At 42.8% G+C, this 66,891-nt stretch overlaps 1 protein-coding gene across 1 annotated transcript; it reads right to left on the bottom strand.

Annotated features, from left to right (window-relative positions):
- Positions 1-22,065: 22,065 nt before the first annotated feature.
- On the bottom strand, positions 22,066-62,623 carry ropn1l (rhophilin associated tail protein 1-like). The gene is made up of 5 exons (XM_043719240.2): positions 62,308-62,623; positions 59,139-59,262; positions 50,554-50,715; positions 47,936-48,111; positions 22,066-22,312 (listed from the first exon to the last, which is right to left on the bottom strand). Exons 1-5 carry the CDS (start codon positions 62,436-62,438, stop codon positions 22,228-22,230), a joined length of 678 nt encoding a protein of 225 aa, XP_043575175.2. The 5' UTR covers positions 62,439-62,623; the 3' UTR covers positions 22,066-22,227.
- Positions 62,624-66,891: the final 4,268 nt, after the last annotated feature.

The raw sequence follows: 66,891 nt of genomic DNA, 5'->3' as shown, positions 1-66,891 counted from the left end.
CACGTGCAGAATTTGGCAGTTTTTTTTTGTACAATCTGTTCAGCAGTAATTAGCTTGAATGGAACTTTGTTTAATCTACAATAATACATTACATCTGGATCAAATTCAAAGTAGAAAGTGCAGACTTGGAACTAATCCAGAAGCAATGATAACAATTACATCATCAAAACAATATAATTCCAGGTTAGGAGTGTATCAAAAGCTACATTCACCACAAATCTAAGATGTGTTAAAACTTGAAAAAAGCAGTCATAAGAAATACATAAGAACGTAAGAACTAGGAGCAGGAGTAGGCCATCTGGCCGTTTGAGCCTGTTCTGCCATTCAATAAGATCATGGCTGATCTTACCATTGTCTCAGCTCAACTTACTCGCCCTCTCACCATAACTCTTAATTCCTTTACTGCTCAAAACATTACCTATCTTGGCTTTACAAACATTCAATGAAGAAGCCTCAACTACTTCACTGGGCACTGAATTCCACAGATTCACAACCCTTTGGGTGGAGAAATTTCTTATTAATTTGGTCCTAAATCTGCTTTCCCTAATTTTGAAGTAGATAAGCAGAAGTCTGGAAGAACACGGCAAGCCAGGCAGCATCAGGAGGTGGAGAAGTCAACTTTTCAGGTGTAAACCTTCTTCAGGGACAGGGGTGAGTGTAAGGGGAGCTACAGATGAAGAAGAGGGTGGGGGAGGTGGAGGGTTGGGGTGGTGAGGTAGGGATAGGTGAACACAGATAGAAGATATGACCTGGTTGGTCGATGGGAGGGATGAATCCATTTGGTAGCTGGAAGGAAGGGTCAATCAGAGGAATGGAAGGTAAGGGGGAGGGGCTGGGAAGGGAGCCAGGGATGAGAAGGGAGGTTTTTTGAAATGGGGGAACTCAGCATTTAAATGTCCGGGCTGGAGGCTGCCCAGTCAGAAGATGAGGTGTTGTTCCTCCAATTTCGGTTTGATTCACTGTGGCAATGGAGGAGGCCAAGGATGGTCATGTGAGAGAGGGAGTGGGATGGGGAATTAAAATGGGTGGTGACTGGGAGGTCAGGCCAGCCTCCCCACCCTTTATCTGGAGCTCCCCTTACACCCACCCCCAGTCCTGAAGACGTGTTACACCTGAAACATTGATGTCACCACCTCCTGATGCTGCCTGGCTTACTGTGTCCTTCCAGCCACCTGCTTGTCTACTTTGGATTTCAGCATCTGCAGTTTTTCTGTCTCCCCAAATTTTGAGGCTATGCCCTCTTGCCCTAGTTTCATCTGCCAGTGGAAACATCATCTCTTCTTGTACCTTATATATTCCTTTCATAATTATATATGTTTCTATGAGATCCCCCATCATTCCTCTAAATTCCAATGAATATAATCCCAGTCTACTCAGTTTCTCTTCATACACCAACCCCCTCAACTCCAAAATCAACCTAGTCAACCTCCTCTGTATCCTCCCTAGTGCCAGTATATCCTTTCTCAAATAAGGAGACCAAAACTGCATGCAGTACTCCAGGTGGAATCTCACCAGCACCCAAAGCAGCTGCAACATAACCTCCATGCTCAATCCTTTTAGCAATGAAAGACAAAATTGCGTTTGCCTTCTTGCCTTCTTAATTACCTGTTGCACCTGCAGACCAACCTTCTGTGATTCATGCACAAGGATACCCAGGACCCTCTGCACAGCAGCATGAAGCAATTTTTTTAACCATTCTAATAATAGTCCTTTTTACTGTTATTCCTACCAAACATTGCACTCATTTGTCAAACCTTTGCCCACTCACTTAAACTATCTATGTCCCTCTGCAAAGTTTCACAGTCCTCTGTACACTTTGCTCTACCACTCACCTTAGTGTCATCCGCAAACTTTGACACACTACATGTGGTCCCCAACTCCAAATCATCTGTATAAATTATGAAAAATTGCGGTCCCAACACTGATCTCTGAGGCACACCACTAGTCACTGATGGCCAACCAGAAAAGTACTCACTTATCCCTACTCTTTGCTACCTGTTAATTACCCAATCCTCTACCCATGCTAATACATTGTCTGTAATGCTGTACACCTTTTTCTTTTGCAGTCTTTTGTGCTGTACCTTGTCAAATACCTTTTGGAAATCTAGATACATCACATCTACTGGGCCGCTGTTGTCCACCGTACTTGTAACATTTTCATTGACTTCCAGTAGATTAATTAAGCATGGGACAGTCAGCGATGCTCACCTCCAATGAAGGTACACATGCTGACTAAAATATGTGTTGTGGTTCCTCGGGTTTGAGGGAGATTGCCAGCCAGCAACAGACATTCAGCAAAGATCTTGGTTTTCATTTGCAAATTTTCTGTGCAGGGAAGAGCCCATTGTCCATCAGGTTCTTCCTGCACACCTGGTCTCTGTGCACCACCCCACACTAACCTTGAAGTGCCTGTGGGGACAAAGAGACTGTCACTCATCTTCTGGAATATTCCTTTGCAAAGAAGGCCTGGAGATAAAAGCAGTGGTTTTTTATCAAGCGGCTCTGAGATGCGAGACTCTGTGCTCCATGGGCTGTTCTTTGGGCTGCACACCATGCCAATTAACATCTGACTCTAGAAGACCATGAATTCGGTGAGAGACAGTCTATGGTCTGCCTGAAATTTGTCAGACTTTCAGTGCAAAGAGTTGATCTTGACCAAGTGTTGCAGACTGGCAGATTCCAAGGTCCAAGACTACATCATGACAAATGCACTAAGGCTTGGGCAGCTGCTGCCAAGGCGCAGTGGGGAAAGACCACCACTTAAGGTCTTTTTGCCGAAGTACAATGGAGGGGTCCATCCAGTTATCAGATCCTCTTGGTGCCTCAACTGTATGTATATATTGTTCAGTATAAATAAGAAATGCCTTGGGTTTTTGGGAATTGTAGAGAATGACAAATTCCAGTGTTTGTTTGTTCTTCATGTACAAAGAGCTGTGTCGGCAACTATGTATGCATATAAAGACATTTTTAATGAATGAAGTATATTTTTCCAACAATAAAAAAAACTTTCTGTTTCATTTGTCCTTTGTAAAAAAAATTGCAAGGAAAAACACCTTTGACTGCAAGTCCATCAGGAAGTGGTCAGCATGTAGTGTCCTCAAGTTCCTGCAGGAAAAAGAGAGGGTGAATCTTGTTGCTTGGTTCCTTGAGTGGACTGTCAAAGTCATTTGGCAGAATGTCTCATTGCCAGGACTTCCCAATAAGCACCAAGACATCACTTGGTCAGTGGTGAGAATGGCACTACCTATCAGATCCTTCATGTGCACCCCATGCGCCACCTGCACTTGAAACAGCCGTGCTGGTGAAGACACTGTCACACATCTTCCTCTGGAATGTACCTTTGCAAAGAAGGTGTGAAGGTGGATGCAGTGGTTTTTCTTACGGCTTGTCCTATGCAGCCCTGTGGTGTACAGGCTATCCCTGGGACAAATATTGACTGCGCTAGGAGGACCATCAACTAGGGTGAAAGACACTCTTTGGTCGGCCCAAAACCTGTCGGTCTCCCAGTGTAGAATTACCTTTACCTGAGTGTTGCAGAACATTCCACGTCCAGGACTATGTGCTGAGGAACGCACCAAAGCTTGGGCAGCTGCCACCAAGGCACAGTTAGGAAAGACCACTGCCTCAGGTGTTTCTGCCAAAATATAACAAGGGTTTGTTCAGTTGTCAGACTAACTCAGTGCCTACAGATGAACATAAAGAGTTAGCTGCAGAAGTAGAAAATGCCTCTTTTTTTGCAACTGTGGAGAAGCTCTGAGAAATGTCAAAGCTCCAGTGTTTGTGTTCTTTTTTCTCTGCAAAGACTGAAGAGATAGAAAATAGAAAATTTGTGTGTACTTATAGATGATTTTATGAATAAAGAATATTTTTGCAATGATAAAATCACTTTGAAATTAAAAAAATGGTAAAATGGAAGCCCTCCATTTGAGCAGGTTGTGAAGATTGCTGCTGTAAGACTATACAAGCAGTGTAGGCAATAAATTGACTCAAAACATGGTTTACCTGGAAAATTCAGCTTTCATCCTAATTCAGAAAAACTCTTGGAAAATATTCCAGGTTCAATGTTCTTAATATTTACCTGAAGGCAAAATAGGTGCAGCTATAAAATATTTAATAGCCACATAAGAATAGAAATGAGCATCACCTTAAGGGTAATTGCAATGCCTGTCATCATGTACTTAAATAAATGAAGAATTTTTAATAAAACCTAAAAATCTAACAGAAGTTCTGGGCAAATTCTATTTTATTACATTTATATTGTGCAATGTTAACAGCATATACAGTTAATCATTCTCCTCTGGTTACAATATACTGTAGATAAATGTGATATTGAAAAAGCAGACTGAAGTAAATGTTTTAACTATTACACTATTCTTTAAAAAATGGTTTGTGAGGTGAACACAAATCATCAGTCACTGTTGCACAATCGGAGAAAATAATGATGTAGAATTTACAGCAGATAAACAGGTCATTGGGCTGAACTGGACGATGTTGGTGCTTATTCTCCACTCTACTTGCCTCTGTTCTTTTTCTTTATGTACACTTAGCTTTTTCTTAAAGCCATTTATACTATTCATCTCAGCTATTAGTGTCTTTTCAGAGGATAACAAGTTTCATTTTTTAAAAATATAGTTTTATTTAAGAAAGGGACATTTTTCTTTTGAATATTACAACAAATACAAAACCAAACAATTCAAACCAATGTTAAAAAACAAACCCACTGATTACTTAAATAACTAATAACTAAGCTAAAAGAAGGAAAATCTTAACAATAATAATAATGATAATAACCATAACACAGCTCAGCAAAACAAAGCAACAGCCCTCGATCATTGAGCGCATAAGTTTATACATTAGATTAGATTACTTACAGTGTGGAAACAGGCCCTTCGGCCTGTTAAGACGGACCCGCGGGGTCCCGTCTTTGCGTGTTCTTTCGGAAGGAGAGACTCACACTGGCAACTATGGTTAGACGCAGACAGCAGTTTATTCACAGAATCTTAACTGGTACAACGAATCTACAAGCATGCATTCGTTGGAGAAGGCGTTCCCCCTTCTCGTTCAAACTTGACACAATTATATTTCGCGCTGCCTGGAGTCCCCGGTCAGTTCGTCTTCCCCATTGGTCCATTCATCTGCGCGCGCTGGGGATCCGTCCTCCTATTGGCCGCATCGAAGTGCCTGTCCAGCTCCTGCTGTGCTTGACAATGGCTCAGCCATCCCCGGGAGCGGTTCCGATCCCGTATTCAATAGTTCATTGTTTCAAGGAATTACTATGCGTCTGACAGGCTAGCCATTTTCAATAGTTTCAGTTTAACTAAATTGACAATTACACTTATCAACTTTAGACTTAAATAGAGCCATTCACACTTAACAGTTACAGGTTCCGATAGAGCAATTCACACTTGTCTAACAGTTACAGATTCCGATCGGTTTCTTTATTAATCCCAAGTTTCGATGGGGCAATTGATACTGGCTGGTATTTACAGGCTCCAAGATTTAATTAACATTATGCATATCCCTTACAAGCTCCAGCCAGGTAGTCATGCAGTCGCCAGCAGCAGCTCGCTTGGCTGTTGTTAACCATTTCAGGGCTGGAACTAGAAGTGTCTGTTGCAGAACTAGTGTCACCCTCCCTAGCCCTACATTAAACACCCCAGTGAAATCTCCCCAACATTCCCTCCCTTGGCCTCTACTGAGGCCACCCAACCCATGTAAACATTAACGAACGTAAGAGGTCCGGAAGGGGGGAAAGTAAACTACATCGGGTGCCACATCTGCTGTCCAAAAAAAAGTCCCAAGTGTAAATGCCCAGTCGCTACGGTGGTGTGTGTTTTGTCTTGTGTTTTTTTTAAAACAAATGTGAAAATGTAAGGGCATACTGCCCGCAGTCAGGTACACGCCAGCGATCGGAAAACCATTGGAACCGTGTACAATGGTTTTCCCGCCGGCCAGAATGGTTCACAGGCCTGCAGGCCCGTCCAGGCGTCTGATGTATGTACTGCAGGCCATGTGGTCGGAGGCAATCTCCTCCGAGTGCACAGCGCAATTGCACCTGTGCCAGGCTGACCCGTGCCCGAGGAGACTCTTCTGCCACTGGATAACCTCCAGTCAGTAACGGACAGCGACCTCCATCTAGTTGCCGCTGAGGACAGAGCCGGGCAGCGGCAAACCGATCAAAACCCACGTAGAACCTCCGATTGCAGTGTAGTGGTCACTGGTGTGATCAGCAGTTGAATCCCGGGGCATACAGTACTTCTCGGCCCCTGACTGCAGCGTACAGTATAAGTCAAAGTGCTGCCAATGTAGGTGGGCAAAACTAACATGGAAGAGGTTTATTTTTTTGAACAGCAGATGTTACACTGAGGGAGAAGGGATAGTATTGGGTTGTAGTAGGGGAAAAAGGAAGCATAAGCACACACCTATTGGAACCCCGTACCCTACGGAAATAGACGAACCTGAAATAGACCTGTCACCGTGAGCAGTGTGAATTGCCGTACATTAATGATTGTCCCCCGTCTACCGGGAACGGACATGCACGCAAACTGCAGCATCTGTATCACTAGGCAGAAACCCAGCCAGTTCAGGAGTCTGTTACTTTCCCTCATTTTCCAGCTCCTTGTCGGGCGCGACCTCCGCAACCGGAGTCAGAGTAGTGTTAGGCTTTCCTGACCTGGAGCAATGAGAGAAATGGTGCCAGTTATTGTCCCCCTCCCGGTTCACCCTCAAGGCGTTGGCAGCGACCCCCATCACTGGGTAGGGGCCATGCCACTGCCCCTCGTCCCAGGTCGTACGGCCCATCTGCCGGAGGTAGACCTTGTCCCCCTCTCGAAGGGGTCGGGACCTGTCGGGGGTGTCCGGCCGTGCAGCCGTAACCTGGTTGGATATTAGCCGGACCATTTCCCCCAGTACTTGCATGTACTGTGTCATGTCCTGATTCATTGTATCCCAATCTGTTTCCCACAGGGGTGATGTTCGGGGGCCAGGCATGGAGCGACCTGTCAGGATTTCATGGGGTGTCAGGAAGGTATCGCCACTCCTTTCCTACCTCATTGACAGCAAGGCTAAGGGGAGTGCCTGCACCCACGTCAATGCAGTCCCTGCCATGACCTTGGCAATCTTGTCTTTAAGCGTGCGATTGGCCCTCTCTACTAACCCCTGACTCTCAGGGTGGTAGACACTGCCGTAGCGGTAAAGTATCCCTAGAGTAGCCTCCACCCGGGCAAGATGTTCGTTTTTAAAATGTGTCCCATTGTCTGTGCAGATTTTTCGGGGGACACCATAGCGGGGAATCAGTTCCCTTGTGAGCCACTTCACAACAACCTCCCCATCCTCCGTCTTTGTAGGAGTTGCCTCTACCCACCGGGAGAATCTGTCCACTACGACTAGCATGTATCTGTATTTATCTGGGGTCCTCCATTTGACTCCCATGTCCGTAAAGTCCATGCAGATCTCCTGCCACGGCCCTGTCGGGGTTGGGAACTTTAACATCGGGTGTGGGAGAACTCTCCTGGTGTTGTACTCATTACACACCCTGCACTCAGCCCTCAGGTTCTCTATATGTTCCCGCAGCCGGGGTGCCCACCAGTGGTTCTGGACGGTTCTTACAACTTGGGCAACTCCCATGTGTGTTGGCCCATGTATTTCAGAGAAAAGTGTTGGCAGGAGAGCCCTCGGGGCCACTACCTCTCCTCCCGGGGATCGTCAAAGGGGCTGTTGAGACCCTTCGACCTCCACATACTGTCGGACTGCGCCTTTATTCTCCCATTCCCTGACCTCAGCACTGCTCGCCCGTCCCTGCAGCTCACACAGATGCCTAATGACATCAACCCTAGCGACATCCCCAGGGGAATCACTGCTACCCTCCCCCGGCCCCGGACTCTGTTGGGTGTCTGCCCCTGACCTCAGGGTGACCATCTGCACTGCGAGCTTGGCTGCCCTGTCAGCTGCATCATTTCCCAGCGCTTCCCTGGTACGTAAGGCAGAGTGTCCTTGCACTTTCACTACTGCCACTTCCCTTGGACGATGCACTGCCTGGAGCAACCGTCGCAAACTCTGGTCGTGTTTTACCGGCCTCCCCGTGCTGGTTTTAAAACCACGTCTAACCCATGCTGTGCCCTCTACGTGGACTGCGGTCCATGCATAATTGGAGTCAGTGAAGATGTTAACTCGGTGTCCCTCACTCAGTTCTAATGCCCTTGTCAGGGCTGTAATCTCTGCTAGCTGTGCAGATGCAGGCTGTGGGATTTCCCCAGACTCGATGGTGTCGTATACCCCCCCTGAATCTCTGACCACGGCATACGAGGCTCGTACGCCGCCTGCTTCCCGACGGCTGCTGCCATCGGTGTACAGGTCCCAGTCTGCCTCGGCCAGGGGTTCTGTGTGCAACCCCTTACGTATCCTCCTCTCCTCAGCCACTCTGGCCACACAGTCGTGGGGCTTCAAGGATTCCCCCATTCACTCCCACCATCATATTTCTAGTACTCCCCCTATCGGATGCAAACGTAATGTGCGGTGATCGAAGGGCATTCTCAATTCTAACCTGCCGCCCAGCTGAAAAGCTGAATGAGTTGGAGGCCAGAAAGGCTCCTATGCTGTGATCTGTGTGAATAGTCAAGGGATGGCAGAGTACTAGATGGTCAGTGTTGTTGACCGCTTTCGTTACTGCTGCCACAAATCTGGCACAGCCTGGCTGCCCTTTCTCAATGGGCTCTAAACGGCAGCTGTAATACCCCAGCACTCTCCTGCAGCCTCGGTCCTTTTGGTACAGGACGGCGTTTACTATCCCCTCAGTCTCTGCCACGTCCAGGTGGAAACCTTTCTTATAGTCTGGGTGCGCTAGCGTGGCCGCTGCTCCCAAAGCTTGCTTCACCTCCCTGAATGATTTCTCTCTCTCCGCGTTCCATCGCAACTGACTCTTGAGCCTCTTTGCCCCAACCTCCGTGATCATTTCCCTGGGTGGGGATGTCATAGTCACAAAGTCAGGGACGTAGGTGCGAGAATACCCACATAACCCCAGGAAGGCCATCATGTCCTGTACTGTTATAGGGGTGCCATAGGAGAGGATCGCTTCCTTGTGCGCTCTTGAAAGTGTGGTGCCCCCTTTTCCTATTATCCGTCCCATAAAGGATACTGATTTCCTGGCTATCTGGCACTTTTCCCGTTTTACTTTAAGACCGGCTGCCACAAGGGTGTCCAGCAAGGTGCGGACCGCCTCCAAATTTTGGGTGTCAGTTTCACTGGCAATCAACAAATCATCGACATACTGTATGATTGTGGTGCTGGTGGGAAGCGATATCTGTTTAAGTATAGGGGTCAAAGCTGCACTAAACAGGCCTGGGGAGTCTTTGTACCCCTGTGGGAGGCGATTGTATGTGTACCGCTCTCCCTCGAAGGTGAAGGTAAACCACTCCTGACACTCTGGGTGCAGTGGAAGGCAGAAGAAAGCGTTAGCCAGGTCTATGACAGAGAAAAAGCGGCTGGCAGGCGTGAGCGCCTGCAGTGCAATGTAGGGGTCAGGGACCTTCAGGTTTAAAGTCTCCGTGGCTTCATTTATCCTTCGGAGGTCATGGACCATGCGCCACCCCTTGCCCATCCCCTTGGAGACGGGAAGGATTGGCGTATTCCAGTGTCCCCCCTTCATTTTCCTGAGGACCCCCACTTAGATTAGATTAGATTAGATTACTTACAGTGTGGAAACAGGCCCTTCGGCCCAACAAGTCCACACCGACCCGCCGAAGCGTAACCCACCCATACCCCTACATTTACCCCTTTACCTAACACTACGGGCAATTTAGCATGGCCAATTCACCTGACTTGCACATCTTTGGACTGTGGGAGGAAACCGGAGCCCCCGGAGGAAACCCACGCAGACACGGGGAGAATGTGCAAACTCCACACAGTCAGTCGCCTGATTCGGGAATTGAACCCGGGTCTCTGGCGCTGCGAAGAAGCAGTGCTAACCACTGTGCCACTGTGCCACCGTGCCGCCCACTTCTAGCAGTCCCCTGATTGTTGGGTGAATCCCTTCCCTCTGTTCTAAGGTGAGAGGATATTGTGTCACCCAGATGCAGCGTTTAACGGAAGGTTTCAGCTGCAGGTGGACTGCCCCGTCCAGTTGGCCAGTGTCCTGTGGGTGTACCTTCCAGAGGACGGGGTCTATATCACGCAGCAGTTGTGCCGCTTTCCAGTGGTCAACATTGTCCAAAAGGAGGGACCTGTCCACCGCCATTTTTTCGTAAATCCCTTCTTCTAGCACATCGATGGGGCGTCTCTGGAAGCAGCCATCCAGTGACACCTCATTGAGGCCTTCTCCTATTTTTTGGTACTCGCATTGTAGTGCGGCAAGGACCATGGGTCTCAGGTTACGGGCCTTTGATCCGGGTGCTATTGCGAGTGTGACATGCGGGGCAGCCTGTTCCCCTAGCTGATACCACTCTGCCTGGTCCGGATGCAGGCTGACTGCAGCGGCAATCCCTTCCTTCCCGGCGATGAGATACGTGAGTTTAACCATACCCCTTCTATCCCCCAAGGTGGGCGTTGAAGCGGTCGTCGTACTCAGGGTCATAATGGGTGACATAATTTAGCGTTACGTGGTAGGGGTTTTTTGGGGGGAGGTATGTCTGGGAGCCTGGAATAGATGGGAGCCAGTTTTCAAATTCCCCCATCAATCCCCTTCCCTCCAACGCGTACAACAGCCGAATCCAGTAAATGTCTACAGATGTAACTCGCGAGTCCCCTGAAGTGGGGGCAAGCAAGAATTGTCCCATTCCCCTTAAGTCCGGGGAGGGATCCCCAGGCCAGAGGAGTCGCAACCCCTCAGTTGAACAGTGGATGCAGACCCCTAACTTGGTAAGAGCATCCCTCGCCAGCAGGTTAGCTGGACACTTTGGGGCCAGAAGTAGGGGCAGAGAGATCTTTTGTTCCCCGATGGTTACTGTTGCTGGCACGGTGTAAGGCTGTTCCTCAACCATCCCTGAGAATCCCACAGTCTCCAGTATCCTGCCCGAGAGGGTCAGGCCCCTTGGTAATTTAGTAATTGTGGAGGCAGATGCCCCTGTGTCAATCAGAAATAGGAAGTTCTCCCCACACACCTTTCCTCGAATCATAGGGGGTCTATTGGGGGGTGTCGCTTTGAGGGCCAGGGGACTGCAAGATTCTCGTGGGCACCGTCAGCACTCTTCCTCAGACCACCGGGAGTAGCTGTACTCCTTGTCGGGCCCCATCAGTGCACCCTGTACCACCCCTTGTGTTCCCCTGCCCCGGGTCTGAACCCAACTTCTCCGTTTATTCGTATCCCGGGGTCTCTCATTACTGTCCCGTCTATCCCGTTCCCCGGGACGCAGTCCCGAGTGTTTAGTCATGAATCGATCTTCCCTTCCCTTGTCACACTCGCGGGCGAAATGTCCAATCCCATTGCAGGACCAACACCTCACCCTCTGGTCACAGTTTTGAAAGTAATGGTCAGTTCCCTTACATGTCCAGCAGTGATCGCGCTCCCTTCCCCCCCGGAACCGCCTTTGTGCGTCTGAAGATAGTTGCTGTTGGCTGTCGTGGGCTGACACATCATGGCCGTCATATTCTGCCCTGTCAGGGCTGGGACGTGGCAGGGCCTTGCGTGCATTGGGCTGTGGGGAACTGTACATCTGAGCGGCTGGAGGCACGAGCTCCCGCGCGGCGCTCTTTGCCCCCACCTGCTCTAAAATTTTCCCAAACTGCTCTAAGATCTGTATAGTCGTCTTGGAGGCCTGCCCCTCGGCTTTCATCTTCTCCGATGTACGGTGCCTGTTCAGATAGTGATGTACCTGTTTCCTCCATATGTCCTCCTTCATTGAATCCACCCCCACCAGGTCTTTCAATTTGCTCTGCACCGGTGCAGGGAGTCCCTCAGTCACCCCCCTCCGAAAATGTGCTATTGCCAAGGGAGAGCTATCTGGCCTTTCACCTGTCCCAGCCTCCCATAGGTCCCAGGCCCTCCCCAGGTATTCATGTACGTCCTCCCCGTCCTTTAGTCTGAGGGTCCCCAACGCGTCCAGCGAGAAAGTAGTGGGGAAGCTGTCCCGCAGGGACCGCCAGATTAAATTTTGGTGGAGGTCAACCGAGACAGTTTCATCTGACCTGGAACACTTAGCCAGTCTTTCTGCCCTGATCAGCGCCTCCTCTGCTCGGATGCGTACCATTATGGTTCTAAAATCCGCCAGCGCTAGTTTCTCATGACAGGTCTCCCTGTCAAAAGTCGCTATCCAGACAGACGCCCCATTGGCAATCGGAGGAAGCCTCCTGACCAGGGCGTCTAGGTCTGTCCGTGATCAGGGGACGTACTTCTCTACCCCCATACTAGTGGCGAGAAGAGGCGCTTGAACGGGCGGCATAGTGGCGAAAGTCCCCTGCATTGGGCTGCCGTGGGGCCGTGGGAGTGATGTGTAGGACTCCTTATCAAAATCCCCAATAATCTCCCCCTCGTCCTCCGAGGAAGTGGTATCTAGCTGGGAGTCATACTTGCTCCCTCCCTTCACAAGCCTGCTCTGGAGGCGAGCTCCCGTAACAATTAAAGTGTCCCCTTCCACAGCAATGGACCTACTGTGCTGCCGGGATTTTTGAATTCCCCGGGGTGCCTGTTCAGACTTGGCGGACTGGCTATTCATTGAAGCCAATGTGTCATGTCTTCCCAGGGAAGGAAACTTTGGGGCATGGGAGCCATCCTGTCCCAGCACGGGGCAGCAACCCTCCCCTTGTACCTCTACGTCCTGTACTTCCCATCTCTGTGGGATGCCGTCCGGCTGGCCGATCCGACACAGACTGCACCCTGCCTTTACCATCCCCGTCCCGGCTGCGACCATTTCAGTGAGGGCGTTTAGTTTCTGCTCATGATTATTGAGCACACTCTCCAGTCTCGGACCGGTCCTCATACGCGATATTCCCCCCTAGAACTTTGACAACAGGCGCCTGTATGGTTGGCCCCTCGCAATGCGGTTGGAGCGGACTCAGTGGTGCCCTGGTGTCCGCAAGCGGGGCCGTGGGCGATGCACCGGGAGCGGGTGATCCTGACTGTGGGCTGGTGTAAGGGGGTGGCGGACTTCCCTCGTGGTTGGCACCTTGGGTCGGCACGGCCACAGGAGAAGTGTAGGGGGTGGGGGGTTAAATTGGAGTTTGGCTCAGAGACCACTCAGGCTCACATTCTGGGACAGGACCCTGCTCATCCAATACTGGTGTGTGAATAGGTGAAATCGGTAAGTGGCTTTGGAAGCGTATCAGAAGCCCCCGCAAGTAAACGCCTTCATCCTCCCTTTTAGTGGAAGATTTGGCTAAATTAAAAAACCCTTTCTTGGTATCCCCTTTCCTCTCCCGCAGGTAGGTTAGGATTTTAGCTTGGAAGGCATCAAATTCGCTTGTCGTAAAGAAGGGTTGGTCATCCTTAGGGAACCAGTTCTTAACCCGCCACAGCTTGAGACTATTCTCTAGGTTACGGACCTTTCTTTTAGCTTCCATAGCAGTATTATTCTCCCTTAACTGGGTCCTGATCTCCCCCAATATCTCCCCTGTTGGTGGCCGCGAGTCGGGGGTTTTCGGGACTGGGGTGGTCTCGTTAGTGTATGCATCAGTGGGTAAAGTAACAGTCGCGGCTAAATAGTCTAGCTCCCGGGTAAGACCGTCCGAAACACTTGGGCCATTAGGGGAACAAACCGGTCTGTATCGCCACTGCGGGCTAAAGGTCACAACCATTTTTGTTTTCCATTCCCGGGAGCTATCAGTGCTCGGGGGTGCCCACCCAGCGGGGGGCTTGCCGAGCGCAATTGTTTGGAGAGCCGAATAATGTGGTGACCTGTAGAGACCGTCCAGAATCTTGATCATTAATGTGGGATTTTTAAATGTTTCCCTCAATCTTGTCAGGATTATTCCCTTTTGTTCTGGTGCTTGGGCAATCACCAGGTCCAACCTTTCCTTATGCAGGGCTACGCTATCCAGCAGTAACTGACTGTGAATAGGCATGTCCCCACCGTCCCTGCAGTGCCACCAGGGCACTCCGGGACATGCTGTCCTGAGGTGAGACAACTTAGGTGGTCCGAAATTCAGGTCCCCCATGTCGGATCTCCCCTGAAGGGAACCGCTTCAAGAACAGTACGTCTTTCAAAGCCTGACCTTCGCGTGGCAGATCTCTGCTCTTAACAACCGGTCTAAGGCAGACGTCTGTACGGTTAAACCCTCTTTAGGAGAAGAGTTCCGACCTCTGTCACCTCGGGTATGTTCGGTGGTCACAACGAATATGCAAACAAAAAATTCGTCAGTTTTAAGTGCTCAGTAACATGGATCCAGGAAGTCGAATATGGTCAGCGCTCAGGTAGGTAACGTCAGGTAATCGTCAGGCAGAACAATCTGCAAAATCAGGCAAAAACAGATATGCGCTCTGGCTCCGAAAGCCGCGCAAGGGACTCAGGCAAAAACAGATATGCGCTCCGGCTCCGAAAGCTGCGCAAGGGACTCAGGCAAAAACAGTTAGGCATTAATGAAATAAACACTCTAGGTAAGTTAAAAGGTTAGTAAAAGCTTACCAGTCAGGACTCTGCGATGCTGCTGTCAAATTGATCAGGTTTTTTGGGTTGGTGAGGGTCGGAGAGCAGACAAGAAACTAACTGAGAGAAAATCTAACTACTGGAAGCCTTAGATTTAACAGGCGCTTCCTCACCTTTAGAAAACTTTGGCCGAAGGTTGTCTGCTCCCTGATCCGCCAACGTTGCCAACTTGCCGTTGTCTCTTTTCCTTCCCGCGTCGGGGTCACCAAATGTTAAGACGGACCCGCGGGGTCCCGTCTTTGCGTGTTCTTTCGGAAGGAGAGACTCACACTGGCAACTATGGTTAGACGCAGACAGCCGTTTATTCACAGAATCTTAACTGGTACAATGAATCTACAAGCATGCATTCGTTGGAGAAGGCGTTCCCCCTTCTCGTTCAAACTTGACACAATTATATTTCGCGCTGCCTGGAGTCCCCGGTCAGTTCGCCTTCCCCATTGGTCCATTCATCTGCGTGCGCTGGGGATCCGTCCTCCTATTGGCCGCATCGAAGTGCCTGTCCAGCTCCTGCTGTGCTTGACAATGGCTCAGCCATCCCCGGGAGCGGTTCCGATCCCGTATTCAATAGTTCATTGTTTCAAGGAATTCACACTTGTCTAACAGTTACAGATTCCGATCGGTTTCTTTATTAATCCCGAGTTTCGATGGGGCAATTGATACTGGCTGGTATTTACAGGCTCCAAGATTTAATTAACATTATGCATATCCCTTACAAGCTCCAGCCAGGTAGTCATGCAGTCGCCAGCAGCAGCTCGCTTGGCTGTTGTTAACCATTTCAGGGCTGGAACTAGTGTCACCTCCCTAGCCCTACATTAAACACCCCAGTGAAATCTCCCCAACAGGCCCAACAAGTCCACACCGACCCACCGAAGCGTAACCCACCCAGACCCATACCCTTACATTTACCCCTTCACCTAACACTACGGGCAATTTAGCATGGCCAATTCATCTGGCCTGCCCATCTTTGGACAGTGGGAGGAAACCGGAGCACCCGGAGGAAACCCACGCAGACACGGGGAGAATGTGCAAACGCTACACAGTCAGTCGCCTGAGGCGGGAATTGAACCCGGGTCTCTGGCGCTGCGAGACAGCAGTGCTAACCACTGTGCCACTGTGCCACCCACTAATGTTCAAATGTTCATGGTTCCTCACCTCTGGATACCAGATTCATTACATAGAATTGCCATGCCTATATAAAGGCTCTTATCAGTATGGCGGACAAATGTATACCCAGGTCGTCCAAAAAGTGTTGCCATGTCTCATAGAAATTCTCAGTTTTATGGTGCACCATACTCGCAAGAAAGTCCAAGAGGATGTGCTCCATGACTAGCTTATGCCAGCCCGCCAGCTCCGGGGGAGTTTCCAACACCCATCCTAATAGAATGTTGTTTCTTGCACAAAAAGTGAGGATACTGAAAAGCCTTTTTTTGTGTGCATCCAATGAAATGAATTAACAAAGCCAAGATGAAAAGATACAGGGTCCATCTGCCAGACAGACACCTGGCAACTATGGCAAGGACTGAATGACATCACAGGTTCGAAAAAGAGACAGTGCAAGACAGCAGACGATGACACATCTCTCCCAGATCATTCAACGCCTTCTATGCTCGCTTTGAGCAGAACTTCGGCAGAGAGGTAACACCTATTCCAACAAGTCCTGATGAACCTATCTCAACAGTCACTGCATCAGAGGTCAGATCAGTTTTCCTTTGTGTGAATCCAAGGAAAGTGATGGGACCAGACAGAGTATCAGGCCGTGCACTCAGAGCATGCGCAGATCAACTGGCAGAGGTGTTCTTGGACATCTTCAACCTCTCCCTGCAGCAGGCCACTGTCCCTGCCTGTTTCAAGAGGGTCAACATCATCCTTGTTCCTAAGAAGGCTCATGCAGCATGTCTCAATGACTACCGTTCAGTGCCCCTAACCTCGGTGGTCATGAAGTGCTTTAAAAGGCTGGTCATGGCATTAATCAACTCCAGCCTCCCCACTACTCTTGACCCACTCCAATTTGCTTATTGGACCAACAGATCCACGTCAGATGTCATATCACTCTCCCTTCACTCCTCCCTAGAACATCTTGACACCAAGAACAGCCAGGTAAGAATCCTACTCAATGACTACAGTTCAGCGGTCAACACTATCATCCCCTCGAGACTAATTACTAACATTAGTGATCTCGGACTAAGCCCCACTCTCTGCAACTGAACCCCCAGTTTCCTGATCCACAGGCAACAATCAGTGAAGATTGGAGACAATATTTCATCCTCACTACTACTCAACACTGGAGCCCTCCAGGGGTGCATACTCAGCCCCCTACTGTACTCACTATATACCCGTGACTGCGTGGCCAAATACCGGATTAATGCCATTTACAGGTTCACGGATGACACCACTATAGTCGGTCGAATCTCAGATGGCGATGAAGGTGGCAGACCTGGAAAATAGTGCACTGAGAACAAACTAGCTCTCAATGCCAGCAAAACCAAGGAACTCATTATTGACTTTCAGTAGGATGTTACTCATGTTCCCCTACACATTAACAGCACAGAGGTGGAACAAATGGAGAGTGTCAAGCTCCTGGGAGTGGTCATCCACAACAAGCTTTCTTGGACTCTTCGTGTGGACGCACTGGTTACAAAGGCCCAACAACATTTCTTCTTCCTCAGGCAGCTGAGGACACTTGGCATGACAGCAAACACCCTTGCCAACTTTTATAGGTTACACTTATCGAGAGCATTCTGTCTGGATGCATCACTGTCAAGATTAGAGTGTTGTTGGAAAAGCACAGCAGGTCAGGCAGCATCCAAGGAGCAGGAAAATCGACACGATTCTAATCTCCAGCATCTGCAGCACCCACCTCCGCTTAGATGTATCACTACCTGGTATGGCAAGTGTACCATTCAAGATCAGAGACGGTTACAGAGAGTGGTGAACTCACAAAGGCCAACCTCCCATCTGTAGAATCCATCTACTAGGCCCGCTGTCAAGGAAAGACCACCAGCATTGTCAAAGATCCATCCCACCCTGGCAATGCTTTTCTACAACCTCTACCATCAGGGAGAAGATACAGAAGCCTGAACACGTGCACCAGCCAGTTTTGAAACAGTTTCTACCCTAGTGTTGGTAGAACACTGAATGGACTCACAAACTCCTAACATTTGCCTGTACCTGTGTTTTTGTTTTTGCTACTGTTTATCTATTATTTACTTATCTATGCTATTTAACTCTATGATCTGCCTGTATTGCTAACAAGACAATGCTTTTCACTGTGCCTCGGTATACGTGACAATAAATGAAATTCAATTTAGGTATAGACAGGATAGGTCTAGTGAGTTCTTAGAAGATTATAAACGCAGTAGGAGTACACTTAAGAGGGAAATCAGGAGGGTGAAAAGGGAACATGAGATATTTTTGGTAAATAGCGTTAAGGAGAATCCAAAGGGTTTCCATAAATACATAAAGACAAAAGGGTAACTATGGAGACAATAGGGCCCTCAAAGATCAGCAAGGTGGCCTTTGTGTGGAGCTGCAGGAGATGGGGCCGATACTAAACGAGTATTTTGCATCAGTGTTTACTGTCGAGAAGGACATGGATGGTATAGCATGTCGGGAAATAGGTGGTGACATCTTTAAAAATGTCCATATTACAGAGGGGGAAGTGCTGGATGTCTTTAAATGCATAGAGGTGGATAAATTCCCAGGACCTGTATCCGAGAACTCTGTGGGAAGCTAGGGAAATGATTGCTGGGCCCCTTGCTGAGATATTTGTATCATCGATAGTCACAGGTGAGGTGCCGGAAGACTGGAGGTTGGCTAATGTGGTGCCACTGTTTAAGAAGGGTGGTAAGGAGAAACCAGGGAACTATAGACTGATGAGCCTGATGTTAGTGGTGGCAAGTTGTTGGAGGGAATCCTGAGGGTCAGATATACATGCAATTGGAAAGGCAAAGACTGATGAAGGATAGTCAACATGGCTTTGTGCATGGGAAATTATGTCTCGCAAATTTGACTGGGTTTTGTAAAGAAGTAACAAAGAGGATTAATGAGGGCAGAGCGGTGGATGTGATCTATATGAACTTCAGTAAAGCTTTCAACAAGGTTTCTCCTAGGAGACTGGTTAGCAAGGTTAGATCTCATAGAATACAGGGAGAACTAGCCATTTGGATATAGAACTGGCTCAAACGTAGAAGACAGAGGGTGGTGTTAGATGGTTGTGTTTCAGACTAGGATAAATAGCCTGTGACCAGTGGATTGCCACAAGAATCGGTGCTGGATCCACAACTTTTCTTCATTTATATAAATGATTTGGATGTGAGCATAAGAGGTATAAGATAGTAAGTTTGCAGATGACACCAAAATTGGGTGTAATGGACAGCGAAGTAGATTACCTCAGATTACAATGGGATCTTGATCAGATGGGCCAATGGGCTGAGGAGTGGCAGATGGAGTTTAATTTAGATAAATGCAAGGTGCTGCATTTTGGGAAAGCAGATCTTAGCAGGACTTATACACTTAATGGTAAGGATCTAGGGAAAGTACAAAGAGACCTTGGAGTGCAGGTTCATAGCTCCTTGAAAGTAGAGACACAGGTAGATAGGATAGTGAAGAAGGCGTTTGGTATGCTTTCCTTTATTGGTCAGAGTATTGAGTACAGGAGTTGGGAGGTCATGTTGCGGCTGTACAGGACATTAGTTTGGCCACTGTTGGAATATTGCATGGAATTCTGGTCTCCTTCCTATCGAAAGAATGTTGTAAAACTTGAAAGGGTTCAGAAAATATTTGCAATGATGTTGCCAGGGTTGGAGGATTTGAGCTACAGGGAGAGGTTGAAAAGATGGGGCTATTTTCCCTGGAGTGTCGGAGGCCGAGGGGTGACCTTATATAGGTTTATAAAATTATGAGGGGTATGGATAGGATAAATAGCCAAAATATTTTCCCTGGGGTGGAGGAGTCCAGAACTAGAGGGCACAGGTTTAGGGTGAGGGGAAAGATATAAAAGAGACCTAAGGGGCAACTCTTTCACGCAAAGGGTGGTACATGTATGGAACGATCTGCCAGAGAAACTGGCGGAGGCTAGTACAGCTGCAACATTTAAAAGGTATCTGGATGGGTATGTGAATAAGAAGGGTTTGGAGGGATATGTGCTGGGTGCTGGAAAGTGGGAGTAGATTAGGTTCGGATATCTGGTCGGCATGTACAAGTTGAACTGAAGGGTCTGTTTCCATGCTGTACATCTCTATGACTCTAACCCCAACTCAGCACACAAATCCTTTATTGTTTATTGTTTAGATCATAAAGAAGATATGGGAGGGCCTTTGGGCAATCTATCTACCTTAGGATCAATAAGACAACTGAAATCCCCTCCTAAGATCACATATTAAGATGCAAGGTTAACCAGCTTAGAAAGTACATCGGTCAAGAATTTAAGTGGGTGGGCTGGGGGAACAATAAACATTTGAAATCCTGTATTCTTCCTCATGTATCAAAGCTTTGAGGATTACAAATCTCCCGTGTGTTGCTTTGAATCATTCTAATAACTTAAATGGGTGATTCTTTTTAACTAGAATGGCCACCCCTCTACTCCTCTTATTGAAAGCTGAAAAATAAACCCAGTCATACCCATTCTGTTGCAGCTTCAAATGCTCTGCATCATCCAAGTGTGTTTCTTGTAATAAGGCAACATCCACCCTTTCCCTTTTAAGGCTGGAAAGTACCTTCTTTCTCCTGAATGGCTCCCCTTCATATTCCAGGTGCTCCATTTAAACACATCCTTAGCCATAACCTTCTATAGCACCGTTTAGACTCCAGAGAAGAAGAACCTGAACTACAGATTGCTGAGCTTTAATGCAAAAGAATCCACAAAACCCAAAAACTACACAGACTAAAATAACTACAGCCAACAAATCTACAAAACGTACAAAAACTCTATACAGCAAACACAGAAAAACAAAAAATCGCCAAAGGCACTGATTGGAGGAATTTACACAGGGTACCTACACATCCTACAACCCAACTACCCTCTCAACTCTTACCAGCTAGAGTCATGTCACATACACTGATCACCCGTTAGAGAAAAAACAAATACCAAGAGCAAGGTTAGTACTAGAAACAAGTAAACTAAAAATAAATATGTCACCCAGCCCTTAACATAACTTAGAGATTAAAGATAAATACTCTATCCATCCCAGACATCATTTCTCACAACTTATTACCAGAAAGAAGACTCCACCAAGTCCTTTTTAAAGAAAAGCAAACCCAAACAGCTCTGTCCTCTACGCCTATTCAGTCGTTCGACGTAAGTCAACGTGTCCACAAAGTTCTTTGCATTCTCTGACGAGTCGAACAAATGTATGGAACCATTATGATTAATCTGAAGCATCTCTGGATATCTTAAAGAATACTGGATCCCAAGCTCTCTCAATCTCCTCTCGATGCCATCGTAGGACTTCCTTCTCCGGACCACTGCTGCCAAGAAGTCTTGAAAAAACATGACCCTGGAGCTGCCACACACCAACACGCTCAAGTCCCTCCCCTGGGCTCTGGAGGCTTCCATGACCCTCTGCTTGTCTTTATAATGATGGAACCTTACCAGGACAGGACGTGGGCGCTGATCTGCACCTGGCTTTCGTGTCGCAATCTGGTGAGCTCTTTCAATTGTTATCCTTCCCGTCTCAACCTCCAAATCAAGGAATTCTGGGAACCACTTCTCGAAGAACTCCACCGGCTGCTCACTTCCATCCCCTCCAGTATGCCAACAATGCACAGGTTCTTTCTTCTACCCCTGTTTGAGATTGTCTACCAGATCCAATAAACCATGGACCTGTGTTTCCAGGGGTTCAATCCAGCTCTTGGAGGAGTCAGTCTCTGCCTCTACCCCTGCAGCCCAGCACTCGAGCTCATCAGTCCTTTTTCCCAGGTCTTGCAGCATAACAGATACAGGAGCCAGCTTCTCTTCATTTTTTTTCCTGGATCTGCTTCCCCAGGACCTCACGAGATTTGGCCAGCTCCTCAAGCAGGGTCTGGTGAAGTAAGCAAGCCTGCTGCTTCAGTAGGCTGGGCTGTGGTCCCGGCCCCAGGTGAGCTTCCTCCATTTTTTCAGCATTCTCCAGCTGCAAGGACAAAGGTAAGTTAATTTTTTTCAGGTTTCTACTACCCTTACTGTGTTTTTATTCACAGTAAAGTGTTGAGGATGGGTTCTGGCTCTGTCAGGGCGGTGTTGCAGCACGGATCCCAGCAAATGCAATTCTAACAGGATGCCGCCATCTTGGATCCTCCACGTTTCATATTCTAAGCATTTTCTGATGAATTCTTTATTGCATTTATTAGTGATTATCTTATTTTGAAGATACCTAGTTCTAAACTGTCATATATGCATTCATTTGCACATAACGGTTCCTCAGGGATGCCCCCACGTTCTTTACAACAAATGGATTCTTTTTACAGTCAGCATAAAAAACAACAACAAAATGTACAGAATAGCAAAAAAAACTGCAAATCTTTGGAACAATGCAACTTTATTAAGCATGAAAATGATCAGTGTGGAATATATGAAGATTTTTGTTGGAGAGGTAAATTGTTGCTTGTTCTCTGTGTTAAGTTATACTTTTTTTAACCAATATTGAACATAATCTTGCAGGAACAAAAAGATTATGTTTAGTCATTTTGGAACTGCACTTGCTTCAGGTTGCTTTTTATTAAGTCGTTTGAAGTTTCTGGGTTGTATCAATCCACCTTGCTTATCCCTGAAACAAAATAGAAAAATCAAGTGATTAATAAACGACTTACTGTATCCTCCAAGATGATGAGAGAAAAAAATCATCAAATTCAGGTCTCATAATCTAAAGTACAACTTTACTGCATTCCATCACTTGCCATGTTACACACTATCATTTTCTATAAGAATATATCATTAAAAATAGTTCTAAAAGTCTCTTTCTTAGAGATAATTAAATTATATCTATTTCTGCACTTCGTTATTACAAAAATACAATTGCAAGGTTATGTCATTATTAAGTATGGATTGCCAGTACTAGCACCTTATTTAGTTAACTAGGCAGTATTAAACTAGGTGGAACAAAAGGACAGAAAGGACACACAATATAATGATCATCAATAGTAAGCATTGGAGCAACAAACTCTAAACTCATGTGAAAATATCCTTAACAAGAGTTGTGGGGCATGAGAGTTACAGGTCACACTTTCTTTCAAATATGTCCATATAATTCCTTTCTAATGTTACATGGTGTTTTAGCGCCACAGAGAGGAGTGGCTATTCCTGGTAGCTAGTTGAACAAAGACAATAATGCTATGAACCACTTGATTCTGTTTACGTGATGAGGAAATGTAGTTACAGTGTGGTTAAGGCACTTAGCTGAAGCACGTTTGGATGAATGCATTGCTGACAAGTATTCCCAAATACACAGATTGTTAGCTGAGCGAGGGTGGGGTTGTGATAGGGAATCAGCAGATTTCCTTACCCATGTTTGACCTGATGCCATGAGACTCCATGGGATCCAGTGTTCATGTCGAGGATTCCCAAAGGAACTCCCTCCTGACTGTGTTGCCACCTCTTGTAAAGGACACCTCATTTCCTCTTTATCTTACAGCATACTTCCTCAAAGGATTGCCTTAAGAGTAAAGTATTCCAACAGCAACAAGGGAAGCAGCAAATAGCAATGTCCCCAATCATTAACAGTGGCACCTTGACTCAATGTGTTAACATAGGATGAAAACTGATGAAGTGTACAAAGTGAGACTTGCCTTAGAAGAACAGAGACTTCAGAGGGTTACAGGGTGAGAGAACATTGGAGACATAAGGAGAAATTTGTATACACAGGTGAAAATACTTAAATAGACACGTTGTTACACCAGGAGCTAACATAGGTCAGTGAGCACTCTAGGCCATGGGAAAACAGAACTTGAGTGACAGAGTGCAAACCTGAATTGGCTGCTATTGTAAATGGGCTGTATAGTTGCAGCTGTGATCCACCTGACTGCAATGTTCTGCCAAACACCACTGGCCCACATTTCTTGCAATGACACCCTCATCTTCAGGAACCTACCTGCAAAACTTAAATCATCTATGCCAGTGAGGTGTCAGGGTAGGCCCAGCAAGCAGCTGTAGCTTGACAGTTGCAAGAGACGCAAGGCAAGGATGCTAGCCCATGCCTGGCCACTGTGAACCACCATGGCTCCCCAGTGAAGAAACATCCCAATTTTAAGATTCTCATCCTGGTTTTTAAATCCTTCCTAGGCCTTAACATTTCTAACCCCGTAATCTCTTCAAACACCCTAAGCCTGCAAGATACCTACACTCCTCTAATACTGGCCTCATTTGCATTTCCAGTTTTAATTGTCCCACCATTATACTGATGTCTTCAGTATTCTAGCCTCCGAGCGCTTGAATATGCTCCATACATTTTTCTGGCTCTCTGCTTTGCTTTCTTCCTTTAACACTCCTTAGGTTTTGGTCCTCCATAGAATACCTTCACATGGCTCATTGTAATGTTTAGCTCAAAATACTCCTGTGAAGCACTTTGCGATATTCTAAAATATTAAAGCTGCTGCATGCATAGGTGTTGGTGGTGTTGCGAATCAACTTCTAAGACTCGGTCACAAGAATAAAGATTTGATTTCTGTGGATAATTTGAAATGTACATCAAACTCAAAGGTCACCATGACTTGGAGGTGCCGGTGTTGGGCAGGGGTGGACAAAGTTAAAAATCACACAACACCAGGTTACAGTCCAACAAGCTTATTTCGAAGCGCTGCTCTGAAAGCTAGTGTGCTTCCAAATAAACCTGTTGGACTATAACCTGGTGTTGTGTGATTTTTAACTTAATCAAAATCAAAAGAAATGTTGAAGAGGATGAGAATGGAGGCAAAATAAAGTGGTAATGTTCCCGGAATTGTTGTTCATCATTTATCTACTAAGAAATTATGCTTATCTGATAGTACTTCCCTATACCACTACAGTAAATGCTCATGCTGTGCTCAATTTCTCATGCTTTGCTGTAACGAGCAACAGTGCATATAAAGGTTACTGTGTTTTCATTCAGTAAGATATATGTATGTATGAACCCCACAGTTACTGTGACAACGTGCAAATGGACTTGCAAAAATTGATTATATCAAGTACAGTACTCTGCATTTTTAACACATACATTACAGATTTCAAAATTTCTACTTCAAAGTTATATTCAGATGGAGATAATTTCCTGGGATAAAGTTTTAAAATGATGCACTTTTTAATACCTTATATAGGAAAGCTTATCAATTACTGGAAAAGATTTGAAGGAGGCAGGAAACCATGATTCCTTGATTTAAGAAACAAAATCATGAACTGCTGGAATAACTCAGCTGGTCAGGCAATACCTACCGAGAGATAGCAGAATTAATGTTTCAGGTTCAGGGACTATTCTTCAGCCTACATTAATTTATCATCATCTACACAAGCTGCTTAATCTGATACCTCTCAATGTTTTTTCAAAGAAATATTTGGTTTTGTCCCTTTTCCAGTAATGCAAAGTCTTAAATAAAGGAAAAAGCCAAAGAATTGCAGATGCTTGGAAATCAGAAACAATGTCATAAATTGCTGGAAAAAACTCAGCAGGTCAGGCAGCATTTTTGGAAGGAAAGTAGAGTTAATGTTTCGGGTCCAGTGACCATTCTGTGATTTTTAACTTCAATCCTAGAGACCTTTTAATTAGTTTCCTTTTGAATTTGTCCTTCAGTATTAGGTATTCTACTGTTTTTACAAGCAAAGACTAAGGTAGAATACTTACTAAATATCTTTGCACTTCTGATTTTATTGATCACAAGATTTCATCTTTCCTCCCCCTTTAACTTAATGTTGACCACCGGCTTGTTTTCACTTTCTTTTTTTCTGATTATATCCTGATTATATATCTCACAGCATTCTTCATATTTTCCCTACCTTTACATCATAAGCCTCTTAATGTTTTGCTGTCATTTCCTAATCATCGAATCTCATCTAGGCTGGGCTATATTCTTTTTCATGGACATTAGCTCATTTCCAGTCAAACGCATTTATCCTCAAATTCTATTTTGCTCTACCTATTTTCAACCTGAACTTAAGTTACTGTCATTCCTATATTCAGGTAATTGTTCTGAAGAAGGGTCACTTGTCTTGGAATGTTAATTGTGTTTTCTCAGCACAGATGTTGCCAGACCTGCTGAGTTCTTCTAGGAATTTGTTTTTCAGATCTCCAGCATCCACGGTCCTTCGATTTATTCAGGCATACAATGTCTAATTCATTACCAAGAACAGATCCGACAACAGCATTCTTTCATGGTGGGTACGTCACATGCTGATAATCAAAACATGGAGTTGCCAACCCTCCAAGACTGTCTTGGCCCCCAGAAATGGAAGATTAATTTCTGTGACTATGCATCAAAGAAACCAAGTGAAAAACCAAGTGGAGCATGAAACAAATTGCACTTTTTTATTTTCTTTGAACAATTTCATTTATTCATAATAATATAATTGAAGCTTCCTTTAAAAAAAATAGGCCTTTTCTATTAACATTAAAAATCACACAACACCAGGTAATAGTCCTACAGGCTTATTTGGAAGCACTAACTTTCAGAGTACTGCTCCTTCATTAGATTAGTCAAGACTAATCTAATTAGGGGAGAATTTTCTTTCATGTTGGCACATTATGAGTGTGTCGGGGAATATTGCTTCTAAATGAAACATTGTAATAAAACCTCTAGAAATATAGGAGAAAGTGAGGACTGCAGATGCTGGAGATCAGAGTTGAAGAGTGTGCTGCTGGAAAAACAGCCAGTCAGGCAACACCCAAGGAGCAGGAGAATCGATATTTCGAGCATAAGCCCTTCATCCTGATCAGGAAACGCTGATTCTCCTGCTCCTCACATGCTGCCTGACCAGCTGTGCTTTTTCAGCATCACTCTCTTCGACTGTAGAAATATAGCCAACCAGAGTGAATAAACCTAAAGGAATAGTTGAGTTGATTTGAAGATCCCCTCTCAATTTTAATTCAAAACTTTGTCAATAAGCTTCTTTATGCTAGTTACAGATAGATTATTTAACTCTGAGAGCAGTGATTTCTACCTCACAAACAGTGTCTGTGTCTTGCACTTCCACTCCCACTCTCACCATTGTTTCTTGCCTCTACACTAGCACAGTGCTATACTGGGCTAATGAATACTATTCGAGTCATAGATGTTTACAGTATGGAAACTGGCCCTTCAGCCTAACTTGTCTATGCTACCCAGTTTTCACAATTAAACTAGTCCCATTTGCCTGTCCTTGGTCGATATCCCTCCAGACCTATCCCATCCATAAACCTGTCCAAATGTTGTTTAAATGATGAAATTGTACTCGCCTCCATCACTAAATGTGGCAGCCCATTCCAGACACTCACCACCCTGTGAGAAAAAAATTGCCCCCATGGACCCTTTTGCATCTTTCCCCTCTCACCTTAAGCCTGTGTTCACTATTATGAACAGCTTCACATTAAGAATATCCCAACACAACTGTTGAGTTTCTTTTTAAATCTATTCAGATGTACTATTTAATGGCATAATCAACTGAATATTTGGAGGATACCATTAATGCATTGGAAAAAGGCATTGCCACTATAGGTATGTATTCTGGAGGATAAAATTTGGATGTAGACATTTAATGAAATTACAGCTGTTCTTAAAATAACTAAAAACACACACAAAAACCAACTTTGAAAATCAATTCTCTTAGCAAAAATGCCTTTGGCTGGCTCAACTGATTTACCATAAACAAACTTGAGAACAACAAACTGGGTAGTGGGTAATTTGTTATGTAGCATGCTGTCACATGAATTGTGGCTGAAGTCACTGAATGCTATAGGCAGCAGCTATTGGCCTAAATGTAATTGCTCATGCTTCTATCCTTGAATTAATTCTGTCCTTTAATAAAACTAACAGTTAAGAAAACTGCTCACTATATATAGTTCTGTTGTAGTTTGTTAAAGATGAATAATCAATTGATAACTTATATTGCAATGTTACAATCACATGCTAAGCTAAAAATTGTAAAACCAATTACTTGTAACTGTGCATGGAGGAACAGTCAGCATTTAGATAAGTTTGAGTCTTCCATTTAAATCTGTCAGTGTTTAAAATCAGTGTTTCACTTTTGGAATGCTTGTAAATCTTCTCACCAATGTTCTATCTTCTGGTTTACAAAATTTAATCCATCCCACAAAAGATCAGAAATAAATTTCTGTGTGAATTGTTCCACAGTCCTAAATGTTATTTTCAGCTCCAATATGTCGTTCAGCTCCAACTCCAATGCAGGTAATAGATTAACTATAGATTAAATTTTGTTTATTTATTCACAGGATGTGGATATAATTTGTTAGGGCATTTCAGCATTGTCCATCCTTGAACTGCACATTCCAGGAGGTGAAAAGTATAGGTACACCCACGCTGCTGTTAGGTCGGAAGTTCCAGGACTTTGACCCAACAACTCTGAAGGAATGAAAATGTAAATCCACGTCATGATGGTGTGAGTCTTGGAAGGGAACTTGCAGGTGGCAGTGCTCTCATGTATCTGTTACCTCTGTCCTTCTGATGGAGGTGACTGCACTTTGGAAGGTGTTGTCTTAGGACCCTCGATGCATCATAGAGTCGTAGAGATGTGCAGCATGGAAACAGACCCTTCGGTCCAACTCGTTCAAGCCGGCCAGATATCCTAACCTAATCTAGTCCCATTTACCAGCACTTGGCCCATATTCCTCTAAACCCTTCCTATTCATATATCCATCCAGATGCCTTTTAAATGTTGTAATTGTACCAGCCTCCACCACTTCCTCCGGCAGCTCGTTCCATACACGCACCAACTTCTGTGTGAAAAGTTGCCCCTTAGGTCCCTTTTATATCTCTCCCCTTCTCACCCTGAACCTATGCCCTTTAGGTCTGGACTCCCCCACCCGAGTGAAAAGACCTTGTCTCTTTCTCCTATCCACACCCCTCCATAAGAGTTTCTGCAATGCATCCTGTAGATGGTACAGTGCTATGCGTCAGTAGTACAGGGGCTGAATGTTGAAGGTGTTAGACAGAGTGGCAATCAAGTAGGCAGGCTCACATCTCCCACATTGCTGCCACATTAATTAGGTTTAGCAATTGCTATGAATCTGACCAGATCACTGATGGCTTCCAAGCCCACCAACATGTGCCATACTGAAAGGATTAAATCCAATTTGTTAATTCTATTCATTTGCTTATAGATGCTACTGTAGGCCTGTTCAGTATTTCAAACGTTTTCTGTTATTATTTCCACTACATCCTCTGGTTGGCTCTCCACAGATACTAACCAGTCTGCTGATAATTTTGAACACTTCTACTTTATTTCAAATTGCCAACATCCATGGCATTTTGCTTTTGTACTGATATATAACAAGTACATTAAAGTTGGTACATCAAAATTCAGAAAACATAGATACAACAAAATGCTTTGTGCAAATAACTATATCGTGGCATTGTGGGGTTTGTTTACCTACAACAATTAGATTCCGTGGCCTTAAAATGACCAACAAACTTGAAAAAGTCTACTTCAGTGGAATAATTAACAAAAATATTATGTAAAGCACAATTCTTTAATCAGTTTACTGCATGAAAAGTCACAGGAACCCAATTGAACAAGAGAAATTACTTGGATTGATATAAGGATGAGTTAAAGTATTTTATTTTGTTCATTCAAAGGATGTGGACATTGCTGGCTGGACCTATATATAATGCCCATCCCTAGGTGCCATTGAGCAGGTGGTAGTGAGCTGTCTTCTTGAACCACTGGAGACTAATTGGTGCTGGTAGACCCACAATACTGTTTGGAGCAAATTCCAGGATTTTGACCCAAGGGCATTGAAGGAATAATGATTTATTTCCAATTCAGGTTAATTATCATCTAGGAGGAAAACTTGCAGGTGGTGGTGTTCCCATATACTTGCTGCCCTTGTTCTTCTAGATGGAAATAGTTGTGTTTGAAAGCTGAATTGAATTGAACTTATTGTCACATGTACCAAGGCACAGTGAAAAACTTTGTCTTGCAAATAATACAGGCAGATCACATAGTTAAGTGGCACAGATACGTAAATAATAGGTAAACAGCAGCCAAAACAAAAACACAGGTACAGGCAAATGTTAAGAGTTTGTAGGTCCATTCAGCATTCTAACAACAGTAGGGTAGAAACTGTTACGAAACCAGCTGATGTGTGTGTTCAGGCTTCTGTACCTTCTCCCCGATGGTGAAGATTGTAGAAAAACATCACCAGGGTGGGATGGATCTTTGAGAATGCTGGCGGCCTTTCCTTGACAGTGGGCCTGGTAGATGGATTCTATAGCTGGGAGGTTGGCCTTTGTGATTGTTGTGGCTGAGTTCACCACTCTCTGTAACTTTCTCCAATCTTGAATGGTACAGTTGCCGTACCAGATAGTGGTACTTCCAGACAGAATGCTCTTGATGGCGCACCTATAAAAGTTGGCAAGGGTTTCACCCTTGGAAGGAAATGCCAAATTTCCTCAGCTGCCTGAGGAAGAAGAGCCGTTGTTGGGCCTTTGTAACCAATGCGTCCACATGAAGAGTCCAAGAAAGCTTGTTATGGAGGACCACTCCCAGGAGCTTGGCACTCTCCACTTGTTCCACCTCTGTGCTGTTAACGTGTAGGGGGCATGAGTAGCATCACGCTGAAAGTCAATAATGTGTTCCTTGGTTTTGCCGGCATTGAGAGCGAGGTTGTTCTCAGTTCACCATTTTTCTAGGTCTTCCACCTCCCGTCTGTAGTCTGTTTTGTCATCATCTGAGATTCGACCGACTATGGTGGTGTCATCAGCGAACTCGTAAATGGCATTTGTATTTGGCGACGCAGTCATGGGTATACAGTGAGTACAGTAGGAGGCTGAGTACGCAACCCTGGGGGGGGGCTCCAGTGTTGAGTGTTAGTGAGGATGAAATATTGTCCCCAATCTTCACAGGTGCTGCCTAAGAGGCCTTGTGAATTTCCACAGTGCACATTATAGATAGCGCACACAGCTAACATGGTCAGCAGAGGTGACAGCGAATGTTTGTGATGTGAATTAAGCAGACTACTTTATTGTGGATGGAGTCCAGCTTCTTGAACATTGTTGGAGATGCATTCAGCAAGGCATCCATCACACTCCTGATGTGTGCCTTGTAAATGGAGGATAATAGAGAGTCAGAAGGTGGATTAGTCACTGGAGAGATCCAAACATCTGACTTCACAGTATTTATATGGTTAGTCCAGTTCATTTTCTAATTAAAGATAAATTCCAAGTGATTGATAGTATGGGAGTAAGTGATGGTAATGCCATTGAACATCAAGGATGATGTTTAGATTATCTCTTGGTCATTGTCAGTCACTTATTTAGTGTTATGTTACCTACCAATTATGGCTGAAGCTTGAATATTGTCCTGGTTTTGTTGAACAGGCTGATACTATCTGAGGAGTCATGAATGTTGTTGCAGACTGTGCAATCATCAGTGATCATTCTCACTTCTGACCTTATGGAAGGAGGGTTGTTTAGGAAACAACTGAAGGGGGGTGGACCCAGGACACTACTCTGGGGAACTCCTGCAGTGATGTCCTAGAACTGAGATGACTGACCTCCAACAACGACAAACATCTTCATTTATGCAGGTATGATGCAATCAGTGGAGATATTTTCCCCAGATTCCCATTGACTCTACAATGAATTAATAACACTTAAATGGGTAGATGAAACCCAGTAAATCTATGCTTTTACTGGATGTTGATCCAGTGCACTTTGATCTCCTCTTGAACACAATGCCCAGAATCCTTTGATCCACTTAAAATGTCTTAAGACATTGTGCTCCATTTATATTTGAGGGAGATAATCCAGATGGAGTGCCGATTTCTGGATTGGGAACCTGGAAATGGCCATAGTTAGATTTTCAAAGAGCCAGCAACTTGATAGGCTGGCTCCAACAGTCCAGAGCAATAAAGGTCCAAGTTGGAGGGCCCGAGATTCGAGCGGCATGGTGGCTCAGTGGTTAGCATTGTTGCCTCACAGCACCAGGGACCAGGGTTTGATTCCAGCCTTGGGTGACTGTCTGCGTGAAGTTTGCACATTCTCCCCTTGTCTGTGTGGCTTTCCTTTGGATGCTCCGGTTTCCTCCCGCAGTCCAAAGATGTGCAGGTCAGGTAAACTGACCATGCTAAATTGCCCATTGTGTTCAGGGATGTGTAGGTTAGGTGCATTAGTCAGGGGTAAATGTTCAGTAATCAGGGATGGGAATGGATCTGGGTGGGTTACTCTTCAAAGGGTTGGAGTGGACTTGTTGGGCAAAATGGCCTGTTTCTACACTTTAGGGAATCTATGATTCTAGGTCAGTGGCAGCACAAGTCAGGAGTGTAATGGAACTGCCCACTTGCCTGATTGAGTGCAGCTCCAAGAAGACCCAAGAAGCTGACAGTTCGCGGCAAAGCAGCCATCTTGATTGTCATCACATCCTCAAAACTCCATTCACTCCACCACCAAGGATCCTTAGACAGCAATGGTCAAACCTATGGCTACTTCCATCCAGCAGGACAAGAGCAGCAGGTGCATGGAATCACCTCCACCTGCAAGGTCTTCACAAGCCACCCACCATCCAGACTTGGAAATACACTACCTATCTTTCAGTATAGCTGGGTCAAAATTCTGTAACTCCCTGCCAGCATCATGGGGGTTAAGCAGAATTTGTGCCAATTTCTAAGGTGTTTATGTTAATAACTGACTAACCTTAAATATTTAATATGTGGCCATTTGGAATGCCATTAAAAAGAGAGTCATGATAATACGAACTTTTTGTAAAAGTAATCTGAGTTTAACTTGTGTTAGAAAATGGCTGCTACATGTCACCTAATTATAGAACTACAACTTCAGTGTGGATTATAGAGAAATGCACAGACCTGGAAAGACTGATAAAATATCAGGACTTTGTAAACAGACAACGGAGGTATAAGAATTCAAAGAGAACGTCAAAAGTCAAACGACACCAGGTTATAGCTATGCTACTTCTTAAGGGGCATGGTCCGCTCCTGATGAAGAAATGGACTCCTGAAATATTCCAATTTCAAATAAACCTGTTGGACTATAACCTGATGTTATTTGATTTTTGACTTTGTCCACCCCAGTCCATCTCCACTTCAAAGAGAACAGCAGACAACAGGAAGAACTTCAAAGTGACTCACCATAACTTACTGCTTTGTGGCACCCTTAATTCCTCAACACACGCCTGTTACTCAGTTTTGAACTGTATAAAAACAGTCAAGGTGCCAAACTCCAGGAAGAAGGCACTCGGAGGTAAGGGGCCGGGGGGGGGGGGGGGGGGGGATGATTTGATTGAGGGATGATAAAGAGAAATGAAAAGGAACCATCTGTTGTGTTGAAAGAAAATCAAGCAGTGTGTAAAATCACAGAACTAGAGATGAACAAATAATCTTCTCTCTCTCTCTCTCAAACTACAATTGAGTTCCATTTGTATAAGAAAACACCAGCTAACCTATGGAAGCCATCACAGCTGTTGCATCTGATTTCCTCCTCATTTTAGCAAGAACGATCTCAAGCAACAAACTCCAACAATATACCACAGGAACTTATCAGACATTTCTCAGTATAAGTATTCTTTTGTCTTATCGGTATTTGATTTAATCTCAGTACCTCTAATTTTTTCAGTTAACATTTTTATCCCTTTCATAACTTTATCTCAGGGAGGGATTGGCAACGTGGTAAATATCACTAGACTGGTAATCCAGAATCCTAGACCAATATTCAGGGGAAACGGGTTCGCATCCTACTATGGCAGATGGTGAAATTTGAATTCAGTAAAGTTTAGAATAGAAATGTGGTCATGTAATCACTGTCGATTGTAATAAAAACCCATCATGTTCATGAATGTTCTGTAGGGGACGAAATCTGCCATCCTTATCCAGGCTGACCTACGTGTGACTCCAGACCCACAGCAACGTAGTTAACTCTTAACTGCCCTCTGAGCAATTAGAAATGGGCAATGATTGCTGACTTAGCCAGTGACAACTGCATCCCATGAATAAATAATAAAAAAATTCTGAAGGAAATTAATTAACTTTTAAGCTGTTGAGAAAAAGCTTGACTGCTAATTAGATTAGATTAGATTAGATTACTTACAGTGTGGAAACAGGCCCTTCGGCCCAACAAGTCCACACCGACCCGCCGAAGCGCAACCCACCCATTCCCCTACACTTACCCCTTTTACCTAACACTACGGGCAATTTAGCTTGGCCAATTCACCTGACCTGCACATCTTTGGACTGTGGGAGGAAACCGGAGCACCCGGAGGAAACCCACGCAGGCACGGGGAGAATGTGCAAACTCCACACAGTCAGTCACCTGAGGCGGGAATTGAACCCGGGTCTCTGGCGCTGTGAGGCAGCAGTGCTAACCACTGTGCCACCGTGCCGCTAATCTACTTAACTTAAATCATATGTTTTAAAAATGAGGCAAAAAAGGTCACCAAACAAGCACAGATTACTAACCAAGTGGCAGATAAATCAATATGGTTTTGACAAGATGGTTAAAAGTTTTGCTCTGTATTGACTGTATCTGTTACGTATATGTAAAATGTCAATGAAGTATACATGTTGATTGGTGTCACTTCTGAAGCCAAAGCTAAATCTTACACCAATTCTGAAGCAATTATACCATTTCACTTCTAAAACAAAATAGGAGCACAGCCTTCACACACAGTCTAACTGTGAAGTACAACTGTCCTATTCAAAATAATGAGGTTGGTAATTATTTTTCTATTGTATAGATTATGCTTTAGTGTGAAGACTCCCAGTGAAATTCAGTGATCTCTAGAGGACAGTTCTGCTGATAACTTTAATGAGCCTGTACAGGAACAGAAATGTTAAATAAGATAATTAAAAGCAATCCCATGACACCAGCTTGCACATCCTGGAAACACACATTTATCATTCAGTTGTGTAATGATAATTTTGTATTCAACTGAAGATCAGAAGGGTTTGTTTTTAAAGCAGTCAACACAAAGGTGACTATTTTGAACATTTTGGTTCTGATATAACAGAATATATGAAACATAGGGTGAATTATTGGCTGTTTAAAAGATACGTTTCGCCCACCAAAATAAGGGCTCCTTATTTCATTTTACATTCCAGATTCAGGTCTATTTATAAATTTCAAACAATCTCTGACCCAGGAAATCTTTATTACCTAGGCTCACATCTTTTGGAACCAGGATCCCTAATTTTGCTACAGTGAAGTAAAGGTCAACATTGACAAAAGGACTCACAGATAATCAGAAACATGATCTAGCAGACTAGCATGTTTACGTGGTATCCTGATTCCTGTATGAGAGTGCCGATAATCCGACTGAGTAGAATTTACCTCCTTTAATACCTTGTAAATATGCAAACTTTAGAGGGATAATGGGAGGAGGTGGCCCTTGCACGTCAATAAGGTCTTAACTACATTGACATAATGGATGAAAGTGCAGACAAGATTCAAAAGTACCTCATGAAGCAATTATCTACATTCAGTAACAATATTATGTTAGTAGATGCAATATAAAATAGAAAGTTGGAAAGGGCTACATAGGTATACAAAGTAAGTCTGTAACTCTGTGGCAAGTGGAGTTCAATGTGGAAAAGAGTGAGGTTATCTATTTTGGACTTAAGAATAAGTAGATATTTTCTAAATGGAATAAAGCTAAAGTTGTGGATGAACAGAAAGAGATTTGAAGATCCAAGTACGAATATTATTAAAAAAAACCTAGTGAGCAAGTACAAGACATAATTTAAAATAGTAACAGTCAAAATTAGAGTGGTGCTGGCAAAGCACAGCAGGTCAGGCAGCATCCAAGGAGCAGGAAAATCGATATTTCAGGCAAAAACCCTTCATTAGGACTTTCCTGACTCTAATCTCCAGCATCTGCACTACTCATTTCCATCCTTAAAATATGAACAGTATATTTAAGCTTTTATCTCGGAAGATCTGGAATATGAAGGGTGAAAGGTATGTTACAGAATTCCGATTGGTACCCACCTGGTTGATCACATATAACTCCAAGGTGTGCATCAGATCCACCAGAATGATAACCAGCACTGTAAGTGTTAAATTATAGACACAGGTTGCTTATATGCTTATATTTCCTAGCATATAGAGTATTCAGGGAAGTTCTGATTGATGTGTCAAAGATAATCAAAACTTTTAATGGGCTAGACATAGATAGATAGGTTCCCCTAGTGGGTAAGTCCAGAATACGGGAGCATAATCTTAAAATGAAGGCCAGGTAATTCAGGGTGATGCTAGAAGTTACTTCTTCACACAAAGGATAACGGAAATCTGGAACATAATCTCAAAAAAAAAGCTGTTGAGGCTGGTACAATTGGAAAATGAATATGAAAACCAATATTGGTTGGATCCTGAGCTCTTGGCATCTGAGCTCACAGAAAATACATCAGAAATGTTTTTGGAGGGTATAGGTTATACAAACAGGCTGGACAGGTTGGGACATTTTTCAATGGAGTGTAAGGGGTTGAGGGGTGATCTTATAGCAGTTTATAAAATCATGAGGGGCATAGATAAAAAGGTCTCTTCCCAAGTTCAAAAGTAGGGAGCATATTTTTAAGGTGAGAGGAGAAAGATTTAAAATGGACATGGGGGCATTGTTTTTCCTCAGAATTGATGTGTGGAATGAACTGCTAAAGGAAGTAGTGGTGTTTAAAAGACATTTGGATAAGTTCATGAATAGGAAAGATTTGGCAGGATATGGGCCAAATGTAGGCAGGTGGGACTAGTTTAGTTTAGGAACATGGTTGGCATGGACGAGTTGGACTGAAGGGTCTGTTTCCATACTAGATGACTCTATGAGTGCCAAATGTTTTCCACATTCAAAGGCCAACCACATGACTGTCATCCAGAAATATGTGTTAGGCTCACCATCACTTAATAGGAAGTAACAGGTTTATAACATCTTTTAATTTTTCCAGGAGGTAGTTCTTAAAATATTCCCTTGTAATCCCTGTCAATGCAAAGCAGCACTTCCTTAGATAACCAGTTCATATGGTGACAATTAACACATACGTCAGTGCTGGAGGTCTCTCTGGTTCTCAGTATAAGCTGCGTTTTGCATGAAAAGGTGCTGTGTACCCAGTTAAAAATGATTCACTGCTTCAAACTCAGATCCAGTTCTTAAAGGTTTTTGTAGTGCAAGTGATCAAAATATTAGTATCTAACACCAATGTATGACCATGCAATCACCAAATGTCCCAAAGGAGCAAGAGGTTAAAAGATAAAGATAATGTTCAATAAGTTTATTTATATAATGCCTTTATTGTGGTTGACTCTCAGTTAAAGGGCAGCTAGGCATAAGCTATAAATGCTGGCCAGTCAGTGATGCCCATGTCCCACAAGTGAAGAAAACAAAAGTAATAAAATGTCCAAGGCACTTCAAAGTGGTGTTACTAACAATATATGACAAGCCATAGAATGAAATGTTAAAATAAATGACCAAAAGTTTAATTAAAAAGATAGGTTTTAAGGACTGTCATAAAGGAGGAAGGGGAGATGGAGAGACAGAGATATGTGGGGAGGGAATTTCAGAAATTAAGGGCCCAGAGAACTGAAAGCAAGGCCAATGGAGATACAGCAACTAAAACCTGTTCACACAAGCAGACACAGGTAGTTTATTCACAGCACCTCGTATTATCCACTCTCAGCTGGCGTAAAATTATACCTACAAAGAGTGAGTTATATAAAGATCAGTTTCTATTCTAAATGAAAAGCATAGCATGCCAAATTATGGAAGATAATGCCTGTGGCCTTTAAAGTTAATAAAGAGTCAAAACAAGTCCACAATGACCTTATGATAAGGACAATGCTGGTTTCCTAGCAACACAATGCATGATAGCAAGGAGGTAAGAAGCTTTCGTCAGGATAATTCCACATCTCTATTCTTGGAGTTAATTACCAAACTTCAAATTTGATTTCGCTAGATTTAATATGGAGAATTCAACCTCTACCCTTGGGATCACATTATTTGATTTGTACAGAGGAAAAACAAATACAACAAATCCCCCCATGCTATCTTTCCACATTCTTTCAGCATTAACTGAGTTTGAAACATCTCTCTGTTACATCTTATTTAGTGCACTGTCTTTTCATGTCTTCCACATCACTAGTAGGTATTGCATTTAAGAAAAATGCTTTTCCCAGTGATTTTAGTGAGCTGGACTGAATATTGAGGGCTGAAGAGCTATGGGAATAATGTCAAAACTCCAAATCTTGATGTAGGACTTTGCTCACTCTTTCTAGAGACTTAGTTGTATGCATGCATTTTTGCTTAATAAAGATATCCCTTGATTCTCTGGGATGTGGATCTGCTCCTGAATTTTTTTGGACTTTGTAGTTTCTCCTTTTTGGTATATAACTGACCAGAGTTTATTTTTGGGGTCAATAGATATGAGGTTGGAAAAGCACAGCAGGTCAGACAACAACCGAGAAGAAGGAAAGTCAAAGTTTTGGGCCGAAACTCTTCGTTGGGACTGATTTAGTTTTGCCCTTAACTTCCCATTTTTACTTCCTTCCTACATTCCCAATTTCTTTAAAGTGCTGTTTTTTAGAGTTTCCCTTGCATTTTCGCTTTGGCTAACTTTTTAGAGCTGGAAAACTGCTTTCCTACAGTGGAAACAGTCTGCTCCCCCTGTTGATCAGTATTGCCATTAGTGGTAATCCATAAAATGGCTGCTGTACTACTTTCACACTTGTTCACCAGTTGTAAAGACTTTTGAGTGGGTGGTATTGGTTTCTTTTGACCTATTTCAAGTAACTGATTCAGCCGAAACCTTGGTACTTCCCAGGTCATTGCATGATTCAACTCCCTAACTTTGGGCCTTGTGGCGTATTGAATCGCTTTTATAAAAGTTAAGTATTCCTTTGATTCTTAAAATATTTGACAGTCTTCTATTGCATACTCTGATGATGACGTGGCTGGGAATAAGCTCATTTTTCAATGATCCATATCCAAAATAAGTGACAGCCCTCTAAGAAACAAATGGATTGGATTCCCCTGGTCTCTGGGAGCTTCCATTTTGGGTTGAAATATACATAGAATGTCTTTAGGACTGAGTCACATTCAATACATAGCTCCACACTATTTCCATTCTCAATGTATGGGAAGTACGGCCCATCAGTGCAAAAGGTAAGACGGAAGTATTTGATCTTCAGTAAGAAGTGCCGAGAGGATGATCCATTTCTACTTCAGAGTCCCCAGCACCACAGATATCAGTCTTCAGCCAATCAATTCATTCCACATAATATCAAGGACTGGTTGGATTTACTGGATACTGCAAACCCTCTGGGACCTGACACCATTCTGGCAATAGTACTGAAGATTTGTACTCCAGAACTTGCTGTACCCCTAGCCAAACTGTTCCAGTACAGCTACAATACTGGCATTTATCTGACATACCAGGTATGTCCTGTACACAATAGGATAAATTCAACATGATCAATTGTTGTCCCAACAATCTATTCTACATTATCAGTGAAGTGATGGAAGGCGCTATTGACAGTATTTTCAAAAACATTTTGCTCAGCAATAATCTGCTCATTGACACTCAGTTTAGATTCTGCCACAGCCACTCAGCTCCTAATTTCATGATAGCCTTGATTCCATCATGGATAAAACAGCTGAATTCCAGAGCTGAGGTGAAATTGACTGCCATTGATATCAAAGCCACATTTGACTGGGAGCCAGGCAAAAATTTACTCAATGGGAATCCGGGGAAAACTCCCTGATTGGTTACAGTCATACCTGGCATAAAGAAAGATGGTTGTGGTTGCTGGAGGACAGTCATCTCAACTCCAGGAAATCTCTGCAGAAGTTCCTCAGGGTACTGTCCTAGCCTCAACCATCTTCAGTTGCTTCAGCAATGACATTCCCTCCATCATAAGGTCCCAAGTGGGAAGGTTGACTCATGATTTCACATTTAGCACCATTTACAACTCGTCAGATACTGAAGCAGCCCAGGTCCAAATGCAGTAAGACTTGGACAATTCAGGTTTGGGCTGACCAATGGCAGGAGGTCCTGAGATTATGAAAGACCTGGACAGCACATCATGCACAGTGCACTTGCACATCATGCAGGCCTAAAAATATATCAATGAAACAATGGATTAAGGAGATGATCACCACCTAACGTATTCCTAAAACTTGAGATACAAAATAATATATTTACACAACTAGAAAAGTCAGACTGAAATTCAAGCTGAACTCTACAGAAATGTTTAGTTTTCTCTCATTAGTCAATGCCAGACAAAAACTAAAATTCCTATGCTTTGTCAACTTTATATGAGCACTTTATACTACACTGACCACTTTTAAAGCTCAAGCAACACTACCAATTAGTGAATAATTTGGAGCAACTTGTAATGACATTGTTACTGGATCAAGGCATAGAATCCCAACAAGTGCCAACAACTATATTCCTATTCTCTGGACTAAACTTGAAAGCATTTCAAAAAGTTAACAGACTGCATGTCACCTGCATCTTCATGCCTTAGAGGTTTCTGGTTTTAGTTTCACTTCCAACGTTCAAAAAGCATAACATTGTGGTGAATCTCTGCAAAATCTCCATGAATTCTGAGCCACAGCTGCTAAAGGAATAAGTAACATTTTTGATCAACAAGAATAGCTTAGATTTCCCATGAACCCAGAATTAACTGCACTGGATTTACGTTCATGAAATAGAGATCTTAATTCTGAACATACAATCACTCTTTGCTGATCTATCTCAGCAAAAGTATGCAATTATTAGGTCACATTTCACCCATGTTACCATGTCTGTTCTCTCTAGATATGAAATTAAATGGGAGCATTCAGCTTTCAAATGGAGGACTGGATTAACAGATCAATGGGGGGATTGTGCATTACAGTCAAGAGATGTAAACCAGCAATTTAGGGAGGATCCAATTACAGACTCTCAGCCTCCTGTTACTGACTCATGAAGACTCATGAACATTGCTCTATCAATATGATTTACTGATCGAGTGTGTTAGCTGGCTTATCAGGTAAAGGTAAGGTCAACATAGTCCCACACTCTTGCTATAGAGATGATGAGTTTAAAATGAGAGTCACCATGCCTCAGACAAGGGGCAAGATTGAGAAGGTAGGTCTTTCATGGTAACCCCAGTCAGTGTGGGAACTGAACCCACATTATTGACATTACTTCGCATTGCAAACCAGCTGTTCAGCCAACTGAGCTAACCAATAAGTCATACAATGAGTTAGAAGATAAAAATCAAATTATTCAATTCTTGATATTACCCTGAAAGAACTGCATTTACAATAGAGGGATGTGACAGTGAGGAAGGGTTTATGCCCAAAATGTCGATTCTCTTGTTCCTCAGATGCTGCCTGACCTGCTGTACTTTTCCAGCACTACATTCTCAACAATAGAGGAGTGTGACAGTGGAAAGTGGCCACCAGTGGCATTCCAACTTCTGTCATCGAGCTACATTTCACAGACAATGCCTGTGAGTACAGACACTCTCAGGTCAAGCTACAAACTATCATTGAGGCATATGAGGACCTCAGATTAAACATCAGGAAAACAAGTTTATGACCAGCCAAATCCTAACAAACAACACTGCTCCCTGCCCCCACAGCTACCAAGATCCACAGTAAGCCCCTGGAGAACACGGATCATTTCCCATATCTCAGGAGTCTCCTCTCAATAAGAGCAGACATTGTCAATGAAATCCAGCATTGATTCCAATGTGCCAGTGCAGCCTTTGGATACCTGAGGAACAGAGTGTCTTAAATCCGAGATCTCAAACCCAGCATCACACAGGTGGCCTACAGAGCAGACGTGGACCCCACCCTCCTGTATCCACCAGAAACATGGAGCAAATACAACAGACACCTCAAATCCCTGGAGGGTAATCACCAACACTGCCTTTGCAAAATCCTGAAAATCCCTTGGCAGGACAGGTTTATCAGTATGAGCATCCTCTCCCCTGTCGATATTCACAGTATTGTGACCAGCTGCAATGGACAGGCCACATCATCTGCGCGCCCGACATAAGACTCCCTAAACAAGTGCTCCATTCTGAGCTCCACAATGGTAAGCAATCACTAGAAGGGCAGAGGAAATGCTACACCCTGAAAGTCTCCCTAAACAAATACAACATTTTCAACTGACATGTGGGAATTGCTTGCTCTAAACGCACCAACTGGAGAAGAAGCAGCCGCAAAGGTGCTAACCACATCGAGCATCATGAGTGGAATGCGTGAAAGCTGAGCGCAAGCAGCAGGAAAGAGCGTTTAGAGTCCAGAACAGTCCACCCATCTCCCCCCTCAAACACCACCTGCTGCACCTGGGGCAGAGCCTGCCACTCCAGGATTGGACTAGTTAGCCACTGCTGAATGCATCCCACTGGCGTGGAAGCAAGTCATTCCCAACTCTGAGAGACTGGGTTATGGAAAAAATTTAACAGATTAATTGGGTGCCTCAGTGATCCAGTTGGCTCCGCCAAATTCTTTATTCTACTTAGATCACAGTCCATTCACCCATCACCCCAGTGCTTGCTGAGCTACAATGGCCCCGGACAAACAACACCTTCACCTTAGAAATCTCATCCATGTTTTTCATATTGCTCCATAGTGTGTCGCTGGCCCACTCACCCCTCTCCCGATCCCTTTAAGTCTCCTCCAGCCTACAGCTCTTTGAAACATCTGCATTCATTTAGTTCTAGCACCTCAAGCATCCGCGATGTTAGTCAAGCCACTGTTACTGCCCATGCTTTCAGTTACCCAGGCCCTAAGCTGCTGAAATCCTTCCCCAAACTCTATCTCTCTTTCCTCTAAGACGCTCTTTAAAGTCAGTTTGATTAACGTTTTGACCACAATCCCTAATATCGCTTCATGTGGATGAATGCCAAGTTTTGCAGTATAATCATAGAATTCCTACAGTGTGGAAGTAGGCCATTTGTCCCATTGAGTCCATACCAACCCTTCAAAGAACATCCAAACATATACTTGCGTGAAGTGCCTCAGGAGGCTTTGCCATATTAAAAATGCTTTATTTTCTAAAGTAAATCAAGAAAATTTAAAAACCTAAAAGCAACTTTCTGCAATGTTGATGAGGAGGAGGAGAGTAGCAAATTAACATTTTTTGATCAGTTATAACAAAGTTATCTGTAATTATTATTTTTCCTATGCACAAGACATGTTTGTGACTTCAAACATCTGGAATTTTGTTTTGGTTGTGTAATGTTATTATTAAGGTAGGTAGATAAGCAGTAGGGATTAACAAACAGCCTAAAAACAGCAGCAAAACTCAGCTCAATCCAAATTCAGCTAAGCTTATCAAATCCAAATCTAGTCTGACCCAGTAAAAGCACTATTCTGGTCAGCAGCAATGTGAAAACTTGGTTTACTGCCAATGTATGTACATCACACCATCACCAGGAGACAGTGGGCAGGGCAACAACACATCCCAATACTATTTCTTTTTTTCACAACAATGTAAAAATTCTAAATGTACTTTTATTTGTTGCAAATCACTATCAGTGATTTGTAAAGCCTTATTGATTCTAGTTCTGCACTATCAAAATTGTATATGTTTTATACTCAGTTTTTCTGATTTGTTGATTGTACTTGTTAACTACAAGACAATGTCATGCTCTACCATCTAACAGATTAATCAAAACAATAATTTCTCATATTACAAGCTATTTTTAAAAATGTATACTAGGCTTTCATAACAAGTTATTCCTAATTCTGTCAATCCCTTGGTCTTTAAAATCCATGGTCTATTGAAAAAATCTTTGGCCTGATTCTAGACTACTCTCAATGGGTGCTCCAGCACATTGTAATACAGTGTTATCTTGAGGCCTCCTTTTAAGATCTTTTTTTTATTTTTGAGGGCTACTTCTTGGTTTTCAGGGACTTTTTTTTATTCTAACAAATGTCTTTATATCATAAGGTAACATCATTGTCTGTATCTGTGTTGAATTTTATTTTAGGGGTTCCTTTTTTAGATAGATAAGATTTCAAGAAATCCAAAGACTATATGAAATCTGTGAGCCGGGTTCTGGAACTCAGTATTCTATAAACTAACTTTGTAAGTAACATGAGTCAACCACATTGCTATGGGTCTGGAGTTACGTGTAAGCCCAACCAGGTAAGGAAGACCAATTTATTTCCTTACAGGACATTGGTGAACCAGATAATTTTTCAATGACATTTGACAGTGGTTACATGGCTGCCATTAGTCTAGCTTTTAATTCCAGATGTTTAAAAAGAATGAATTCAAATTTCACCATTTCTCATAGAAATATAGAATCTATACAGTGTGGAAAGAGGCCATTCAGCTCAGAGAGTCTACACCGACCCTCCGAAGAGCATCCCACCCAGACCCAGCCCCCATCCTATCCCTGTAACCTCATATTTCCCATAGCTAATCCATCTAACCTGCACCTCCCTGCACAATAGGGGGCAATTTAGCATGGCCAGTCCACCTAACCTGCACATCTTTTGTGGGATTCATAACGACATTCTGACAGCATTAGCCTGGAGTTCTGGATTACTAGTCCAGTGATTTTACCATGACACCATCACCTCACCTGTCTGGTAGCTCTTGGACCTGTGGGGTCCTTGATTTTCTGGGACAAGTCTCATTGTTGGCTTGACAAATGCCTGAATGGCAAAAAGGATGTTACAGGATCTCACCGGTTCTCTGGGCAGCAGCCAAAACCTCCATCACTTCCAAAAGATTCTGCCTTGTGCTCAGATTCCCATCCTCCTGCTGAGTTTAGATTAGATTAGATTAGATTAGTTTAAAGTCTCCCTAACTGCTCTGGAAACTGAAACAATTTGGATTACTGCATAGCAGCAGGGAGGATGAGTACTTCCTGGATCAGATCAAGGGCAGAGTTGGAACAACAAAGTACTTTCTAAGAGTTGCTGAGCTGGAGCAGACAACAGAGTTATGGAAGGGCGGGGCCATAAAGGGAGTTGAAAACCAGGAAGAAAACATTAAAGACAAGGCATTGGTTGAATGACAATCCAAGCAGGTCAACAGAGGTGATAGGGGAAAGGAACTTGCTATTTGTCAAGGCACAGGCAGCAGAGTTTGGATGATCTTGTGTTTGCAAGAATATGAGAACCCAGCCAATGGTGGAAATGTAGAACTTGCTAACACAAGGAGTAGCTGAGACAAATAGCAAATGTTACATTATTTGTAAAGAAATAGGATCTAATTGTAATCCAAATATACATCCTGGCTGTTACATTTACTACTGCCTTGCAGTCAGGTGCCAAGCAACAATATATCAGTCCATAGACCATATGCAAGTAAGAGATGCAATCAATTCATGCCGCATGTTATTATTTATGAGAACCAGAAAACATAACAGTATAGTTATATTTAAGGGCTAGATAAATACATGAGGAAGAACTAACTAAAAGGATTAGCAGTTGGTTTTGTAACAAGTAGGCTAGTAGAGGTTCTATCATGACAATGGTTTATAACCCTAGTGTGTATTATGGTATATCAAAATTTTAAGTACCACATTATTTCTTTTAGACATACAAGCCAAAAGATGGCTTAGGATTTAAAGTAGGTGGTTATCTAAAAAACTTTTTGTATTACACTAAAGGAATCATAGAATGTTAAGTGTGTCAAGATAATTTCAGACAGCAACATTTCAAAGAGAGATGCTATTCAAAAATTGACCAGTGATCTCCTGTGGGTTGTATCCTAGGTTGTGAATATGATCTGAGTTGACAGAAAGGTAATTCTGGGTGAAAGACATGCGTATGTTTTATCCCTCCTGGAATTTATAGGAAAGGATTTAAAACCAATTGCAAACTCTGATCTCTGTGTATTCATGTGCTAGAGAGCTGACATGCTACTGCGCCAGAATGTGAGTCAAGTCCCATCCGCAGGGATGAGTCACAGATAAGGACTCACGTGCTGCCTCCACATGTACAGGTAAAAGGACACAAGGTCACTTTTTGACTGCTGAAGAAGGGCTTATGCCCAAACGTCGATTCCCCTGCTCCTTGGATGCTGCCTGACCTGCTGCGCTTTTCCAGCACCACATTTTTCAGCTCTGAAAACAAGGCCACTTTTGAATGAACTGCAGCAAGATTTTCCAAACAGCCACCCAACTGTCAATGTCAGTGCTATGAAAATCATCCACATTAATAACCTCAATGTTTCACACTCCATTTGTCATGGGCAAGCCAAAGACAGATTCAGATTGTTTTTAAAGTTTTAGTTTCTTGACTTGCTTCTAATTTCTAATGTGCATGTATGTGTCACATTTTATTATTGTTTCTCACAGCTTATTAGTTAATAACCGTAGCATTATCCAGCTCCTTTCAGTTCCAAGGAAGAGTCAAACTTGGATTCAAAACATTAACTCTATTTCTGTTTCCACTGATGCTGCAGACTTGCAGAATTTCTTTAGTACCTTCTGTTTTTATTTCAGATCTCCAGCATCTGCAGTATTTTGCTTTTAGCTAATAAATTCTCTCCACTTTACCTCAAGAAAATCTAGTTAAATTAGCTCCTTTTAAAATATAAAAGTACTTGGACTGGGAATAGGAATCCATGGGAGGATGGATCATTTTAAAATTAATCTTGTTGAGGGTGGGTTTCAGCAAAGTCATACAGCCTGTTTATCCTTCCTCTCCCAGGAATGTAACTTTTTGGGGTGACGGAGGGCATTATCCAATCCAACATCATCAGAAATTGAGGATAGGTGTTCAGGGATGTGTCATAAAATTCAAGTTTCGTATCAACACTGGCAAAGGTAATGTAAAATCTGTTATGTAGTCAAACGATTATAGTTTGTAGGTTGCCGGTAAAGATCATTTACACTAAAAAAGTAAAAGGTATAAAATCCAAAAATCCAGCAATTGCTCCCAAAGCTCTAAAACAAAATATTTTAAAAACATTTTTAAAAGTTCCTTTTTCACTCTTTCATCCATTCATGTAACATCATCTTCATTTATCCACTTACAATATTATGCTGCACATTCCACACTAGTATAGACTGCCCTCTATTGTTCAACACTGATTATTCATTCCTCCGGGATATAGGCTCCTTTTCTTTCTTAACCAAGCTGATGTCGTATTTATGAGTGATAAAGTCAACCAGATGCAAGGGGTAACTGCATTGAAATCAGGAGTAGGCATCCTGGCTGATTTTCTGTCCACTATTAAAGGACAATGGTCAAATATAGCATCTTTGTGGCCATGGCAACTCAGGTTTCATGATCATTTTCATTTTTATGACTCAAAGGGTCACTGCATAAATATGCAGGGACATTGAATGAATGCACTAATTAATGATTTATTGTCATGTGCATTTTACAATGAAATACAATAAAATATAGGGAAAAGATTTCATTTGTCACTATAACCCTGTACCATTTCAATAGTTTAAGAATAATAGAAAATGAAAAGATGTAGCTGAACGAATTTTGAGCCAGCTCAGAACCACCACTGCCTCATCAGACCCAACTAGGCCTGGCTCACTCTCGCTCTCACCCTGCTGAAGATGCTGAAAAAGGATTTTAAAGAGAAAAAAAAAGAAAAAGTAGCCATCTTATTCTGTTTTTAATATCAAATTTCCAGCATCTATTTTCATTATAGACCATGTAAAGAAATCCAAACTCTTCTAAAGGTATTTAAATATCAAAAGGGTAAGAATAAGAGGAGATGAGGAACCAAAGGGAGCTCTAGGCATAAAGGCAGAGGTTCAGGTACTAAATGAAAACTTTGCAATTTTCTTTACCAAGGAAGATGATGCTGCCTAGACATAGTGAAAGAGGTTACAGTTCAGATGCTAGATGGACTAAAATGCTATGGAGGAGGTTTGAGAAAGACTGGCTTACTTCAAGTTGATAAATCACCAGGAGCAGGTGAGAAAAATGTGAAGATGCTGACAGAGGTAAGGGAGGAATTTGCAGAGGCACTGGCTATAAATGTCCTATCTTCTTTAGATATAGAGGTGTGTAAGAGGACTGGAGCACTGAAATTATTTCACCTTCTGCACTATAACTATTCTACTACCTAGAATTCCTTATGAAGAATTAAAGCAAACATAGAAAGGCAAGTGATGATAAGATTCTGCTGATATTCATATCATTAGTAACTCTTAATGTAATATTGTCTTTTGGTTGTTATTCTGTATTCAATTTTAAGTTTAGTATTCAACAAGTGTCATTCTGCACTTTTTTTTAATCCATTCAATTGAAGTTAGAAGTCCCCAGAATGTCACAGCTGACTTGTATGTATACTCACACATCTTCCTGTAAAGCTTGAAGGGTTGCATGAATTTCAGACTCTGTAATTTCCTCATCCATCGTTGCTAAGTAGATGTACAAATACTTGAAGGTTTCAAAATCGATGTGGGCAGCACCTCCAGTTGGGTCAGACGTTAGGATTTCACAGGCATATTTCAAGGCACTGAATAGAGTCTTAAAAAGAATTTTATATATACGTCTGTAAAATGTGATCATATGGTTCTGTTGACGTTTACAGCATAAGTATTTCCCAATATAGTACAATATAAACAGTGCCTTTGGAATTGAGAGCTCTGCAGCTGAGAAAAGATGAGTAGAATTTCCCTGAATAAGCGAATATCCTTTAGATTAGATTACTTACAGAGTGGAAACAGGCCCTTTGGCCCAACAAGTCCACACCGACCTTCCGAAGAGCAACGCACCCAGACCCATTCCCCTACATCTAACACTACAGGCAATTTAGCATGGCCAATTCACCTAACTTGCACGTTTTTGGACTGTGGGAGGAAACCAGAGCACCCGGAGGAAACCCACGCAGACATGGGGAGAATGTGCAAACTCCACACAGACAGTTGCCTGAGGCAGGAATTGAACCCTGGTCTCTGGCGCGGTGAGGCAGCAGTGTGCCACCGTGCCGCTTAGCCATGATAAACAAGGCTGATATGAATGGTGGTAACTATAATAGGAAACCTCATTACAGTATGCAATTAATAGTGTGCTACAATAAGATTTACTGACTGTGCAAGAGTGGCACAAGCAAATCCCCAGTCAATCCTAACTTCAACAATGTTTTCCCAAGTCCCACTTGCTCCTACCTTGGGAAAAAGGATTCCAAAAATCTGTACATTGGATTACTAATAGGACAAATAGGTAGAAGAAAATCATTTCAATGATGGTATGAGACAGCTATGAGTGGTGGCCTCATTCATGTCTCAGTTTTGGCACTCACTTCCTGATGTGCACATCATTTAGATAAGGTATGGGCAAGATTTTAGAGTGAGAACCCTAATGTTAGCATCAAATGGAGGTCGCTATCTCATAATACTGGAAAGCAGTCATCAGAATTCACAAATAGCATTGGCCCTCCAGAATTTTTACCAGTCTGTCAATTACGGTAAGAAAGAAAAAGAGGACACCTCCTCCTTACCCTCTAAGCAACTTTAAAACTAAAATAAATGCTACAGCCAGCAAGACTACGATCTTGCAGGAGAAGCTTCTCCACAGACTGGCTAATGAGCACAGCTGAAGCTGGGTAGAAACAATGTGGTCTGCAGTCAACAGGCCACCTCTCCTTGACGCCTCACAAGCCTACATCTCTTTCAACAATTGGCCTTAACTGGCCATGTGTTCACTTCGATTGGTTAGCCACTGCTTGAAGGTAGGAATCACTGTGAAAATAGTTCAGGATCAAAATGGTCCACTGTTACTACAAGTATAATATTTTGGTTCTTTTGACAGGCAGTTGAATAGTTCTTAGTTGACAGATGAGTGTGCTGTTTATTTTACCTTACTTAACAGAATTTGATATTATTGATTAATCAGTGCTTTAGTTTTGCCCAATGGGTATATCGCTGGGGAATTTGAAATGTCTAAGCAAACAAGGGGTAAATTCAAAACATTTAATTAGGCTTGTACAAATAAACTGGATAAGTATTAATCACCTAGACACCCTTTCCAAAATTATAAGTCCTGGTGCTCCAATCCAATAAATTTTAAAATGTCATGTTTATCAACAAACTCCTTTGTAGCTTTGCTCATTCTGTAACCTTCTCCTGCCTTTTATCCACTTCCTTCAGTTCAAAAAAGTCTTGGTTCAAAAAGGGAATAGATTTGTATTGACATCATTTGATTACCATGGATTTAAATATTTTAATCCGTAGAGTGCTAACCCCTCAGGTGGTCAACTGGGTTGCCTATTCAGAAAATCCTAGGAAAATAGAGAGAGCCACAAAGATACTGGAAATACATTATTTTAAGCTCTAAGTTCTTTTATGCCATTTTAGGACCTTACAACCATCTTCCCATTGGGATGGGAGCCACAAACATGCTCTTTTGCTCTGTTTATTTGTTGATATAGTCTGAGTGGCAGGACATATCTTGATATTTTTGTGCCCCCATTAAGAGCTCCAATCTAAATTGAAGCCTCTGTTGACTGAGAGGATGACCAAAACATCTGCCTTGGTCTTTGGACTGCATTTTAAGGCCTGTCCTAAAATTCTCTTCTTCTTGATGGTTGTCAAGGACCTTATTTTAACCCAGTTATTGGAGTTAACCTATTATACAGTCTAGAAATTAGTATTCACTGACATGAAGTTGGCAATCTCTACAAAGTAACCCTTGTGGTAACTTTTATATTAAATGACATAATAGGCTTTTTATGAATACCATATTTATCACTTCAGTTCATGCCATGTACAGTAGCACTGCACTAGTTTGTTTATTAGTACAACCTAATAACAGCGAAAGTGAGAAATTCAACAAATAATGCAAATATAATGCTCTATTAATGTGTCATGAATATTTCATTGTCTATTTGGCTCATAACTTCACTGTTTTTGGCATTTTAAGGTCTGTGTTAGTTTTACAGATATAAACAGTTTACAAAATTATACATACCCCACCCAAATCGCTGCAAGCAAGTGCCAAGAATTTCATCCATTCAATCTCATTCTGTAAATTGCCCAGTTGCAGAATGTTTTGTAGTTGTTGGAATGGCAATCCTAGGTCTTTCCATTTTTCCATTATCTCAAGCTCGTCAACAATCATCTTTGAAGAGAGCTAAAGCACATAGGTACATGCTTTTAGATGTTGATTTTCAGTACAGTAATATTTAAAGACCTTCACAAATATAAAGCAAACATCAGTTCATATCCGATAACAATCTAATGCAGCTAATACAAATGCATACAGACATATATAAAAAGAGAAGGAACATTCCTTCAATTTACCGAATTGTCATTCATCAAGATATAGGTTCTGAGCAGAAGGCCCTTAAAGCCCATTTAATCTTAAACCATTTTAGCATTTAGTTTTTTTCTTTTATTCAATGTTCTGTCCCAATCACTCTTCGTTGCACTCTTCAATACCCTACTTTTAAATGACTACCTAACAATGGGGCAGCACAGTGGCTCAGTGGTTAGCACTGCTGCCTCACAGCACCAAGATCCCAGGTGACTGTGTGGAGTTTGTATATTCTCCCTGTGTCTGCATGGGTTTCTTCTGTGTGCTCCGATTTCCTCCCACAGTCCAAAAATGTAAAGGTCAGGTGAAGAGGCCATGCTAAATTGCCCATTGTGTTAGGTGCATTAGTCAGAGGGAAATGGGTCTGAGTGGGTTACTCTTCGGAGGGTCGGTGTGGACTGGTTGGGCCGAAGGGCCTGTTTCCACACTGTAGGGAATCTAATGGTTCCAAATTTAGAAGTGAAATATTGGTGATAAATATAGAGATCACCTATTTCAATGCCAGAAAACATTGCTGACATTCATTTTCACACTCAGGCCTCCCAAACTGTCAGTTATTCTGCTGAGGTTTTCTCCCATCTGTGATCAACACAAGACCCGCAGTCTCATTTGCTACATCTCTTGTGATCCCAGCTTATGGCATGACTAGTCAAGTTGGATCCCAGAATGAAATGAGACTTGATAGATTACATAGTTAATTTTTATTTGGTTAGCTAATGTGGTGGTTAGTCACAAACATACTCACACAAGACTGCAATTATTATTTGACAACAGAAGAAATGTTTATTACAAAAATAGAAAAGAAACAAAATAATTAATATTGATATATGACAGAAAGATCTGAACACAAACAGCAAAATAAAGTCTCAATATGTCCTTCAAAGCTTTCTCTAACAGAACCTGAAGTCCAGAGAAATTATACTCTTATTACAACTCTAAGTTTCTACTTGATCTACTCCTTTTAGTTTCTTTCTCTTTGATTTCAGAGAAAATTTTATGATGTTTTCCTAGCTTGTTGGCATAAACATTTCACTATTTCAAGGGCCAAAACATTCTGATTTCTAACTTGGAGTCTTCTAATCAAGTTCCCCAGCATGGAAACTCCACAAGACATCTCCTATGGCAACTGATTCTCCTCAACAGATCGATGCTCTTGTTTCTCCTGCGCTGAAGCCAAAAACAGAACTAGTCGATTACTCTGCCTGTCACAGACCTACCAATGTAAACATTTTATCCATTAACAATACAGGGATTCTCCTAAGCACTTGACTGCGGTGATAAATTTAGCAAAATCATTCCCTTTGCCCTCATCCTTTTTATTTAAATTTTCAAAAATTGTATCCGATAACTGAACTAACAAACCATCTCCTTTTTCACAGACTACTCCCCTTCCTGGCCAATTCTGTGGGCCTGAGATTTTGTTACAACACGACCAGGAAACAATCCAGAGTGCTTCTCCTGCAATATCTCAGTTTCTTCCACCACTGCTGGGTGTTCTACCAACTTCATTGAGGAGAAAGTGAGGATTGCAGATGCTGGAGATCACAGTCAAGAGTGTGGTGCTAGAAAAGCACAGCAGTTCAGGCAGCATCTGAGGAGAAGGAGAATCGATGTTTTGGGCATAAGCCCTTCCAGAGGAATTCCTAATGAAGGGCTGATGCCCAAAACATCAATTCTCCTGCTTCTCGGATGCTGCCTGACCTGCTGTGCTTTTCCAGCACCACATTCTCGACAACTTCAGTGAGGCCAATATTTTTGGATCAGCCAGGTTATTCTCCAAGATAAAATCACTTCCTTCCATGGGGGTTTGTTCCATGATTCCAACTACAAGCCCTCCATTTACTAAATCATTCTTTAATGCAACACTGTGCAATTGGACTAGTTTGATATTCCACTTAGTAATATTTTCTCCTTCATAAACCTCCTATAAGACAAATGGTATCATCAGTCAGTATCAGAGACTTGCTTCATTATCTTTCAGCAATTTAATTGGTTTATCCCCTTGGTCTGAACAATGAGGAAATACGTCTCCCTTTGAATTAATATATTCAGGACCTGATTCTCATTATCAACATGTCTATCTAAGTCTTATCTAAGTCAAATTCTTTTTTCACTTCTATCTGAATTGTCACTAATTCTAGCTGTGACATCTCAATTTCAGATTTCTCTCTTTTTAATTCTAAATTCTAGCTAATTACTTTAAGCATCTCATTCTTGTGAGATCCTGCTTTTCATTATATCTTTAATTTATCAGCTAACTTTCCCAGTTTAGCCTTGGTCAAAGATATGAAACAATAAATGCTTATGTCTTCTAATTCCAGAAACATCTTAGTTACATTTAAAGTTGTTTGGGAAGCCTAATCTGTGCAATAAACTCCTGTTTTATGTTCAGAACCTCAGCGTACCTGTTACTTTTCAAATGTTGCAGATCACTCGCACTCAATAAAGCTGGATTTCAGACAAGCCTCCACTTTGTTACGATTCCAGCAGCTGGTACTACTGTATAAGTCAGATCACAGTATGAAACTGGCTTGGCAGATTCATACTGACATTTAAAGCACAGAAAGGGCTATTAGGCCCATTGTCTTCGTACCGGTCAACAAAGATCTGATTACACTAACCTTGACCTTGGAGGCTATGGCAATGCAGGCAAATGTCTAAATACTGCTTAAAAATAATGAGGATTACTCGACCACTCTTTCAGGCAGTGAGCTCCAGACTTCCACCATTACTTGGGCGATAAAAATTCTCTCAATTCTCCTTTTAGACCACTATCTCTAATGGGAAATATATGTTACTTGGTTATTAATTGTTCTGAAAATGGAGAAAATAACTTCCTATCTACCCTATTTATGCTCCTCATGATCTTATATACCTCTATCAGGTCCTATTTCAAACCTTGGCATAGCCAAGGTAAACAACTCCAGCCTATCAAAGTTTTTCTCATTTGTTTAGATTCTCCAGTGCAGGCAGCATCTTGGTAAATCTCTTCTGCACTCTCTCCAGTTTAATTTTTATTTGTTTAGTTAAAACAGTGTTAATCACCGGAACATATTCACAGAAGGATGCAGAAGCTCTTTAACAGTGCCACATGTTTATTACATAAACACAGTGAAGAGAAATACAAACCAAACAATACAGATACGGAAGACAATTTAGAAAGATCTTAACACAGATGGCAATGCCACATTTCAACCTGTTACAGAGTCAAGTCTTAAAAAAAATGTACTTCTATCTCAGCTCTTTATGCTTGTACTTAACTGACTACTTCCAGTTTCTTTTTTGTGGACAATTTTACTTATCCTTTCAAAAACTGTGTGCATGAATGTTTAACAATTTTGAAGGCCTAAACTTTCTCAGTCCTAACAACTTGAAGACTTTTTTATGTGTTCTGGCGTGGAAGATTGGAGACCAGTTCTGCTGCAGTGACTGTTCCCCTGAACTGAACTACTGTATACTCTTGTTTCTTCTGAACTGAACTGATGACTTTGTTCATTTTATGCTGCCTGTCATAAACTTCCCAATATAACCATCTTATCCATTAACACTATAGGGGTTCTTCCGAACATTTTATTGCAGTCACATACTTTCAGCTCACAATTACAAGTTGACTTCCTGACTTTTTGAAATAAAAAACTTCACAGAGCTGACCAAAATCTCACTGCCTCTATTGAAAAATCCTACTTCCAAAAATGTCAATATATGTTATACTCTTTTCATCGCACAATGCTGTAATCTCCTGTTCCTCCCTCACCTTCTACTTCCACAGCCTCTGCCTCACCAAATCATTTTTACTATTTCAACTTTGGACAGATGTGTTCTCAGCACAAACGTCTTCTGGGTTGACAAGTATAAAACCACAAGACTATAAGATCATAGGAGCAGAAATTAGGTCATTCAGTCCATCAAGTCTGCTCTGCCATTCAGTCATGGCTGATAAGGTTTTCAACCCCATTTTCCTGCTTCCTTCCCGTAATTCCTTGGCAATCAAGAACTTATCTATCTCTGTTTTGAATACACTCAACAACCTGGTCTCCACAGCCTTCTGTGGTAATGAATTCCACAGATTCACCACTCTCTGGCTAAGATTTCTCCTTAACTCCATTCTAAAGGGTCATCCACTTATTCTAAGGTTTTGCCCTCAGGTCCTCATCTCTCCTGCCAATAGAAACAGCTTTCCAATGTCCACTCTTTCCAGGCTGTTCAGTATTTTGAAAGTTTCAATCAGTACCCTTCTCATCCTTCTAAATTCCATTGAATATAGTCCCAGATCCTCAAACATTCTCATATGTTAAGCCTTTCATTCTTGGGATCACTCTCGTGAACCTCCTCTGGACCCACTACAGGGCCAATACATCTTTCCTGAGGTATAGGGTCCAAAATTGCTCACAATACTCTAAATGTGGTCTAACCAGAGCCTTATAAAACCTCAGATATATACTTCTGCTTTTATATCCTCATCCTCTCGAGATGAATAACAACATCGTATTTGCCTTACTAACTATCAACTCAATCTGCAAGTTTACCTTGAGAGAATCCTGGACTAGGACTCCCGTGTCAGAGAGTCATAGAGATATACAGCACAGAAACAGACCCTTCAGTCCAACTCGTCTATGCCGACCAGATATCCCAACACAATCTAGTCCCACCTGCCAGCATGTGGCCCATATTGCTCCAAACCCTTCCTATTCATATACCCGTACAGATGCCTTTTAATGTTGCAACTGTACTAGCCTCCACCACTTGCTCTGGCAGCTCATTCCATACACACACCACTCTTTGTGTGAAAAAGTTGCCTCTTAGGTCTCTATTATTACTTTCCTCTCTCACCCTAAACCTACGTCCTCTAATTCTGGACTCCCCCACCCCAAGGAATAGACTTTGTATATTTACCCTATCCATGCCTTTCATGATTTCATAAACCTCTATAAGGTCACCCCTCAGCCTCCGACGCTCCAGGGAAAATTGCTCCACCTTTTCAACCTCTCCCTATAGTTCAAATCCTCTAATCCTGGCAACATCCTTGTAAATCTTTTCTGAACCCTTTCAAGTTTCACAAAGCCCTTCCGATAGGAAGGAGACCAGAATTGCATGCAATATTTCAAACTGGCCTAATCAATGTCCTGTACAGCCGTAGCATTACCTCCCAACTCCTATATTCAACACTCTGATCAATTAAGGAAAGCATACCAAAAGGTCCCTTTGCACTTCAGATTTCTAAATTTTCTCCCCATTTAGAAAATAATCCATGCCTCTATTCTTCCTACAAAGTGCATGACTTCATACTTTCCCACACTGTATTACATCTGCCACTTCTTTGCCCACCCTCCTAACTGATCTAAATCTTTCTGCAGCCTCCCCATTTCCTCAATACTACCAGCCCTTCTGCCTATCATTGTATCATCTCAAACTTAGCCAGAATACCCTCAGTTCCATCATCCAGATCAGTATGTATAAAGTGAAAGGTTGTGGTCTCAACATCGATCCTTGTGGAATACCACTAGTCACTGGCTTCCATCCCGAGAAGGACCCTTTTATCCCCACTCTCTGCCTTCTGCCAGACAGCCAATCTTCTATCCATGCTAGTATCTGGCCTCTAACACTATGGGCCCTTATCTTACTCAATAGCCTCCTGTGCGGCACATTATTAAAGGCCTTCTGGAAGCCCAGATAGATGACATTCTTTGGCTCTCCTTGGTCTAATCTGCTCATTACCTCCTCAAAGAGTTCTAACAGATTTGTCAGGTATGACCTCCCCATGATGAAACCATCCTGATTTTGCCCTACTTTATCACGCACTTCCAAGTATTCAGAAATCTCATCCTTCACAATGGACTCCCAAATCTTACCTACAACTGAGGGAGACTAATCAGCCTATAATTTCTCACTTTTTGCCTTGTTCCCTGCTTAAACAGGGAGGTTACATTAGCAATATTCCAGTCCTCTAGGACCCTCTTTGACTTGTGATACCTGAAAGATCACTACTAAAGCCTCCACAATCTCTTCCATTATCGCCTTCAGAACTCTAGGGTGTAGCCCATCTGGTCCAGGTGATGTATCCACTTTCAGACTTTCCTGTTTTTCTAGCACCTTCTCCTTGGTGATGGCCACCATTCTCATCTCTGCCCCCAGACTCTTTTGAATTTTTGAGATATTATTCATATCTTCCACTGTAAAGACTGATACAAAGTAGTTACTCAGTTCCTCTATCATTTCTTTGTTCCTTATTACTACTTCTCCAGCATCGTTTTCTAATGGCCCAATGTCCACTTTTGCTTGTCTTTCGCCTTTAATATAGCCAAAGGAACTTTTGCAATCTTTCTTAATATTACCGGCTAGCTTACCTGCATAATTAATATTCTCGCTCCTTATTTCTTTTCTCGTTGTCCTCTGTTGAGCTTTGTAGACTTCCCAAGCCCATGGTTTCCCACTGCCCTTCACCAGACTATATACTTTCTCTTTTGCTTTTATGCTGTCCCTGACTTCTCTGGTCAGCTATGATTGCCTCATCCTCCCTTCAGTATGCTTCTTTATCCTTAGGTTGAATTTTTTTATGTCTCTCAAATTACTCCCAAAAACCCCTGCCATTGCTGTTCCACTGTCTTTCCTGCTAGGCTCCTCTCACAAATCAATTCTTGTCAGTTCCTCCCTCATGCCTCTGTAGTTGCCTTTCTTCAAGCCGTAATACTGTTACATCTGATTCCACCTTCTGATTCCACCTTCTCCCTCCCAAATTGCAGAGTAAATTCTATCATATTATGGTCACTCCTTCCTAAGGGTTCCTTCACCTTAACAAGTCTTCCTCACTGCAACACAATAAATCCAGAATTGCCTGTTTCGTAAACTGCTCCAAAAAGCCATTGTGTAGACATTCCATAAATTCCTTTTCTTGTGATCCACTACCAACCTGGTTTTCCCAATCCACCTGCACACTGAAATCCCCCATTGTCATTGTAATCTTGCCTTTCTTACAAGGCTTTTCTATATCTTGGTGTATCCTATGCCCCAAATCCTGGCTGCTGTTTGGAGGCCTGTAGATAACTCCCATTATGGTTTTCTTACCTCCCCTCAACTCTACCCACACAGATTCTACAACATCTACCAGAATTCATTTTGAATGCGGAAGAGAACAAAATAATGATTCTTGGCACGTGAACTTCCTTGCACTATTGGGAAAGATCAGAAAATATCCAACAAAGGGAGATTGTACAAGTGGACATCCCTCTAAACTGCAACCATGGTCCTATCCAGGGCACATGAACCCATATGAGAGTAATTAAAAAGCTAAAAAGTGACACAAGGATACAAATGGGCAGCATTCCTTTCTCATTCCTATCAGGTGTGTTTTGTTTGATTATCAATTTTGGGCCATCAGATCAGCTTTAATACAGGAACATCAATATTTGATCCAATTCGATTCATTACACTGTACTCCCAAATCTAGAAAGCAGCAGGCAAATAAATAATTATTATTGCATAGAACCTGTTTTGGCTCTACAAGATGACAGAAATATGGAAAATAGAGCAAGGGTAAGCCATTCAACCCACTGGGCTCATTCTTCCATTCACCATAATCATGGCTGATCCTCTATCAGAATGGTATTCCCAAGCTCCTTCCCAGTTATCCTTGATACGTTTAGTCTCTAGAAATCTACTTTCTTCATTCTTAAAAATATTCAGTCACTTGGTGCTTACAGCTCTCTGCAGCAAAGAGTTTCACAGGTTCACCAGCCTCAGCAAAGACATTTCCCCTCATCTCAGTCTGGAATGGCTTCCCCATATCCTGACGACCTCCCAGCCAAATAATATAGATAATAATATGAAAGATCTTAGCACAAACAGCCAGGGTAAACAAAACCGAAAATGTGTTGCTGGAAAAGCGCAGCAGGTCAGGCAGCATCCAAGGAGCAGGAGAATCGACGTTTCGGGCATGAGCCCTTCTTCAGGCTCATGCCCGAAACGTCGATTCTCCTGCTCCTTGGATGCTGCCTGACCTACTGCGCTTTTCCAGCAACACATTTTCGGGTCTGATCTCCAGCATCTGCAGTTCTCACTTTCTCCAGGGTAAACAAAATCCCTGCATCCAATCTGCCCAGTCTTTTCAAATAAAAACTGGGAACATTTAACGAGTATAAATGCAAGCAAGGAATTGTGGTCATTTTTGGCAGTGATGGTGTGTCTTTTCAGATTGTTTCTAATAGTAGTCTTAAAGGGCATTCTTTAACATTCTAGTATGGTACCTGATTGTGCAGAATCTTCAGAAGACCTGGTGTAAGACCAGTGTTATTTTTTTGAGTTGCCACTGGCATTTCATACCGTTCCTTCACTGGAAGGGTTTCACCTTTAGACAACGCTGAAAAATACCTAAATTAACAACAGTTATCAGAATGTGACATTTGTTTCAGCCATATAGTAATCTATAGGATAATTATGAATGCACCATCTTGTCACAGCTTGGAGAAGGGAGTATTTCTGATAGTATTCTTAAAGCATCTTCTACATTTTATTCCTTTACCACAGTCATTCCCCGGGCATTGGTGAAATGAAGGGGGGGGCGGACAATTCTGTTCTTAATCAGAGCAAAAATGGTTCATCAATAGATGTACTTCTTGTAGGAAAGGGACGGTATTAAAACTAATGGCTATAGCTTACTTAAACTGTTTATGTTCTTTCACTGTAATCGCTCTTCTCCCACTTTTGGAAACCATGTCTTCATCAGCACCTAAATCACATACTCTGTAACTCCCTCTATTATCTCACTGTCTCCCCAACTGCTGCTACTCCCTGTTCTACCTCATCCCTCCTAATAACTTTCATTTATATTTTTCAACTTAAGCCTCTGAAAACTTTGGGATATTTTTACATCAAAGGCACGAATGGGTGAAAGTTCTTGTTGCTGTGGAAGCTCAGATAGAGATCAATCAATGTCTAATTGTTAGTGACATCAAGGGATTATGGGAAAGCATGGGAGAATGCCATTGTGGTAGGTGATCAGCCATAATCTAGAATGACAGAGTAGGCATGAGGGGCTGAATGGCCTACTGCAGTTCCTATGTTCCTATGTTTTTTGAACATACAAATGTCATGACATCACAATTTTAATTTATGCCCACAAGCTCAGACTGAATTTTGGAGTTACATAATGAAATGGCCATCTAAAGATGAAGCAAATTTGAGAGTAACTCATTCTGCCCTAGGTACATTGAATGTGTGAAATATTTGCAGTTTGCTTTAGACTTCAAGAGGAGCCAAAATCCAGTTTCAGTGAGACAAGACAAGATTCTCCAGGACAAGTGAAGACTAATTAAAACTGAAGGTAGAAATTATATTAATATGAGAACCAAACCAATCTCAGATTAAATTAACTACTTGTAATGGAAGGCCAAGTAAATAATATGAAGTAAGGCAGCAAAATGTGACCAGAGGGTCATCGGATAAAATGAACACTGAGTCATATAATAAATGATTAGAACAGGTGTCCAAAACCATGATCAGACAGATAAATTTTAAAGTGAATCGATATGGTGGAGAGGAATGTAGAGAGGCTGAGAAGTTTTGATAGGAAATTTTAGAGATCAAGTCCTAGCTAACTACATAAGTAGCTGTTCAGAGTCAAAAAGTGTGCGGCTGGAAAAGCACAGCCGGTCAGGCAGCATCCGAGGACCAGGGGAGTTGATGTTTCAAGCATAACCTCTTCATCAGGACTCCTGATGAACAGCTTATGTACAAAATGCTGACTCTCCTGCTCCTTGGATGCTGCCTGACCTGCTGTACTTTCCCAGGCACCACACTCTCGACTCTGATCTCCAGCATCTGCAGACCTCACTTTCTCCCAGCTGTTCATGGAGGGCAATTAAAATGAGGAGGTGGAAGAGGCCGAAGTAGGTGGAATGCTGAAATCTGAATTGTAGAGGTGTGGACATTATCACGGCAGGGAAGGAGAGACCGAGAGGGATATGAAAATAAGTAAGAGAACTTTAAATTAATTTCCTGTCAGTCAACCACCGCAGTTCTGCCAGTGCAAAAAAAGTGTTTGAGTGGTACTTGATATGATTTAGGAAATGGAAAACAGAGAACTGGATAAGCTTAAGTCGATGGAAGGTTCAAGGAAATTGGCAAATGTAAAGAAAGTTATGGATGAGGGGTTGAATGGCAAATGCGCTGAAGCAAGGAAGGGGATGAGCACTATGACAGAGGCAAAAGCAGGTTGTCTTGGCGACAGGGAGGATTAGCAGATTACACTCTGGTTGAAGTAGGAATGCAAAAAGTCTGGTACAGTCTCAAACAATGACCAGGGAAAGACAGCAACTTGTTCACTACAGGTGAAGCTGAAAAAGCCTTCAGGGATAACATAAATACCTTATCCACACTATGGTTATTTTGTTAAATAAATAATGCTTCATATGTACAAACAGTCTGAGTACATGTTAAGTGTTTTTTTTATTCCTGCTTATAAGTATTTGTGAATAGTTTTGCAATTTAAAAACTGAATGGCATGAACAATGAGAAGAGCTATTTATTTTCAAGGACGCGTGCAGCAGAATGTTGAAGAATTGAAGTCTCCAGAGGGTGGAAAAGAGGGGAAGGCAGCTAGGAGAGGGAAAAAACGCATAGGTTAGACGGAGATAAAGATGTGGGTGAGAGATTTAGCATTAGGCATGTTGTGGCCAGTAGAGACAAGGTCAGGACAAACATCTAAATGACTGTTCTTTAAAGTGAGAAGTTTCTTATCCACTGTTATTACGCACCTCTGGAGGAACCTGAACCCAGGGGATACTATCACTGTATCCCAAGAGCCCCTCTAAAATAGCAAGTCTTCAGTCCCTGATTGGGAATTGAACCCGGACTGTGGAGGTGAAAGCATTGAACACTGACCACCAAGGCAGCTTCTGCTAGAATATATGGGGTCAGAAACTCAGATCAATGTCAAAGTATTAGTGACATAACAGATTTAAGCTAATTACAGAGCCTGGATTTTGGCTCTGTACTATAAAACGTATTGTCATTTAATCTGACCTGCTCTCCACCCAATAAAACACTTTCTTTTGTTTTACTAATTTCCGACCCCTGTCTCCTTCATTTTCTCAAAACCTACCATGCCTTCCATCTTTTGGAGCTAAAGACCTGAAACGTTAGGCACCTTTCCATACATGCTGCCTTACCTGCTGAGCACTTCCATTGTTTAAAAATCTGTTACGCATCTAACAATTGCTGTTCAAAGAAAGGCCATCAAGCCAGAAGGTTAATTAGGTTTCTCTCCACAGATGCAGACTCTACTGGTGAATATTTCCAGCATGTTCTGTTTTAATTCTATTCTTTTACAACCTTGGCTTTTCAACTCAATGTCTCAATACAAAAAGACATGCAATTTTGAACCTGTTAGTTCCGATATACATAGGTGTTACTCACGCAGCAGACCACTGAAGAACATCACGTGGCTGGGTCCGGATGGCAGCTTTTGTAAACTGTTTTAAAATGTCCGGAAACTCAGGTGGAATTTCAATCTGCTGAGCGCAGAACATAACATCAGGAAGTGGCATGGCTGCTATAAAGAAGAATTAAAATGAAAGACACTAAAATAGGACCATATCAGGGAAGCATAGATCAGAACCACACCTAAACTCCAGAACATTACAGCTGTGATACCCAAGTCATTTTCGCATGAACCAAATTAAGATTGTTTGATGATGGAAATCTAGTAACGTAAGTAAAACCGAAAAGTGAAAATTTAATACTAAAATCATCGAATGGTTACTTCACATACAGAAGGACGCCAATACGCCCTCTGTATCTGTGCTGGGTTGCTGCAAGAACAACTGACATAGTGCCAATCTCCTGCCTTTCTGTCTTTAGATAATGATTCAATTTATTTTATAAAGCACAATTGAGTCTGCCTCTATCACACTCTCAGGTTATGTGTTCCAGCTCCCCATTTGCTGTGCGAGCAAATTTCTTCTCATGTCACCTTTACATTATTTTACCAATCAGCTGAAAGTTGGAGCCCTGGGGCTCTCACATCCTTTCAACTAAAGGAACAGTTTCCCTCATGATTAAATTTCTTCTCAACCATCTCCCCTTCAGACAGAACAGCCCCAGTTTCTCCTGTAGTGAAGTCCCTCATCCTTTGTAAGTATTCGAATGAATCTTTTATACAAACTCTCTAATGACTTAACTTCCTTTCTAAATTGCAGCATTCAGAATTGGATGCAATGCTCCAGTTGGGGTGACCTACTGTTTTGTACAGGTTTATCATAACTTCCTTGCTCTTGTGCTCTATGTCCTTATTTGTAAAGACTAAGATGCTTTATTAACCGTTCTTTCAACCGGTCCTGTCCATTACCCACTTGCGTGGTAGGCAGAACATCTTTCTGTCTTGATGACAACATGCTTCTGAAGGAATATACCTTCCTGGGACTACTACATTGTAGCAGTCTGAAATGGCTAGCTCCAGCTCTTGCTCCAAGTTTATTCAGATATCTTACCATTCAGGATAATTTGAGGTCAAATGGAGACTTTTCTGGGGTAAAGTGCTGGTGCCATTCCAAGTATGCCCCAATAACTGGCAAATTGTACCAAATGGCATATCCTTTCACAATAGGCAGAGTACTAAGAGCACTAAGCTGAGCCTTGTTTGCAAAACTTGGAGCACAATGTCTGAAATTAAAAACGATTCCATGACCATCAGTATTTATCAAACAATCCTGAATGTGTTAAGAATTATCCAAATAATTAACTGAAGATCAGAATCACAATGTGTTCCACTTACACCTGCTAGAAGTAGGAACCAGCCAATTGCAGACAAGAGGAAAGAAACCAGGTATTTTGCCTTCTTGAATTAAACAAAAGCCCAGAGGTCAATAGTTCCCTGGCACATTTGCAACTAAAGAGCGTTGGCTTGTCAACGAATCAGTACCCTTCTGTCGTGTAGTATCAATCATTGCTCCCTTTGAAACTTGGCTTTCTTACGTCAATCATAATGAACCAAGATGAAAAGCTTCCTCAAAATATTTCTTTTTTCACCAATAATGCTTCTTTCTTATTCACTTTAAACTTAATTAAACTTTAAATGTGACTTTAATATGTGAACTAGCAGATAATCTGAATAAAGCATGTTGACTATAAGCGAATTTTCATTGTGAATATAGCTGAGTACTGAATAGTCAAACACTTGCATAAAATAATTGTCAATGGCTGCAAGATCAGTATGATATCTATTAAATAAAACATAGAATTGTTGCTTTGCTGAACTTCATGTAGAACTGGCAATTGTGTATTATACTTTGTTGGGAGTTAAACCACAGAGTATAAGGTTCTGGCATATGCTGTCAGCTGCCTGAATAACTGCTCCTTATTACTGACTGGGATGTGATTCCTGCAGGGTTCAGGAGGATGTCTGAGGCGGAGTATAGAAATGAGATCCGTGATAAAGAGGGATAATTCAACAATGCCTGGTCACGTTCTGTTGCAGGATGCAGAACCCAAAGTTCATACTGATGGCTCTTTACAATGAGGTTAAAAACAATGACTGCAGATGCTGGAAACCAGATTCTGGATCAGTGGTGCTGGAAGAGCACAACAGTTCAGGCAGCATCCAAGGAGCAGCAAAATCAACGTTTCGGGCAAAAGCCCTTCATCAGGAATAAAGGCAGCGAGCCTGAAGGGTGGAGAGATAAGCTGGAGGAGGGTGGGGGTGGGGAGAAAGTAGCATAGAGTAAATAGGTGAGTGGGGGAGGAGATGAAGGTGATAGGTGAGGGAGGAGAGGGTGGAGTGGATAGGTGGAAAAGGAGATAGACAGGCAGGACAAGTCCGGACAAGTCATGGGGACAGTGCTGAGCTGGAAGTTTGGAACTAGGGTGAGGTGGGGGAAGGGGAAATGAGGAAACTGTTGAAGTCCACATTGATGCCCTGGGGTTGAAGTGTTCCGAGGCGGAAGATGAGGCATTCTTCCTCCAGGCGTCTAGTGGTGAGGGAGCAGCGGTGAAGGAGGCCCAGGACCTCCATGTCCTCGGCAGAGTGGGAGGGGGAGTTGAAATGTTGGGCCACGGGGCGGTGTGGTTGATTGGTGCTTCCCCCACCTCACCCTTGGCCAGAAATTCAGGACAGCAACGGGAGCAACCTATCAGAGCGAACTCCCAGGTTTTCATGAGCAACTCTTAGTGGTGGTGTTTGAATGGAGGAAGTGACATCATGTATTCATAAGGGCAAGGCGAGTCAGATGAGAGCTTTGCTGGGAGAGTAACCCTGACAATGCTATGGGTTTGCATGACATGAGGCATTGGTATGCCTGCTACAGAGTCTTTGGTAGCTATCGAGGCACATGGAGCAGCCTGACTCCAATTTTGCACAAGGCTTCACACAAAATTGAGAACTCCTCCTTTCTGGTAGGGAAGTGGCAGCTAACTCCATGGTCGCACTTGTAGATCCCACAGTCAGGAAGCGGCATGTGGGAGCCAACGCCTTATCTTGCCGTGCAGGTTCACCCAACATCCCAGTGTTGAAATACTGGAAGCACCAGTGATTGCTCAAACTGAGATCATGAGGGCCATGTAGGCTCACACCTACCCATCTCAAGAGACGTCCACCAGTCTGTGCCCTTGTCGGATTAATGAGGCAAATGCTAATAGCTTCAGGGATGCAAAAGTCTGCTGGCCTCATTCAGAATGCCAACATTCGTGTTTCTATTTCTATGATTTGCCAGTTGGCTCTTAGCAAGTCATCCCAGCATGCTGTTGTATATGTTGTGTTGCTCTCGTCTAAGAAAGGGTCCTCAAGACCTCAAGCAGCTCAAAGTTATCCTATAAGGTCATCTGCAGTCTTGTCAGCCAGGCACTATAGGAACAATACACATAGGCACATAGGACAGTCAAAGTCACCAATAAAACAGCTACCAGGGAATGTACCAGTGTGAGTAGTTAGGTTTGTATATATTATTGGAAGTGTAGCTGGGTAAGGTTTCTACGGAATGGGTTTCTCTTTTTGTCAGTAACCTTTATTTCAGAATCTTGTCTAAGATGACACAATGTTGGCACAGATGATAGATTGAGAAGTTCGACATTTTGAAGCAATTGTGATCCGAGGATGAGATCTGAGTGGAACTGGAGTCTAAGCACCCACTCACAGTTTGTTGATTGAGCTTCCTCTTCCCTTCCTCCGCTTTCTCCCAAGATAGCCTCCACAGGGCTGATGACAAATTCTGTGGTTTAATGATAGTGAGGCTGTAAAACACACAGGAGATAACCATGAACTTGAAAACAACTCTTCTAAGTAATGGAGAGCTCCCACAATTGGTCTAAGTAACAAACCTACTGTTGTACGATGCTGGTAACTTAGCTTGCTCCTGACTGGTTGGCACTGCTGACCACACATCATCACGTGGCAGAGAAGAATCTTGAGACAAGGGTGAAGTGGTCATACCTTGTCAGCTATCCGCCAGCAGGCTGAAGGTGGCCGGTAGGGGTAACTGGTGCCAGTGTTCTCTGAGAGAATTTTGGGGGTTGTTGCACACCAATCAGATGTTAATGGTGTGATCTCCCTTGTAGATGTGAAACATCTCCATGTTAACATGTGGAGCCTGCAGATCCATTTACACACCTGCAATTGCATGGCATTCTGTGTCATTGTGGATTCCCCAAGTCTGGAAGTTCCAAGGGCTCTTTCCTCTGCTTCTGGCTCATCATCGAGAAGATGGTGAAGTCTCTACTCATTTTGTCACCTCCCTGATGGATAACTAACTGTGACAAACTGCTAATGTCGCCTGCTCTGAAGTGGAACAATCCACTCTAACCATGTTGACCCTGATGGCCATTGGCAGCACCTTCCTCACTGTGGTATAGCTATAGGGAAGCTGGGACATGGCCCTGTCACCATGTTCTTAGTGAAAAGCACACACCTCACATGTCCTACTTCTACCTCAGTGGCAAGTGCCCATTGATGGGTCATAAGGGTCTGCCTTCCTCTGTTGCATTTGCTCCATTTACGAATGATACCCCAGC

This window comes from Chiloscyllium plagiosum, unplaced genomic scaffold, assembly GCF_037043375.1.
Source record: "Chiloscyllium plagiosum isolate Xiang-an unplaced genomic scaffold, Cpla_swu_hap1 HiC_scaffold_34, whole genome shotgun sequence".
NCBI classification, from domain to species: Eukaryota; Metazoa; Chordata; class Chondrichthyes; order Orectolobiformes; family Hemiscylliidae; genus Chiloscyllium; species Chiloscyllium plagiosum.
This window is presented reverse-complemented; position numbering and strand designations above follow the sequence as displayed.

Excerpts from the sequence above, each read along its gene's own strand:
- ropn1l (XM_043719240.2), bottom strand. The coding sequence starts at position 62,438 with ATGCCACTTCCTGATGTTATGTTCTGCGCTCAGCAGATTGAAATTCCA. Across the intron at positions 50,716-59,138 it reads TGAAGATTCTGCACAATCAG|CTCTCTTCAAAGATGATTGT; the intron begins GTACCATACTAG and ends TATGTGCTTTAG. Across the intron at positions 48,112-50,553 it reads CTTGCAGCGATTTGGGTGGG|ACTCTATTCAGTGCCTTGAA; the intron begins GTATGTATAATT and ends ATTCTTTTTAAG.